The sequence below is a fragment of the Alligator mississippiensis genome, chromosome 1, assembly GCF_030867095.1.
Source record: "Alligator mississippiensis isolate rAllMis1 chromosome 1, rAllMis1, whole genome shotgun sequence".
Taxonomy (NCBI): Eukaryota; Metazoa; Chordata; order Crocodylia; family Alligatoridae; genus Alligator; species Alligator mississippiensis.
Window position 1 is genome coordinate 449,615,839 of NC_081824.1, and position 64,671 is coordinate 449,680,509.

At 52.8% G+C, this 64,671-nt stretch overlaps 1 long non-coding RNA gene and 1 other non-coding gene across 2 annotated transcripts; one reads left to right on the top strand and one right to left on the bottom strand.

Moving 5' to 3' along the window:
- Positions 1 to 3,646: 3,646 nt before the first annotated feature.
- LOC132247910 (U2 spliceosomal RNA) lies at positions 3,647 to 3,837 on the top strand. The gene has a single exon (XR_009459306.1). It is a non-coding gene; the product is annotated as a U2 spliceosomal RNA (small nuclear RNA).
- Positions 3,838 to 54,885: 51,048 nt separating this feature from the next.
- On the bottom strand, positions 54,886 to 59,907 carry LOC132248389 (uncharacterized). The gene is made up of 3 exons (XR_009459568.1): positions 59,870 to 59,907; positions 58,232 to 58,346; positions 54,886 to 55,238 (listed from the first exon to the last, which is right to left on the bottom strand). It is a non-coding gene; the product is annotated as an uncharacterized LOC132248389 (long non-coding RNA).
- Positions 59,908 to 64,671: the final 4,764 nt, after the last annotated feature.

Below are 64,671 nucleotides of genomic sequence, written 5' to 3' on the forward strand. Positions count from 1 at the left end.
AGGGCAGTGACGGAACGGGGGGAGCTGGAGGGGCTGAATTTTGAGGTTGGCTGGAAGGCACGGGAACAGGTGGTATACATTAAGATGTATACGGATGTTTTGGAGGAGGGGGATGTGGTGGACTGGTTGGAAGCAAGGGTGCAACGAGTGAAAATGGTGGAAAAGGTGTTTGACCGGTGGAGGGTTTGGATGGGGGCTTGGAGGGCATGAGTAATTTTGCAAGAAGAGGTGGGGAATGCAGGGAGGGTGAGGCATTTATTGCCAGTGGTGCAAATTGGGCCGCACAGGGGATATATTATGTATTCTGACCAGCCAAAGCTGTGCAGTAGGTATGGGTTGGGGGGGCACCTGGCTGCGTTTTGTTCGTTAATGATTTGCTTTTGGTGTAGGGGGATGGGGCACAGAGCACAACTTTGTGTTGAGAAGTTGGTATGTGCCGGGTGCAAACAAGAGGGGCATTTTCAATGGGACTGCCCCTTCTCCTACGCAAACAAAGTATGGGTGCAAGAACACGGTGGGGAGCAGAGAGAAGTGGAGGAACGAGGGGCTGGGAAACACCTGGAGGTGTGGGTGGAGGGGAAGGAGATGATGATGATAGAGGAAACACCTGAGGGGGAGGGAGGCCAAGGACAACAAATTGAAGACCTGGTATTAGAGCTGGTAGAGGAAGATGTAGAAGGAGGGACAGAAGGGAGAGGAAGAAAGAAGGGGGGAGGCTCTGGAACACCTGAGAGGGATGGTAAAGCGGGGAAAACCTGAAGAGGGGAGTTGGGCGGAAGAGATGGAAGCCCTGGAACAAGGGCAGGAAGGAGGCTTAAAAGGAAAAAGCAAGGGTGGGGGGGAAGAGGGTAAGAAAAGAGTGGGAGTGGAAATGAAGGGGGGGATTTGGGAAAGAGGGAAAGGGGAACAGAAGGGGAAGGAGGGAAGAGATGGAATGGGGGGGAGGAGAGGGGGTGGGATTTCTGAGTCCTGGAGCGGTGGAGGGTTTGGTTGCAACAACAGGAATATGGAGGCAAGGGATGGTGTCTCCAGGGGAAGGGTCAGAAAGTGAGTTGGGGAGTGGGAGTGGGGTAGAGGGGTGAGGGGACAAGAGTGGGTTTGTTTGTTTTTGAAAAATTTTGAAATGGCGGTGAGAATAGCCTCACTAAAGGTAAGGAGCTTACTAACAAGGAAAAGGTGGGAGAGGGTGGGGGTGTGTTTAGAAACGTTTGCAGCAGATGTTATTTGCGTTCAAGAATGTGGGATAGGGTGGGAAAGAGGCTATGGGTTTTTGAGGAAGCATTGGGGAAAGGGGCAGTCTTGGTGGGCGGGGGCGGAAGGGAACAGTGGCGGGAGTGGGTATCTTGTTGAATGGGACACGGGTGAGGGTGATGGGGGGTGGAGACATTAATTGAGGGGTGGCTACAGCACATGAAGGTGGAGGGGGAGGAGGTGGGGATCTTTAATGTGTATGCACTGGTGGTGAAGGCTGAGGGGAGGGAACTTTTTCGGAAGCTGGGGATATGTGGGGGAGGGGGAGGGAAGAAGGTTTTTGTGGGGGATTTTAATTGCCTTATAGAAGAAGGGGATAGGGAAGGGGGTGTTGGGGTGGGCAATTGGACAGTACAGGGAGGTGGTTGGGAAATTGGATACAGGAGGAGGGGCTGCAGGATGAGTGGAAGGGGGAGTGGGTGGGAATGAGGATGGATCTGGGGTGGAAAGAGGGTGTTACAAATTGATTTTGTTTTTGTGTCTGAAGGGGTGAGGGTGGAGGGGAAGGAAATGGGAGAGGTGGGGTTTAGTGATCACAAGTGGCTGAGGGTGGATTTACGGGGAGGGGAGTGTGGAGGCTAAACAGCAGGGTGGGTGTGTGTGTGGGGCTTTTGGGAGGGAATACGAGGGGTGGAGAACAACAAAGGCTCTGTTCAAGTGGAAATGGGAGTGGTGGAGAGCAACAAAAGAAAAGATCAGAAGGTGGTTGATACGAGTGGGGAAGGAGAAGGGAATTGGGGAGGGTGCAGAATTTGATTCAGGAGGCGATGGGGGGGGGGAGGGAAGTGAAGCGCGAGTTGGGGGAGGTGAAGCAGGCAGTGCAAGAGTGGTTTCGGGGGAAGGAGAGGGAGAGGATGTTTTTGGCATGGGCACTGTGGGTAGGGGAGGGGGAGGAGTGGGGAAAATACTTTGCTGAGGGGGTAAGGAAAGGGAGGAGGGAGGTGGGGCAGGGGAGGGAGTGCGGATAGAGGAGCAAGGGGAGGTGTTGGAGGAGGTAAAGGGTTTCTATTCGGGGTTGTACAGGAAGCGGGAGGTGGACAGAGAGACAAGGGAGAGGTTTTTGGGGGTGTTGGAAAAGAGGTTGGGGGGGGGGAGTGAATTTGGAGAGGGATATGAGGAAGGAGGTGGTCAGGGAGGTTTTGAGGGGGGATGAAAAGGGAGAAGACACCGGGGTGGATGGATTGCTGATGGAGTTTTATGAAAGGTTTTGGGTGGGGGTGGGGGGATGTGGTGGAGGTGTTTCAGGAGATTATGGAGACAGGGCTAGTGGGGGAGGGGTTTTCAGTGGGGGGGGTGTGCTATTACATAAAAAGGGAAGCAGGGAGGCTCTCCTGAATTGGAGGCTGATCACACTTTTAAATGTGGATTATAAGCTATTTTCAAGGGTTTTGGCAACATGGATGGGGAGGTGGTGGGGGAGGACCAGACATGTGCAGTGAAGGGTAGGAGGATGGTGGATACACAGTGGGTGTGGAGGGATATGTTGGAGTGAGAGGGGGTGGAGGGTGGTGGTGGGCAGTGTGGACCTAGAGGAAGCTTATGATAGTTTGGAGCACGGGTTTTTGTTTGAGGTGTTGGGGCGGATGGGGTTCCTGGGGAAGTTTGTGGGGTGGGTGAGAGCACTGTATAGGGGGGCACGGAGCAGAATTTTGGTGAAGGGGTTTTTGGGAGGGGAATTTAGGGTGGAGAGGGGGGTGCACCAGGGGTGCCCCCTTACACGAATAGCCCCAGAGAGTGGCATAGAGCAGTTGGCGCAAAGGGTGAGAAGGGATGGGAGGGTGAGGGGAATTCCGGTGCCGGGGGAGGGAAATTGAGGGTCACGTTATACATGGATGATGTGATGTTTATGGTTTGGGATGAGGGGTCTTTGAGGAGGGTGGTGGAGGGAATTTGGGAGTATGAGGAGGTGGCGGGGCCACGGGTAAATAAGGGGAAGAGTAGTCTGTTGGCGGTGGGGGAGTGGAGGGGGTTGGAGGAGGAGGGGTGGTGTGTGGAGAGGGAGGGCTTGAAGGTACTGGGAGTGTATATGGGAGTGGAAGACGAGGTGTTTATTGGTTCAGAAGGAGCTTTGTTTTACTTCAGGGGAGTGTGTTTATTTAGCATATGCAGAATTGGGGTATTATAGGAGGAAAGGGGAGTGGGAAGGCATTGATTGGAGGAAGTTGTTTGAGTAGGAGGGAGGGGAAGGGTTGAGAGAAACAATGTTATGATTTGTGTGATGTGTTGATCAATGGGACGGAGTCGAAATGTTTGAGTTGGTTACGTAAAGGGGGGAGAAGCGTTTCTTTGTAGTTTGGGAAAGATTCTTATGTTATGATGTGAATGTTACTGTTTTGAGACTTGAAGCGAAAAAGCTGGTGTTTTTGTTGGTTGTGTTGAAAGTCTTATGGTTCTGATACTTTGTTAATTAGGAACAGATATTTATTTTTTTTTTTTTTTTTATCAGTTTAATCGCTGATACGTCCTTGATGTGAGGACTGACACATTAAATACATTTTTGGTGCCTGGGGTGGGCCTCGGAGCTTGCTCCAGCCCCTCCACGCATTGGCCCGGTATTGCAGTGCCTCCGGGCCCGGGGCCTGCTCCCCTTCCAGGGGAGCGCTGCCTTCCTCCTCTCTGGGTTCCAAAAGCAGCAGCAGCAGCAGAGGCGGGACCGCGACCCCAGGGGGGCAGACCATATGCAAAGGGCTGCTGCTGGGCGGGCAGCACACTGGCAGGGGAGCAAGCGTGCCCTCCTGCTCGGCACCACTACCCCCCCCCCCAGCCTTCCACTGGGGGGGGCTGGGACCCTGCCCAGGGCTGCAGGACCCAGGCCTGGGCGGGCGGGGGGTGCGGGCCGGGAGCCCGCCCAGCCTGCATGGCCCCACTGCGAGCCCAGAAGCAGTGCCCAGAGGGTGGGTCGAGGAGGCCGGGGCCTTCCCTGCTACTGGCAGGCAGGCCTTGCAGCCTCTTTCTGCGTCTCACCCTCTGGCTTGGCCTGCAAGGCCGCTTAAGACCAGATGCTGCTGCCTTCAAGTGTCGTTGTTGACGACGACCAAATCCAGAGTGGCGGTGCGTGGGCAAGTCCAAGTCAAGTCAAATGAGAGCAGTAGACGGAGACCGGGGCAAGTGGAAGGAAGCCCGTGTTGAGTTGAGTGCAACGGAGGCCCGCCAAGGGTGAACTGAAGCAAGCCCGAGTCGAGGCGGGCGGGGGCAAGCTTGTCCAAGTCAAGTCCAAAGAAGCTGCAGTAGGCCACGCCCCGGGTGACCTGAAGTGAGGAGTCGAGTCTGCAGCGAGCCTGCAATGCGATGCTGCGGCAAGTCAAGCAACCAAAATGCTTGCTTGCATCCATAGATGCTTCTCAAGCAAATCCCGGGACGTCGTTCTCCCCTTGTACTCAGCCTCAGTGAGGCCACAGCTGGAGTACTGCATCCAGTTTTGGGCTCCACAATTCAAAAAGGATGTGATGAGAAGCTGGAGAGAGTCAGTCCAGAGAAGAGCCACACGCATGATCAGAGGTCAGGGAAGCAGACCCTACAATGACAGGCTGAGAGCCCTGGGGCTCTTTAGCCTGGATAAACCCCAGGCTCGCTCAGGGGTGATCTGATGGCCACCTCCTAAGTTGATCAGGGGTGAGGTGACCACCAGTATCTGGGGGAACGTTTGTTCACCAGAGCCCCCCAAGGAATGACGACTAGGTCGAATGGTCATCAACTACTACAAGGCCGTTTCAGGCTGGACATAAGGAAGAATTTCTTTCCTGTCCGAGCCCCCAAGGTCTGGAACAGCCTGCCCCAGACGTGGTTCAAGCGCCTACCTTGAACACCTTCAAGAGCAAACTGGATGCTTACCTTGCTGGGATCCTATGACCCCAGCTGACTTCCTGCCCTTTGGGCAGGGGGCTGGACTCGATCTTCCGAGGTCCCTTCCAGCCCTAATGTCTATGAGTCGAGTCGGGAGCGGCACACACCTGCCAGCCCCCGCCCACCCACACGGTGGCTTTCCTGCAGGAGTGCCAGCCAGTCACTCAGCTGCCAGGCCCCAGGACTGACCGCCGCTGCCCCGCTGGGGCTGCCCCCCGGCCCTGCTCGCCTGGGCCACCGGCCCACGGCGCCCGCTCCGCCTCTGGGGCTGGGCGGGTTATCGCTTCTTGGCCTCTTGAAGGCTCAGATCAGGTTGGCGGATGGGCCTAGGTCCGGCCGCTGCCTGGTCGGGCCTCGAGAGGCAGGGCGCTGGGGAGGATGGAGGAGATGGCAGAGGCGACGACTAGTATGCAGATTGGTATGCAGATGATGGCAGAGGCGGGAGCTGAGGAGAATGGAGGTCCGAAGCAGCAACATCAGAGGGAGAGCCGGGAGATTGGAGAAAGAAAGAATCGACGGAAGAGGTGAGCGGATGGCGGAGGAGGAAGAGGGGTGGACCCGAGTACAGCGGAGAGGGAAGACCCAGGCGGGAGCGGGGGGGAAGAAGACCCCCGAAGAGAGAGGAGCATCGGCGGCAGAAAGGAGTCATCGGGAGGCCCCTGGGCAGGAGAAGGAGGCGGCAGGGGCGGCGAGACCAGAGGAACCAGAAGAGGGAAAATGGAGGCCGGGGAACAAACAATGGTGGGTAAAGGTAACCCTGACCTTGGAGGGTTACAAAGGGAAGAAGACTCTGCAGCGTGGAGACTTTATGGCAGAAGTGCTGTTTAAGACTTTGAAAGTGAACCCCAAGGACTTGGACTGTGTGGTGGCCTTTGATAGCAGGAAGGTTTGGAATTTAACCTTCTGGAAGGAGAAATGCTATGCTGCCTTTTGGGAGGCACATAAGGAGGCATTAGAGTGGGGGGAATTGGAGGGGTTGGTTTTTGATATGGGACAGAAGGCATGGGAGAGGACACTATACTAAGATGTTTAGTGATATGTTGGATAAAGAGGACATGGAATCCTGGCTGGAGCAGAGGGTGCAGAAGGTAGTATTTGTGGAAAAGGAGTGTGACTGGTGGGGGATTTGGATGGGGGCATGGAGGGCGAAGGTGGTTTTGCATGAGGAGGTGGTGGGGAGGCTGGGGGCTGTTAAGCACTTGGCTTCAGCTGTGCAAGTTGGTTCCTGTAGAGGTTACCTGACCTATTTTGACCAACCCAAATTGTGTAATGGGTGCGGGCAAGCAGGGCACCTGGCAGCGTTTTGCCGTTTGACTATTTGTTGTTGGTGCAGGGGGATGGGACACACAGCCCAATCTTGTGTGTAAGGCTTGTGGGCAAGAAGGGCATGTGCAGCAAATGTGTCCCTTGATGTATGCCAATAAAGTGTGGATGGCAGGGCATGGAGAGGAGTGGAGAGGGAGGAATGGAGGAGGAGAAACAGCTGGGGGGGATGGGAGGAGATGGTCATGAAAGAAACACTGGTGGGGGAGGAGGGAAAAGAAGAGAGAAAGGCAGTGATGGAGTTGGTGGAGGAGGAGTTAGAGACAGAAGAGAAGTGGGGGGGGGAAAGGGGAAGAGGGCGAGGGGGGGGGGGGACATGGCTTTACAACCAGTGTGGGGTATGGTGGAGGAACTGGGAGCAGGGCAAGGCCTGCTGGTAGTGGGGAAGGAGAGAGAAGGGGTGGGCAGAGCAAATGGAGGCAACTGAACAAGGGAAGGGGAGTGGGGTTTAAAGAAAAGGAAGAAATGGGGGGGGGGAGAAAGGGGGGAAGAAGTTGGGGTTGCAAACTGAGGGAAAGGGTGAGAGGGAAGAAGGAAAGGAAGAAGGGAGGGAGGAGGGATTGGGATTTCTGAGCCCAGGAGCGGTGGAGGGGTTGTTTGAAACAACCGGAATATGGAGGATGGGGGTAGAGTCCTCAATGGAGTCATTGGAGAGTGGGAGTGGGGAAGAGGTGTGAGGGGGGAAGTTTTGGTTTATGATGAGTTCAATGGAAGGGGCCTTTGGTGTTGTTTCATTAAATGTGAGGAGTCTGTTATCAAGGAAAAAGTGGGAAAGGGTGGGAGGGTATTTGAGGGCATTAAGGGCTGAGATTATTTGTGTACAAGAGTGTGGGATGGGGATTATAGGGTGTTGCGGAGAAGATGGGATAAGGGAAGATACTGGTGGGCTGGGGCAGGTGGGGATAAGGCTGCGGGGGTGAGAATTTTAGTAAACGAGACATGGGTGAGGGTGATTGGGGTGGAGATGCTAATTGAGGGTCATTTGCAACACATGAGGGTGGAGGTGGGGGGGAGGAGGTGGGGGTGTTTAATGTCTATGCATCTGCGGTGAAGGCGGAGCGGAGGGAATTTTTTTGAAGATTGGTGGTATGAGGGGGAGGGAAGAAGGTTCTTGTAGGAGATTTTAACTATATTGTTGAGGAAGGGGATAGGGAAGGGGGTGTGGGGGGGATGTTTGGACAGCACGGGGAGGTGTTTGGGGAACTGGATTTGGGAAGGGGGGCTGATGGATGTTTGCAGGGGGGAGCGGGTGGGAATGAGGATCAGTCGGGGGGGGGGGGAAGAGGGTTTCTCGGATTGATTTTGTGTTGGTTTTGGAGGGGGTGAGGGTGGAAGGGAAGGAGGTGGTGGAAGTGGGGGTTTAGTGATAACAAGATGTTGAGGGTAGAACTAGGGGTTGGGGGAGGGAGTGGGAGAGGAAGCAGGGTGTGGAAACTAAATACAAGGGTGCTGGAAGATGAAGGGGTGTGTGGGGAGTTTGGGAGGGAATATGAGGGGTGGAAGACAACAAGGGTGCTTTTTAAGTCTCATTGGGAGTGGGGGAGGGTCACAGAGGAGTGTCACAACCCAAATGAATCAGTGCCCATGTCACTTGCAAGAGATACCATTCAGACCATCTGATCAACTAAGGGTTAAAACAAAATCCTGGTGGAGAGCTGTATATAATTTATGTCCACGTCACCAACGAGAAACAAAACTTAAGACTGGTCAGGGTGAAAGGGGATAGCCCTGCCATAAATCCCTGCAATTGGTCAAGAAGCAAGCTCAGACCCCTCTCGTGTATGGGACAGGAAACCTGACCTACTACCTTGTAACCTGTTAGCAACCTGAGAGCACAAAGAACTGCTGCTTGCCAGATAATTAAAGATTCAATTTAGCAGTTCATCATTGGATACTTCTGAGAGACACCTCTGTCTATAAATAGTTTAACAACTTCCGCCTAAGTCGGAGACCTCTGCGGGAATCTCTAAGGAGAAACCTAAGATCATCATCAGAGTAAATTGACAGCTTGATCACCTGTCAATATCTTCCCGTCAGCGTAATTATTGACGTATCAAAGCCCTGCAGGCACGGTAACGCGTTCCCGGCGCCACGTCCATCATTGTTAGCTGTAACCTGAAACTGTACGCTTGATTGTATCGTTGGCTGTAACCTGAAACCATATGCTTGATTATAATCACTATAACTGGAGAAACTGCAATGGAACAAAGGCTCAGCCTGTGTCACATGTCATGGCGACGTAAGTAAACAATCTCCTGTAACCAACATGCGTCTGTGCCTGGTTAATTTTTGCCCCATCCATCACTACCTGCCTGTCAGGTGAAAGTTTTATTGCTCCGGTGGTGAGGGGGTCAGCAAGCAGCTACTGGCGCTGCTCTGATCTCTGACAAGGAGAAGATTAGGAGGTGGTTTATTTGGGTTGGGAAGCGGAAGGGGTGGGAGAAGAGGAGGGAGTTGAGGAGGTTGCAGGGAAGGGTTCAGGGGTAGATTTGGGAGGCGATTGGGGGGAAGGAAGTGAAGCAGGAGTTGGGGGAGGTGAAGCGGGGGGTGGAGGAGTGGTTTTGGGAGAGGGAGAGGATGTTTTTAGCATGGGCACTGTGGGTGGGGGAGGGGAGGAATGGGGAAGTATTTTGCAGAGAGGGTGAAGAAGAGTAGCAGGAAGTGGGGGAGGGGGTGCAGGTAGAGAAGCAAGGGGAGTGTTGGAGGAGGTGACAAGGTTCTATGCGGGGTTGTATAAAAGCGGAGGGTGGATGGAAGGTGGGGGAGAGGTTCTTGGGGGAGTTGGAAAAGAGGTTAGGGGAGGGGGAGGAAGCAGATCTGGAGAGGGATATAAGGGAGGAGGAGGTGAGGGAGGTGCTGGGGAGGTGAAGAAAGGGGAAGACACAGGGTGTGGATGGTTACCAGTGGAATTCTATGAGAGTTTTGGGAGGGGTGGTGGGGTGTTTTGGGATTTCATGGGGTCGGGTGGTGGGGGAGGGGTTTGTGGTGGGGGGTGGTGGTGCTGTTGCACAAAAAGGGCAACAGGGAGTTGCTGCAAAAACTGGAGGCCGATCATGTTACTGAACGTAGACTGCAAGTTATTTTCCAAACTGTTGGCGATGCGGATGGGGAAGGTGTTGGGGGAGGTGGTGGGGGAGACCAGAAGTGTGCAGTGAAAGGTAGGAGAATGGTAGATACACAGTGGGTTTGGAGGGATATGATGCAGTATGTGGGGGAAGAGGGGTTGGAGGGTGGTGGTGGGAAGTGTGGATCTGGAAAAAGCGTATGACAGTTTGGAGCACGGGTTTTTGTTTGCAGTTTTGGGGCGGATGGGTTTTCGGAGAAATTTGTGGGGTGGGGGGTGAGAGCATTGTATAAGGGGGCACATAGTAGGATATTGGTGAAGGGGGTTTTTTGGGAGGGGAGTTTAGGGTGGGAGAGAGGGGTGTGGCCAGGGGTGCCCCCTCTCTCTCCAGGACGGTTTGTGTGTGGGACGGAGCCGTTGGCTCAGTGGGTGAGAAGGGATTGGGAGGGTGAGGGGAATACTGGTGCCAATGGGAGGGGAGTTGAGGGTGACACTATATGGATGATGTTACATTTATGGTTTGGGATGAGGGGTCTTTGAGGAGGGGTGGTAGAGGGAATTAGGGAGTATGGGGGGTGTGGCGGGCCCATGGGTGAATAGGGGGAAGAGCAAGTTGCTGGTGGTGGGGGGATTGGAGGGGGTTGGAGGAGGAGGGGTGGCAGGTGGAGAGGGAGGGGTTGAAAGTGTTGGGGGTGTACATGGATGTAGGGGGGAAGGGGGAATGGGCATGGAGGAGGTTTGAGGGAGGGTGAAGACAGTGGTAGGGATATGGGGCACCAGGAAGCTATCGTTTAGAGGGAGGGTGGGGATAGTATAGGCAACAAAATTGTTATGGTTTTGTTTGTGGTGATAGTGTACCCGCCCACCTGGTTGCAGGTGTGTTGGTACTAGAGGAAGTTTTGTTTGTTTTTTCTGGGGAGGGAAGACGGAGAGGGTGGCAAGGTGGGAGGTGTATAAGAGGGAGGATTTGGGAGGTGGGGATTGCCTGAGTTGGACGTTTTTGTGTATGTGCATTTTTGGAAAGGGGTGGTGAGGGTAGCAAGGTTGGAGGGGAGGAAAGTGGGGGAAGTGTGCAGGTATTGGGCTGGAAGGTATTTAAGAAGGTTGGGGTTGTATGGGGGGAGGTGGATGGGGTTGTGGCAGAGAGACCAGCAAAATGGTATATGCAGGGGTGGAATTTCTTGAGGGCAAAGGGGCTGGAGGGGTTAGGGTGTGAGGGGTTGAGGGAGGCAAAGTGGGTGTTGAGGGAAATGAGAGGAAGGGATGGAATGACAGATATAGGGGAGTTGTCGTGGGTACAGGTGGGAAGGGTATGGAAGGGAATAGTGGGAAAGAGGTGGAACGGGGAACATGAAGGTTTTGCTTGGCGGGTGTAAGAAGGGTGTTACTGGTAAGGGTGGAGCAGTGGCGATGGAGTTCAAGGTCGGGGGAGTGTCCACGGGAATTGTGCATGAGGGAAGAAATGTTTTTTCATGTTTTATGGGAGTGTTGTTTTGCACAAAGGGCTTGGCAGAGGATGGGGAGGTTTGTAGAGCAATAGGGTGGGGGGGATTGTGTTAATTTTGAGGGGGCGGTGTATGGGTTAGTGAGTCACAAGGAGAGGGAATGGGAAATTCGGGTGTTGTTACTGTGTACACTGGTGGCGGTATGGAAGGTGAGGTGTCTGTTAGTGCAAAAGGGGCTTTATTTTACAGCACGTGAGTGCATTTATCTGGTGTATGTGGAATTGGGGCACTATAGAAGTAGAGGGGAAGGGAATGGGAAGGGATTGAGTGGAGGAGGTTATTTGAGTAGGAGGGGAACGGAGGGAAAGGGGAGGGGGTAAAGGAAGGTAAACGTTATGTTTTGTGTGGGATATGAAAGCGGGCGAATGTAAAGGAGATTGAATTGAGGGAGGGTAAGGTGGGAGGAGAGATTGAAATGGTTGATTTGTTTGTGTAAGGGGGGAGGAATGTGTTTTGGTTGTCCTGGAAAGGAATGTTATGTTATGGGGGTTAATGTAAACGTTTTGTGGTTTGAAGCTGGGGGCCCTGCCCTGAGGCTGTGAGGTCTTGGGCCCGGGCGGGGGGGTGCGGGCTGGGAGCCCGCCCAGCCCATGGGGGCCTGCTGCGGCTCTGGGGACAGCACCGGAGGGCCGGGGAGGCCGGTGGGCCAGGGCTTCCCCACTACTGGCAGGCCTTGCAGCCTCTCTCTCTCTGTCTCTCGCCCTCTGGCTTGGCCTGCAAGGGCTGCTTAAGACCAGACACTGCCTTCATCGAGCGTCATCAACAATGATGAACAAAGCCACAGCAGCGAGACTTGGACTTGCCCACACCAAGTACAATGAAAGCAGTAGACAGAGACCGGGGCAACGGAGGCGAGTCAAGGAGAGGCAGGAGCAAGTCCCAGTGGAGTCGAGTGCAACGCAGGCAGTAGACAGAGCCCACCCAGGCAAACTCAAGCAAGGAAGCAAGCCCGAGTCGAGGCGGGCAAGGGGCAAGTAAGTCCAAGTCAAGGTCCAATGAAGCTGCAGTAGACCGAGCCCCGGGCAGGCAACCTGAAGCGAGGAGTCGAGGAAGGAGCGACACACACCTGCCAGCCCCCCGCCTGCCCGCCCACACCAGTGGCTTTCCCCACAGAGAGCCAGCCAGTCGGTCAATCGCCAGGCCCCAGGACCAACCGCCGCCCACCCGGTCGGGGCCGCCCCCTGCCCTGCTCGCCGGCCCAGGGGGCCCGCTCCCCCTCAAGGCCTGGCGGATTATCACTTCTTGGCCTCTTGAAGGCTCAGATTGGGGATGGCCGGGCGGAAGCCTGGCTGTTTCCCGGTTGGGCTGACTGGAGACCGGGAGCGAGGAGGAGATGGCGGCTGGCGGAGTGGTTTCGGTGGCAGAAGGATCAGTGGTGGCGAGGAGTATGCTGACGGACGGGGTGGAGCGGAGCACAGCGACAACAGAGTGGTGAGCCAATGGAGGAGGGCGTATGGACGGTGGTGGGCAGGAAGAGAAGCGGAGGAGGCAGTGAGAGTCGAGGGCAGCGGGGAAGAAAGAAGATAAGGAGCGGCGGGGAGCAGCGGGACGAGAGCTCAAGAGGGAAAGGTTGGGGAGAGGAAGAATGCGGCAGAGAAGATACAGGACCCATGTGGGGGGAGAAGGACCCACGGCGGTGGGTAAAGCTGAGAATTAAAGCGACTTTGCTAAAAGATGGCTTTATGGGAGATCGAGACTCGAAAGAGCTGAACTTATGGAGAGAGTGTTATTTGGGGACTGTGGAGTGGACACAAAGGACCTGAGCACAGCAATTGTGCATGAGAACAGAGCGTGAACTATTACTTTTTGGAGGAGGGGGGCCTATGACTATTTTTCGGTGAGACACGATAAGCTGATGAGGGCAGGGGCACTAAAGGGTGTACTTTTGAGGCGGGAGAGAAGGAACGGGAGGGGGTCTTGGTTATTCGGTTGTTTAATGAGATGGTGGAGCGGTGAGGACGTGTCGCGGTGGGTAGAGGGGAGGGTGTAGAGGGTGATGTGGGGGGGGGGGAAGAGTTGGAATCAGTATTGAGAATGGAAATGGAGAGGGGGAAGGTAAGGAAGATGGAGGAGAGTGTGTCCTCGGTAGCCTCCATGGAAGAATTAACAGAGGTTCAAGAAGGGGTGGGGCATGAGGGAGGGTATGAGAGTAAGGGGAAGGGAAAGTGGGGAAAAGGGAGAGCTTGAAGAAACTTGAGAAGGGGGGGTAAAGGAAGTAAGCGGGGAGGGAAAGTGGGAGATACTTGTGAGACAGAGGGAAAGTGCAGAAAGTGGTGGGGGAAAGGAGATGAAGCAAGTGACGGGGGGGAGAGGGAGGTAAGAAGTGGGAAGGGGAGGAGATGTGAAAGGGAAAAAGGTTGCTGCATAGGAGGGAGGAAGAAGCAAAGAGTTGTGAAAGAGGTGGGGCGGGGGGGTGGGCAGAAGGGTTTCTTAAGCCCAACGGCCATTTTGGCCCTGGCAAAAGCTGAGGGGATGAGGGCAGAGGGATGAGTATGGGGGGAGGGAGGGAAAGAAGATCCGAAAGGGAAGTGGGGGGGGGGGGGGAGGGAAGCTGTGGGTTAAAAGAAAATGCTATGGATAATATTGCTGAAAATGAGGAGCTTGTTACGAAGGAAGAAATGGGAAAGGTTGAGAGGATGTTTAGAACAGCAAGAGGTGGACGTTCTTGTAGGCAATAATGTGGAATTGGGTGGGGTAGGGATTATGGGCACCTGTGGAGAAGGTGGGGTTGGGGGCAATCATGGGGGACAGGGTGGAGGATAAGGCAGTGGGGGTGGGAGTTGTTGATGAGGGGGAGGGGGGGATTTTCAGGTGAAGGGTGTTACAATGATGGTGGATGGGAAGAAGTTACTTTATGGAATGTATATGCACCTGCGGGGAAGGTGGAAAGGATGGGGTTTTTGAAGAAGTTGGCGGTTTGTTGTGGGGAGGAGGGCATAAGATAGTAGTACGGGATTTAAATTGTATTATACGAGAGGGGATCGAGTGGGGGAGACTGGGGAAGGGGATATGGATAGTATGGGGAGATACTTAAGGGATTGGGTAAAGGAAGAGGGGTTAAAAGACGTGGGAGGGGGAGGGGGTGGCGACAAGGGTGGACCCAGGGGGGAGGAAGCAATTGCACATAGATTTTATGTTTGTTTCACCAGGGCTGAGGGGTGTGAGGAAAGGGGTTGGGGATGTGGGTTTTTCAGACCATCGAATGTTGAGGGTGCAGGGGGGAAACGGGGGAGAGGGATATGGAACTTGAATTTGAAATTATTAGAAGATGAAGGGAGGTGTGAAGAGCTGAGGGAGTTATATAGAGGGAGGAGGACACTTTGGGGTTTGTTTGCAACACGATGGGGATGGTGGGTGATGGTTAAAGGGAGGGTTAAGGAATGGTTCATCGAAGAGGGGAGAAGAAGAGCGGGGAAGGGAATTGAAAGACAAAGGGTTGTGCAGGAATTGTTGAAGAGGGCAGGGGAAGGGAGGGAGGTTCGGGTGAAGTTAGGGGAGGCAAGATGGAGAGTAGAGGAATGGTTTGGGGAGAGGGAAAGGGTTTTTCTGGCTAGGGCACCGTGGGTGGAGGAAGGGGAAAAGTGGAACAAATACTTGGCATCGAGGGTGAGGAAAGGGAGGGCAGAACTGGGAAAAATAAAAACGGGGAAGGGGAAACAGTTGGAAGGAACAAAGGATATATTGGAAGAGGTGACAAATTTTTACGAGGACTTGTATAAAGGGGGAGCAGGGAGGGGACGGGTCACAGAAGAGGACAGGGAGGGTTTGGAGGGGGACATAATGGTGGGAGAGGTGGAAGGGTGTTTGAAAGAGATGGCGGGAAGGAAGGTGCTGGGGTTGGATGGGTTGGGGAAGGAATTTTACTGTAAATTTTGGGACCTAATGGGAGAAGATATGGTTATGTTGTTCAGGGAAATCACGGAATTGGGTATGGTGGGTGAGGGGTTTTTGGATGGGATGGTAATTCTGTTACATAAAAAGGGGGAGAGGGGGGATCTGAAACTGGAGGCCAATTACATTATTAAATGGAGCTTAGAAGTTCATGAAGGTGCTGGCAGGGCGGCTGAAGAGGGTGTTGGGACAGGTGGTGAGGGAAGGACGGACGTGTGCGGTGGAGGGAAGGAAGATTTATCAGACACATTGGGTTTTGAGGGATATTATAGAGTATGCACGGGTGAGGAAATGGGATTTGGGGATAGGAAGCTTGGACTTGGAGAAGGCTTATGATTGGGTGGAGCACGGGTTTTTGTTTGAGGTATTAGAGGGGATGGGGTTTCCAAGGAGGTTTGTGGGGTGGGTGAAAGGGGTATATGAAGGGGCACAGAGTAGGATGTTAATAAAAGGATGTTTGGGAAGGGGTTTTAGGGTGGGGGTTTGTCAGGGATGTCCACTGTCACCGGGGTTGTTTGTGTGTGGCATGGAGGTTTTAGCACAAAAGATAAGGGGGGATAGGTGTATTAGAGGGGTGCAAGTTCCTGGGGGGGAGGTTAAGGGTTTGCTTGACATTACGGTGGTGGTAAGAGACAAGTATTCGTTAGGGAGGGTGTTAACACAAATGAGGGAGTAGGGGAAATTTCTGAGGCAAGGTTGAATAAGGGGAAGAGTATTGTGTGGGTACAAGGGCTGTGGGAGGATATAGAGGGATTTGGGTTGAAGGTAATTGGGGACAACTTGAAGGTTTTGGGGGTTACTTTTGACAAGGATGGGAAGGGGAAGCAGGCATGGGAAGAATTAAAAGGGAGGGTAAAAAAAGTAGTAGGGTGGTGGGGCACAAGGGGACTGTCCTTGGGTGGTAAGGTGGAAGTGATTAAGAGATTTTTATTGCTAGTGGTGTTATTCATGGGGAGGTTATACCCCCCCCCCCCCCCCCCCCCCCCCCGGTCGTGAATACAAGCAAGGAAGGTGCAGAGGGAAGCTTGTGTTTTCTTTTGGGGTGGGAAAGTGGAGAGGGTAGCAAGGAAAGAAATATATAAGGATGGGTGGATGGGGGGGTTTGTGTATGGGCACGTGATGGCGGGGATGGTGAAGGAAGCATTGAGGGGGGAAGAGTATGCAGGGAAGTTTGGGAGGTATTGAGGGGGGGAGGTTCTGGAGGGCTTCAGGGTTCTTTGGGGAAAGATGAATGGGGATATGGGCGGAAAAGCCATCTTTGCATTATGGGACAGCAGGAAGTTTCATTAGGGTTAGGGAACTGGGTGGGTTGGGGAGAGAGGGGTTGCAAAATGCAAGGGGGATGTTTCAAGTGATTAGGGGGAAGGATGGGCTGACAGATGTGGGGGAACTCTTGTGGGCACAGGTACGGCGGGTGTGGAAGGGGGTGGCAGATGAGAGGTGCGAACTGGGGCATAGGGAATTAGGGTGGAGGGTTGTTAGGAGGATATTAATGGTAAGGGAAATACAATGTAGATCGGGATTGGTTAGGTCACCGGTATGTCTGAGGGAGTTGTGTCAAGGGGAGGAGTCGGGACACCATATATTTTGGAAATGTGATTATGCACAAAAGGTGTGGGGGAGGGTGGGGAAATTTTTGAAGGAGTTAGGGTGGGTGAAGGGGATTTCGTATGAAGGGGCGTTACATGGATTAGTGGAGGAGGGGGAAATTGTTGGGAGGTGAAGGTAATTTTGATGGGGGTGAGAGTTGTGTTGTGGAAAGTGAGGTGTTTATTGGTCAGGAATGGTTTATTTTTTTGCAACTAGGAAATGCTTACTATTAGGGTGGCACGAGATAAAGGGGTATATAGAGGAAGTGGGGGTAAGCAGACAGGATAGGGTTAAGGGGGGCTATGGCATGGGGTAAAGTGGAGACATTTGTTTGAGCCAGCAGGGGTAGGGTAGTGGGATAGAGGGAGATGAATGGGTGGAGAAAGGGTAGTGGAAAAGATGAGAGAAAGGAGAAGAGAGACATTTGGGGGAAACATGGATGAGTTTGGTTTTGGTAGTAGAATTATAATGGGAATAGATGAAAGGTTCAAATATGAATTATAAGATGTAGACGGCATGGGGTTTGTTTTGTGTTGCGTCAGAAAGATATAGGGTTTGTGTGAAGGTTGGCTATGTGTAAGCTCGTTGGTTTTCTTTGTTATGTATATGGTGTTTAAGTGATTAATGCGTCGAAATTATACAAAATATAAAACACATTGTTGGTGTCAGGAGCAGGCCTCGGAGCTTGCTCCAGCCCCTCCATGCATCAGCCCGGTATTGCAGTGCCTCCAGGCCCAGTGCCCGCTCCCCTTCTGGGGGAGTGTCTTCCTCCCTCCTCAGTCGGTTCCAAAAGCAGCAGGGGCGGGGCCACGGACCCTAGGCAACCCCAGGGCAGGTGCACGCTGGAAGGGGAGGGTGTCTGTGCACCTGCCCGCCTGCCCTCCTGTGAGGCAGCACTGCCCCCGCCCCCCACCCCCGGTGGCGGGCCGGGGCCCTGCAGCCTGGGCGGGCGGGGGTTGTAGGCTGGGAGCCTGCCCAGCCCGCGGGGGGCCTGCTGTGGCCCTGGGGGCGACTCCCAGAGGGCTGGGGAGGCCAGCAGGCTGGGGCCTTCCCTGCTACTGGCAGGCCTTGCCTGCTCCCCCTCCCCCTCCCCCTTCGGCTCGGCTTGGCTTGCAAGGCAGCTTAAGACCAGACGATGCCTTCAATGAGCGTCGTCGTTGTTATCAACGATGACAACCAAAGCCACAGCGGCGGGGCGTGGTCAAGTCAAATGAAAGCAGTAGATGTAGACCGGGACAAACAGAAGCAAGCCTGAGTCGAGGCAGGGGCAAGTCCCAGTCAAGTCAAGTGCAACAAAGGCAGTAGACGGAGGCCCACCCAGGGCGAACTGAAGCAAGAAAGCAAGCCCGGGTTGAGGCGGGCAGGGGCAAGTAAGTCCAAGTCAAGTCCAATGAAGCTGCAGTAGACCAAGCCCCAGGCAGGCGACCTGAAGCGAGGAGTCGAGGAAGGAGTGGCGCACACCTGCCAGCCCCCGCCCACCCACATGGTGGCTTTTCCGCAGGAGAGCCAGCCAGTTGGTCAGTCACCAGGCCCCAGGACTGACCGCCGCTGCCCCCGGCCCTGCTCACCGGGCTCCCCGGGGCCACCGGCCCTGCTCCCCCTCCGGGCCTGGGCGGGTTATCGCTTCTCGGCCTCTCGAAGGGTCAGATCAGGTCGGCAGTCAGGCATTGGGAGGCTGGGCACCGGGAGGTGAGCAGAGATGGAGACGGTGAGAGTGATGAAGGAAGCGGCGCTGCAGATGGAGGGTGTGGAGCAGACGACAGCAGGGTGGTCTGGTTGAGAGTGGGGAGAGAAGTCGAATGAGCGGAGGAGGTGAACAGAGCGGAGAAGGAGGTGAGCGGACGGTAGTGGAGGAGGGATGGAGTCCTGTGGGATGCTGTGGGAAGGTTCAGCCGGGAGTGGGGGGGGAATAGGAAGAGCCCCGAAGAGGGCGGCGGTGACGGAGGGCGAATGGCAGAAGGATCGTGGGCAGGAGAAGGAGGCAGCAGGGACTGCGAAAGCATTGGAGCGGGAGATGGAAGATGGAGAGCAAAGGAGGGACATAAGGTGGAGGGTGAAAGTGACTCTGGCGGAAGAGGGGTTGAAGGGCGCAAAGACTTTGTCGGATAGACTTTATGACGAAGGTGCTTCTTGGTGCGCCGAAGGTGGACCCCGCAGACTTGGTCTGTGTGGTGGCTTTCGATAATTATAAAGAAGGGCATGTATCTTTTTGGAGCTCGAAAGCGTATTCGGCCTTTTGGGAAGCCCATAAGGCAGCTATGGAGTGTGGGGAGTTGCAGGGGCTGAATTTTGAAGTAGGCCGGAAAGCACGGGAGCAGGTGGTGCATATTTAAGATGTATACGGATGTTTTGGAGGAGGGGGATGTGGTGAATTGGTTGGAGGGAAGGGTACAGGGTGTGTTAACGGTGGGGAAGGTTTTTGACGGGTGGAGGGTTTGGACGGGGGCTTGGAGGGCATGGGTTCTGTTGCAGGAAGAGGTGGGGAGCCCTGGGAGTGTGAGGCATTTGTTGCCAGTTGTTCAAATTGGGCTGCACATGGGGTATGTTACATACACTGATCAGCCAAAGCTGTGTAGCAGGTGTGGGTTGGGGGGGCACTTGGCTGCTTTCTGTTCATTAACTGTTTGTTTTCAGTGTAGGGGAATGGGGCACAGGGCACAATTTTGCATGGAGGAATTGGTGTGTGCTGGGTGTAAGCAGGAGGGGCACATTCAGCGGGAGTACCTGTATTCGTATGCAAACAGAGTACGGGTGCAGGGAGACAGTGAAAAACAGGGGAGCGGAGGAACGAGGGAATGTGGAACAGCTGGAGGTGCGGGTGGAGGAGTAGGAGATGATTATAGAGGAGACACCTGAGGGGGAGGGAGGTCAACAACAAATAGAAGAAGCAGTATTGGAGCTGTTGGAGGAAGAAGTGGAGGGAGAAGGAAAGAAAGGAACAAAAGGGAGAAGAAGGAAGGCGGGGCAAGGCTCTGAAACAATTGAGAGGAATGGTGGAACAATTGGGGGGAAGCAGGGAAAATCTGAGGGGGGAAGTTGGGCAGAAGAAATGGAAGCCCTCAAGCAAGGACAGGAGGGGGGTTAAAGAAAAGAGAGAAGCAGGGTGGGGGCATGCTTGAAAACTCTCTCAGCAGATATAATTTGGGTGCAAGAGTGTGGGATAGGGTGGGAAAGATTATGGGTTTTTAAGAAAGCAATGGGAAGAGGGGCAATCTTGGTGGGTGGGGGTGGAAGGGAACAGGGCGGTGGGGGTGGGTATTTTGTTGAATGAGGCACGGGTGAGGGTGATTGGGGTGGAAGCTAATCGAGGGTCGTTTACAGCACATGAAGGTGGAGGTGGGTGCGGGGAGGAGGTGGGGATTTTTAACATGTACTTGCAGTGAAGGCTGAACAGAGGGAGTTTTTTTTGGAGGTTGGGGATGTGTGGAGGGTGGGGAGGGAAGAAGGTTTTTGTGGAGGACTTTAATTGTATTATTGAAGAAGGGGATAGGGAGGGGGATGTTAGAGGTGGGTAGCTGGATAGTACGGGGAGGTGGTTGGGGAAACTGGATACAAGAGGAGGGGTTGCAGGATGTTTGGAAGGGGGAGCAGGTGGGAATGAGGATTGATCCTGGGGGAAAGAGGGTGTCTAGGATCAATTTTGTTTTTGTTTCTGAGGGGTGGAGGGTAAGGAAGTAGGAGAAGTGGGGTTTAGTGATCATAAGTTGTTGAGGGTGGATTTACAGGTTGGAGAAGGGAGTGGGATAGGGAACAGAGTGTGTACAAAGGATTGTGTACAATTCGGGGTTGTACAAGAGGCGGGAGGTAAATGGGAAGGCGGGGGAAAGGTTTTTGTGGGGAGTTGGAGAGGAGGTTAAGGGAGGGGGAGGGAGCAGATCTGGAAAGAGATAACGGAGGAGGAAGTCAGGGAAGTGTTGTGAGGGATGAAGAGGGAGAAGACACAGGGTTTGGATGGGCTACCAATGGAGTTCTATGAAATGTTTTGGGAGGTGGGGGGGGCGGGACGTGGTGGAGGTGTTTAGGGAGATTATGGGGACATGGGCAGTGGGGGAGGGTTTTGCAGTGGGGGTGGGGGTGCTATTGCACAAGAAGGGAAACAGGGAGGCTATCCAAAATAGGAGGCCAGTTACACTGCTGAATGTGGATTATAAGTTGTTTTCGCGACACGGATGGGGAAGGTGTTGGGGGAGGTGGTGGTGGGGTGACCAGACGTGTGCGGTGAAGGGTAGGAGAATTGTAGACACGCAGTGGGTTTTGAGGGACATGATGCACTATGTGGGGGAGAGGGGTTGGAGGGTGGTGGGTAGTGTGGACCCGGAGAAGGCGTACGATAGCTTAGAGCACGGGTTGTTTTTTTTTTTTGCAGTTTTGGGGCGGATGGGGTTTCCGGGGAGATTTGTGGGGTGGGTGAGGGTGTTGTATGATGGGGCACATAGTAGGGTGTTAGTGAAGGGGGTTTGGGGGGGGAGCTTGGGTGGAGAGAGGGGTGCACCAGGGGTGCCCCCTCTCTCCAGGGCTCTTTGTTTGTGGGATGGAGCCATTGGCTCAGCAGTTAAGAAGGGATGGGGGAGGGTCAAGGGAATACCAGTGCTGGGGTGGGGGGGAGCTAAGGTTGACATTACATATGGATGATGCCACCTTTGTGGTCTGGGATGAGGGGGCTTTGAGGAGGGTGGTTAAGGGAATTGGGGAGTATGGGGAGATGGCGGGGCCACAGGTAAATAGGGGAAGAGCAAGTTGCTGGTGCTTGCGGAGTGGAGGGGTTTGGGGAAGGAAGGGTGGCAGGTGGAGAGGGAGGGGTTGAAAGTGTTGGGGGTGTACATGGATGTAGGAGGGAAGGGGGAATGGGTGTGGGAGGAGGTTGGAGGGAGAGTGAAGGTGTTAAGGATATGGGGCATAAGGAAATTATCGTTTAGAGGGAAGGTGGGGATAATTAAACAATTTTTGTTACCTATGGTGTTGTTTGTAGCGGTGGTGTACCCACCCACCTGGTGGCAGGTACAGAGGGAAGTCTGTTTGTTTTTCTGGGGAGGAAGATGGAGAAGGTGGCAAGGCAGGAGGTGTACAAGAGGGAGGAGTTGGGAGGGTGGGGGTTACCTGATTTGGAAGCCTTTGTTTAGGTGTATTTTTGGAAAGGGGTGGTGAGGGTAGCGAGGTTGGAAGGGAGGAAAGTGGGGGAGTTTTGTAGATACTGGGCGGGGAGGTATTTAAGGAGGTTGGGGTTGTATGGCGGATGGTGGAGGCAGTTGTGGGCAGATAAACCGGTGAAGTGGTACACGCAGGGGTAGAATTTCTTGAGGGTAAAGGGGTTGGAGGGGTTAGGGTGTGAGGGGTTGGGGGAGGCTAAGAGGGTATTGAGGGAGATCAGGGGAAGGGATGGGATGATGGATATAGGGGAGTTGTTGTGTGCGCAGGTGGGGAGGGTATGGAAGGGAATAGTGAGAAAGAGGTGGAAGGGGCAGCACGAAGATTTTGCTTGGCGGGTGGTGTGAAGGGTGTTACCGGTAAGGGTGGAGCAATGGCGATGGGGTTTGCTGAGATGGGTGGAGTGTCCGCGAGAATTGTGCATGAGGGAGGAGACAATTTTTTTTTTTCCATGTTTTATGGGAATGTAGTTTTGCACAAAGGGTATGGCAGAGGGTGAGTAGGTTTTGTAGAATGGTAGGGTGGGGGGCTTTTGTTAACTTTTGAGGGGGCTTTGTATGGGTTAGTGAACCACAAGGAGAGGGAATGGGAAATTAGGGTTTTGTTACTTTGTACACGGGTGGCGGTATGGAAGGTGAGGTGTTTGTTAGTGCAAAAGGGGCTTTATTTTACGTCACGAGAGTATTTATTTGTTGAATGCGGAGTTGGGGTATTAGAGAGAGGGGAGTGGGAGGGGATTGAGCGGAGGAGGTTATTTGAGTAGATGGAGGGAGGAGAGTTGGGATAAGGGGAAGGAGGAAAATGGGAATCTAAAAGGGAATGTATATATTATGATTTTGTGTTAAATACTGAAAGAGGGAGTGATTGAAATGTAAAAGAGGTTGAATTGGTGGTGGCGAAGGTGGGAGGGATATGTTGAAGTGTTTTATTTTGGTGGTTTTATTTTTATTTTAACCTGGCAGCCCCGGCCTGCCCACACAGTGGCTTTCCCACAGGAGAGCTGACCAGTCACCACGCCGCCACAAGACAGATCACCTGGAAGAGGATTAAAAAGATGCTAGAAACCTGGGCGCACTGACTGAAGCAAGGAGTCCAGTCGAGGAAGGAGCGGCACACATCTGCCAGCCCCCGCCCACATGGTGGCTTTCCTGCAGGAGAGCCAGCCAGCTGGTCAGTCAGTCGCCACACCGCTGGGGCCGCTCCTGGCCCTGCTTGCAGGGCCCCCCAGGCTGCTGGCCCCGGGGGGTCCGCTCCCCTCTCGGCCCTGGGTGGGTTATCATTTTTCAGCGTCCTCTTGCTGGTTTGGGGCTCTAGGCAGGTCTTTGCGTCGCACTGTCGGCCTCGGCCAGGTTGGGCGATCAGGGAGGCGAGGGGCGGATGCAGGGAGTGGCGACGCTAGGGCGATCATGGAGGTTGGCGTGGGCAAGGAGTGGGGGAGCAGACGGGAGCGGAGCGGAGGGGGCGAGGAGAGCAAGATCTAGGCGAGAGTGGGGAGAGAAGTCGGGAGACGGGAGGAGGCGAGCGGAGCAGAGACGGAGGCGAGCAGACAGCGGCAGAGGAAGGATGGAGCTTTGTGGGAAGGACCAGCTGGGAGAGTGGGGGGGGGAGAAGGAAGACCCCCGAAGAGGGTGGACCGGCAGCGGAGGGCGGACGGCAGGAGGCTCGTGGGCAGGAGGAAGAGGCGGCATGGATGACGATACGCTCTGGTCCGGAGCAGGAAGATGGAGACGGGAGGAGGGACATAAGATGGAGGGTCAAAGTGACTTTGGCTAGAAAGGGGTTTAACGGCGCAAAGACTTTGAGCCGGGGGGACTTTATGGCGTGGGTACTGTTTGCCACACTGAAGGTGGAGCCTGTGGACTTGAGTTGTGTGGTGGCATTTGATAATTTCAAGGAGTGGCACATGTCCTCTTGGAACTGCAAGGCCTACTCTGCTTTTTGGGACACGTACAAGGCAGCTGTGGAGCGCGGGGAGTTGGAAGGGCTAAATTTCGAAGTAGGCCAGAAAGCATGGGAGCGGGTGCTGTTTATTAAGATGTACACTGATGTTTTGGAGGGGGATGTGATGGATTGGCTGGAGGGAAAGGTGCAGCATGTGCTGAATGTGGAGAGGGTTTTTGACGGGTGGAGGGCACGAGTTTTATTACAGGAAGAGGTGGGGAACCCTGGGGGTGTGAGGCATTTGTTGTTGGTGGTTCAAATTGGGCCTTGCAGGGGGTATGTTACGTACCATGACCAGTCGAAGGTGTGTAGCAGGTGTGGGTTGGGGGGGCACTTGGCTGCATTTTGTTTGTTAACAGTTTGTTTTCGGTGTAGGGGAATGGGGCACAGAGCACAGTTCTGTACAGAAAAACTGGTGTGCACCTGGTGTAGGCAGGAGGGTCGCATTCGGCGGGAGTGCCTGTACTCCTACGCAAACAGAGTACAGGTGCAGGGAGACAGGGAGAAAGAGGGGAGTGGAGGGAGGAGGGAATGAGGAACAGCTGGAGGTGCGGGTGGAGGAGGAGGAGATGATTTGTACAGGAGACACCTGAGGGGGAGGGGGGTCAACAAGGGATTGAAGAAGCAGTGCTGGGGCTTTCAGAGGAAGAAGTGGAGGGGGAAGGGAAGGGAGAAGAACAAAAGGGAGAGAGAAGGTGGGGGGTGAGGCTTTGAAACAACTGAGAGGGATGATGGAGTGATTAGGGGGAGCAGAAAAGCCCAAGGGGGGAGATTGGGCAGAAGGAATGGAAGCCCTGGAGCAAGGGCAGGAGGGGGGTTTAAAGAAAAGGAAGAAGCAGCCCCGGGGGTGGGGGGGAAGGGGGTAAGAAAAGAGTGGGAGTGGAAGTGGACAAACCTGGAGAGATGGGGAAGGGAAACAGAAGGAGAAGGTGGAAGGGGGAAGAGACAGAACAGGGGAGGGGGAGGAGAGGGTGGGATTTTTGAGCCCTGGGGCGGTGGAGGGTTTGGTGGCGACTATGGGAATATGGAGACAAGGGATTCTGTTTCTGGTGAAAGGGTCAGAGTGAGTTAGAGAGTGGGAGTGGGGTGGAGGGGTAAGGGGATAAGGGTGTTCCTTTTGTTTTGAAAGATTTGGAAATGATGTTGAGGGTGGCCTGGTTAAACATGAGGAGCCTTTTGACAAGGAAGAGGTGGGAGAGGGTGTGGAAGTGTTTGGAACTATTTCAGCGGATATAATTTGCATGCAGGAGTGTGGGATAGGGTGGGAGGGGAATTATGGGTTTTTAAGGAAACAATGGGAGAAGGGGCAACCTTGGTGGGCAGGGGTGGAAGGGAATAGGGCGGTGGGGGTGGGTATTTTACTTAAGGAGGCACAGGTGAGGGTGTTGGCAGTAGAAATGCTAATTGAGGGTTGCTTGCAGCACCTGAAGGTGGGGGTGGAGGTGGGGATTTTTAATGTGTATGCATCTGCTGTGAGGGCTGAGCACAGGGGATTTTTCCAGAAGCTGGAGGTATGTGGGGGAGGGGGAGGGAACAAGGTGTTTGTTGGGGATCATAATTGTATTATTGAAGAGGGGGATAGGGAGGGAGGGGGGTGTGTGTGTGTGTGTGGGGGGGGGGAACAATGGACAGCATGGGGAGGTGGTTAAGAAATTGGATAGGGGAGGAGGGTTTGAAGGACATTTGGGAAGGGGAGTGGGTTGTTATGTCTCAGCTGTGTTCTTGGGAACCCTGGCACAGGATGCAGTCTGTCTGACTCTTCCCCCCCCCCCACCCCACTACATAAATGAAACTGATTAGGATGCAGTGAGAGACGCACCTAAGACCCTCCAGATAAGGGTGACAAGAGTGAAACAACTGCCCTAGGTCTCATTTGCATCCGAGATGGAACCAGATGACCATTCATTTACATGAGAGATGGAGAACAGAAAGCCTGAAGCAGACACTGTAGTGAATTCTGGGACCAGAGAAGCAGGAGAGCACTGCATGATGGGTTGATTTAACATTTGGAGCACAGATTCCCCATCTTCACACACACCCAGCTCAGCATTTATCAGACCAGTTCTAATCTGGATTTACTAAGGACTCTTCCACCCCCCCAGACACACACATGCCTCTAAGTTGAATAGGCATCTCGGGCCGTACATTCCCCGGTCCCACTAGGCTTATTTAAACTTGATTGACTAAAACTCGGTTGCCGGGTTAGGGAATGCTGAGGCAAGAGATGGAGTTAGAGGGGGTATGGGCAACATTTGAATGATGGTTAAGGGTTCATCACAACATCCAGCCTACTGGAGCCCTAATCACAGGTGTTGTCATACTTTTCCTGAAACGACTGGTGGGAGTCCTGTCCACAAAAGGTTGAGCATCCCAATAATTGCTTTAAGTGTGTTAAAAGACTATAGTAAAATCTGGAAAAGTCATGCTAAGCTGAGGCTTGTGCACAAGTAAAAATCCAAAATCCTGATGCTGCAAGCTATCTATTGTTTCTGAAGAAACCATGAGAGATCCCATCAGTATATCTGCCACCCATAGGACTCTCAAGCTGGCTCCCAAGCATTTGGTTACTCCCTAATCTTAAGTGTTTCCTGATCATCAGTCAGTTTCTTGATGTTCCAAACCCCTTGTCAATAGAAAAGACAATGATTTACGCAATTAAGAATGCTTTGAAGCAGCTGAACTGAGGGTATAAAAATCTGTAAAAAGTGTGTGTGCTTGGAGAAGACGACGACGACGACAAAGCAGAAGAAAGAAGAGAGAGAAAGAAGGAAACTCCTGTGCTGACACCATCCCCTGTCGTTCTTGGGATGGTGGAAGAACAGATCGTCTCTCTCTTCAAGAACTGTGCTACGAACTGTGCCTGTCAGCTCTGCAGCCTGAGTACCTTGGACTGGTGAGATCCCAGCGCGCGCTCTCTCTTTTCTCTCTAGGCGCAAACTTCTGAACCTGAACTGTATTAGTTAAGCTTGAGCTAAGTTCCCCAAATACTTAGTGAAACCAGGGTAGTACTGTAATTGTTTTGTGTGTGTTTTTCTTTTGCATATCTATTACTACTAGTACCATTCTATATTTCATATGCTTAGCAATAAATAACTTTTATAGTCAAACTGGTAGTAACTGAGTATATTTTTTCTTTCTCTGCTTCTCTTTCCTCCTGTGCTCTGCCGCAGCGCTTCTTTTACCTAAGCTAAAGATCCCTGTGAAGCCTCAAACTATTGTGGGATCTGCTCATCAAGAGGCCAAAGAGTGGGATGTGCTGAGTTTGAAACACTTAAGGGGATCAGCTTGTACAGGCTGGTTGACCCAGTTTGAACTGAATGCTGGCCTATGAGGGTGTCAGCTGGACACCCAGCTGGATTCAGAGGGATTCTGTTCACCTGTGTGCTTGTGTCTGACTGCATTTTATTGTTGCTCTTATGAACTGATTCTTGGCATATGAGGGTGTCAGCCTGTCCATGCTGATCAGCCCAGCCAGGTCAGGTGTGTCACGTTAATTTGTGTGTATGACTGTTTTGGTGACTGGAGGAACCCAGCCCCACTGAGATGGAGTCCTGCAAGATAGCTCCATTGGGGGTGAGGGCTTGCAGAAGGGAGCGATACAGCTCCATATAGTAACACAAGCAGCACATTGACAGAATCACCAAGACCCTAGAAACTATCCCTAAAAAATGAGCACACCCCAAAGTAATGGGCAAATCTGGTAACACAGTGGTGTGGTATTGTGCCTTGGGCTAGGCCGTGACTGTGGAGTGATGGCTCGGTGCCCCAGCTCGCCTGCTTTGTGGGTGCCTCCAGAACAAGTCTGCAAAGACTTTAGCATTGGTCATTTTGGCTTAGAGAAAACAGTGCCCAGATTACTCAAAATTGGATGGTGGCCTGCTATGGTAAAGGATACTTAGGACTTCATTAATACCTGCATTGTGGGAGCAGCTAATAATGCTGATCTTCAGGTACAGAAGGGACCCGTATGTCACCATAGGATTATAGACCCGTGGCATACAATCCAGATAGGTTGCGTGACAGACAATGGATCACTTCAATTACCAGACAGTACCGGTTGTTAGTTTTTAGACATATTTAACAAGTGGGTTGAAGCATACCTGTTAAGACCATGTACTGCAATGGCTACCACTAAGACATTAATTCATCAAGTCTTCACAAGATAGAGAATGCCCGTAATAATGGAATCTGATCAGGGACTGCATTTTGTCAGGGAAATTACAAGCCAAACATGTAAGGTATTTAATACTGACCAAAGATTACACATGGCCTACCACCCGCGATAATCAGCGTTGGTACAGCGAATTAATCAGACCATCAAAATGGCATTTAGAAAGATTATTAATGCAAATGACAAGGATTGGGATATAAAGCTCCCACTGCTATTAATGGCATTATGAGGAACTCTAGCTGCTCATGGTTACACTCCGAACATGGTGAATACTGGACGAGAGATGAGAAGGCCAGGGGCATGGTTCGTTACTAATGATGGACCAACTGAATTCAAGCCTGCAGTTTGTAATAATCAGTGGATTGATGCCATGCTCAAAAGTATTAAATAAATCCAGTTACAATTCACCAGGAATCTGAACCAAAACAGCAGAAGATGCACAAGCACTTTGTACCTTTTAGAGTTATCGAATGGGGTGTGGGAACTAAAGTCAAGGTGCAGTGCTATAAACAGCAGCAACTCTGCTTGTTGCTCTTGTGGGAAGGACCCTTCCTAACTGTGGATAAAATGGTGTATGGGGTACAAGTGCCTTGAAAGAAGAAAAAGGTGATCAAATGGTACCACTCTTTACAACTGAATGAGTGGAAAGGTCCTTATGCGATTAACAGCATGAGCAATCAGTGTTGTACAAATTATTAAGCGCGTTGTAAATTGTGTATACAATGCTTATAATGATTCTTGATCCCAGGGCAATCATGGTTGTCAAAACACAGTAAAGCTCTGTTATCTGGTATTTCACTAACCAGAATACTCTGTTCACTGGGATTTCTGGCCAGCTAGATGCAGAGGGGAGAGAAGTTTGCATAGGGCAGCCAGTGGCACCACCCACCACCCTGCGCTGCCGCTGCTCCACGTCCGGCCACCATCCCCTGCCTGTCTCCTCCCCCCGCTCCGTGTCTGGCCTCAGGTAACAAGAATTTTTAGATACCCAGCACCCCCATTCCCCACACGGGCCAGATAACAGGGCTTTTACTGTAGTAGTATTATAGTTAACCTGCAAACATTAAGTCATGTGGACATCAGTGCAGGTGTGGAAATAACGTTTGGTGAGGCTTTAGATACACTAGGATACTCACGAAGGCTAGACTGTGTTTTCTGAATCTGGGGGAGACGTGCATTTAATTGTCGTGTCATCAGGAGTAAAGAAACAACCTCTTTGGATTCTTTTCTGCCTAGTTTGTTGTGTCTTGACATATAATGGATGATATAGCAAACAACTGCACATTGCAGTATCCAGCCTCCTCTCCCAAAGACCCCCTGAAACCAGCCCTGGCATGCCCTCTCTAGGGGCAAGCCTCCGGCTGTGAGACCCTGGCCCCCACCTCCGGAGGCCCTTCCAGCCCTACTTTTCTCTGATTTCTATGATTCCTGCCCCTGGTCATCCTCAGCCAACAGTTTGTCAGCTTCAGGGCAGGAGCGTCAGCACCGAGGTCTCAAACAGAACGGCGACTGCGCGGCTCCAGACACCCGTCGTCATTGTGCCCCTGCACGTCCCCTGGCCTTGCTCCGTGCCCTACTCGCTCCCCAGCCCCCCAGAGCCTCTCTCTTCCCCCCAGGCACCGGCCAGGCCGATACAAATGACTGTGTGAGCCGGCAGCCGCGCACGCCCATGACAAGGGAGCGTGAAGTCGCAGGGAAGCAACGGCAGAGCATCCCCTGCGGGCTGTTGCCAGGCCCAGCGCCTGCCTGCCCGGGGTGGAAAGGGTGTCGTGGGGTCCTGCCTATGGAGCCCTTCACAGCAGCTGCTTGCAGCAAAGCGACTGCACACCGAGCAAGGTCTCCTTTCCCCTGCTCCAATTCTGCTGTTGGTACAAACAAAAATGCCTCCTGCTGTCCCTGCTCAAAATACGTGCAGACCCAGATGTGTAGGCTAGATTGTGTTTCATCCTGGCCTGGACCGAGCACACTTGAGATGCAAGTCACTTCTGCCTAGAAACACAGATAAACCACACTTTATAATTGGGTATCTATATAATTGTTTGTGTGTAGATGTGTGTGTGTGTATACATACGTGTGTGTTTGTGTACAATGTGTATATGAGAGAGAACAATGATTTTAGGGAGTATTTGGGTGTACGTGAGAGTCTGCCTCTTGTCTGTACTGCTGTGATTTTCCTGCACCTATCTTCTTTTTAGCTCTCTAAAATCTCCCATGACTTTCTTGGCATCCCTGCTGGTGTAGGAAAAGCCATGAGAAGGTCCTCAAAAAGCTGGCTGTGCGGATATAAGGACCAAGGTAGCTCTTATTTCAATCAGCTGAGAAAGAGGCGTAAGTCAGCAATCTGTGGAGAGGAAGGAGAGAGAGAGAGAGAGAGAGAGAGGGGTTTCAGCTCCTATCCAGGCTTCTGCTGCTGGCTTGCTGCTTTTCTTCCCAGCTTTTCCACCTGCAAAATGTGCTTGCTAGTGCTGGCTTGCAGGGCTGGAGGGGGCTTGATATTGGTGCAGCTCTTCAAAGACAAGAATGATCATGAGAACGACGCAGCATCCTCAAACCCGTTTCCTCTCTGTGTCTTCAGCATGCCACGTGGCATTGATGTACCTGCACTCAACTGTTGGTCCTGCTGGGTTGCTCTGCCTAGTTGAACATTATGCTTTTGTCTGTCTCAGAAAATAAATGGAGTTTTCTGTTAGACAGCTTTGCTGCAGACTTCTGTGTGGAGTCATTATCTGCCTCCTGTATCCCTGGTGAGGACTGAGCTCTCCTCCTTCCTCTGCACTTGGACACAAGGCCATTTTTCACCCACCCTTGATCCTCCCCATCTCTTCTCATCTAAAACTTGGAAGAAGCAGCCATGCTAGGCTCGAACGAGGCAGGGCACAGACTTGTGAGCTTTGTCCTACAAACTTGTTCTGCCTCAGCACAACAGGGCCATCTTGCCCACATCCAAAAGCAAGAGCTATATACCTGGCTGCTTCCTGTCCATGCATGTGCAGGGGCCCCGTCCGTTCTCCTTTGTCACTGTTGGGCCCAGGGCCTAAGAGCTGACCCACAGCAGAGGGAGGCCGTATTGTCCTCTGCCCGCTCCAGCCAGGCTGCTCTGCATGCATGTTTGCCTGTGTCCATCTTTATGTCATGCTGCCTTTGAAATGGCATTGACACCCTTCATGGCTTCTTTCCAGTTTCATTTCCCTCTGGCCTTGCACTCTTGCCCAGCACAGTTCAGAGTGACTGGACCAGCCCAGCCCAGCCAGTTGTTGCATCGGTGGGAGAAGTCGCAGCCCTTCCTTGCTGCCTCTCCCCTGCGACGAGCGCTGAGAGCATGGAGGTGCGATGGTTCAGGTCCCGGTTCTCTTCAGTGGTGCACTTGTACCGGGGAGGTCAGGATCAGCCCGGAGAGCAGATGCAGGCGCATTTCGGAGGACTCAGGTGCAGAAGGACAACATCACCTCTGGGAGTGTCTCCCTAAGAATACATAGGGTGCGACCCTCTGCCCACGGGCAGCACACCTGCTTCTTCCAGTCCCGTGTCTCCTCTGAAGAAGCTGTCCTGGAGCTGCAGGTGACAGGTGAGTACCTGCTGTTACAGTCTGGGCCTGCCCGTGGTGCACTGAAAGAGGCTGGAGGGCTTAATGGGAGCAGATGATAATTCACCTGTCAGTCCCCAGAGTCCCGTCTCAGCCTCCAGTTCCTGCAGCGTGTGCTCCCTAGAGCAGCCCCGGGGGGTTTCCATTCACATCCTGTCCTCAGGGTAGGCTGCGGTCAGTCGAGAGCTGGCGCACGCTGGGGCAGGACCATGGGGCTGGGGCAGAAGCTTTGAGTTGGACAGAATTTTTAACGCTTCATTTCATTGACATGTCACATGTAATGGCGGTGGTGGAGGGATGCTGTAGCTGTGGTCCAGGAACAACGTGAGAGGCAAGGATTTTTTGGTTGATATCTTTCCTGGTTATAGTGATCTTTCTGCAATTTTGATGATATTGGATATATTTTGATAATTGTCTATATGTTGGATAGACTGATGTTGATGTGATTTTTCATATATTGATTTTGAGGCGAGATGCAAACCCTTGTCTCTCGCATAGCAATACAAAGCTGCACTCCTACGGAAAGTGAGCTGTGAGGTGTGTGGGGATTTTTCCCATGTATTGATGCAGACATGAGAGTCCTAATCTCTGCATGGAGTGTTTTGCTGGATTTTTCTTGCCAGCCTCCAACCCTTCTGTAATAAGGGTGAAACACTGGGGGCTCTGGGCTCGGCACCTGTCTTGCTAAACATCAGCCAGTTCACATGCCGTTAGCTGAGCCCAGGGGATGTTTGCTGGTCTCCACACTTACCACCTTTGAAAAGACTACATTGAGACAAATGTGGTGTGTTCACAGGCAACTGGTAGAGTGGGCACAGGGCAGGGGGCACATGCCCCCCACGAGCTTGGCCCCCGACTCAGCACCATTCATAGATTCATAGATGTTAGGGTCGGAAGCGAGCTCAATAGATCATTGGGTCCCCCGCCCTGCATAGGCAGGAAAGAGTGCTGGGTCTAGATGACCCCAGCTAGATGCATGTCCAACCTCCTCTTGAAGACCCCCAGGGTAGGGGAGAGCACCACCTCCCTTGGGAGCCTGTTCCAGACCTTGGCCACTCTAACTGTGAAGAAGTTCTTCCTAATGTCCAATCTAAATCTGCTCTCTGCTAGCTTGTGGCCATTATTTCTTGTAACCCCCGGGGGCGCCTTGGTGAATAAAACCTCACCAATTCCCTCCTGTGCCCCCGTGATGAACTTATAGGCAGCCACAAGGTCGCCTCTCAACCTTCTCTTGCGGAGGCTGAAAAGATCCAGTTTCTCTAGTCTCTCCTCGTAGGGCTTGGTCTGCAGGCCCTTAACCATACGAGTGGCCCTTCTCTGGACCCTCTCCAGGTTATCCGCATCCCTCTTGAAGTGCGGTGCCCAGAATTGCACGCAGTACTCCAACTGCGGTCTGACCAGTGCCCGACAGAGGGGAAGTATCACCTCTTTGGATCTATTCGTCATGCATCTGCTGATGCACGATAAAGTGCCATTGGCTTTTCTGATGGCTTTGTCACACTGCCGACTCATGTTCATCTTGGAGTCCACTAGGACTCCAAGATCCCTTTCCACTACCATGCGACCCAGCAGGTCATTTCCTAGGCAGTAGGTGTGCTGGACATTTTTCCTCCCTAGGTGCAGCACTTTGCATTTCTCCTTGTTGAACTGCATTCTGTTGTTTTCTGCCCATTTGTCCAACCTATCCAGGTCTGCTTGCAGTTGTTCCCTGCCCTCCGGCATGTCCAGTTCTCCCCACAGTTTTGTGTCATCCGCAAACTTGGACAGAGTACACTTCACTCCCTCGTCCAAGTCGCTGATGAAGACATTAAAGAGTATCGGTACAAGGACCGAGCCCTGCGGGACCCCACTGCCCACGCCCTTCCAGGTCGAAACCGACCCATCCACCACGACTCTCTGGGTGCGACCCTCTAGCCAATTCGCCACCCACGGGATTGTGTAGTCATCTAAGTCACAGCCTCTTAACTTGTTCACCAGTATGGGGTGGGATACCGTATCGACGGCCTTCCTGAAGTCTAAGTATACGACATCCACCCCTCCTCCTGTGTCCAAGCGTTTCGTAACCTGGTCATAAAAAGAGACTAGATTAGTCAGGCACGATCTGCCTGCTACGAACCCATGCTGGTTGCCCCTCAGCATAATTTGTCCTGCTGGGCTCTCGCAAAAAATTGGGGGTGAGACTGACTGGCCTATAGTTGCCCGGGTCCTCCTTCCTCCCCTTCTTGAAAATGGGGACCACATTGGCCCCACTCAGGACAGGGCATTTTTTTTGCCGTTCCGGCTGGCAGCATTTTGGGAAGCGGATATGGGGTGGGGGACACTAAGACACAGCACAGAAGTATAGGAGTGGATGTGGGGCTTTTGGCCAGCCCCTGGGCCCTCCCAGAAATTGTACCCTCCAGACTCAGGAGGCACCAGTCACCCTGAGTGTGTTTATTAGTGACAAGATAACACCGCTAATCCAGAGACCCACCCAGGACACTCTTCTTAGACCAGTAGCTGTAGCCTGAGCCAAGGCTGCTGGAGCGGAGGCCAGTTCATCTCTCCCCTTCAGTGCCTGCTGCGTGAATTGTCGGGCCCTTCACCACCCCTTGTCGGTGACCACGGCACAAGCCTGGATGCAGCCCAGACCGAGCACCCAGCCTCTTTCAGAATAAGCTCAGAGGAAAGTTGCACAAAGGCTGATTCACCGGTACAACCTGGGCATGGACGTGCTAGACATGTCTTGGCTGCTGGGCCTCCTTGCCTGTCCTTTGGTCATCCTGGCTGTCCTTTGGCTATGTGAGCAACAGGGCTGAGCAGCATGTGTCCGTGGCAGGGGTTAAGTCTCACCACTGCTCGCCCCACCACTGCCATTACCTGTAGCATGGCTGCTGCTCCTGCCATTAACCCTACCACCACCACTGGTTGCCCCACTGCCACTGCTGCTGCCCCAGTGCTGTGTCCAGACCTAGCCTGCAAGGATCCTTTCAGTCAGCATCTGGCCCAGGGCGTGGGCTGAGTTTGAAGCCCTGGTCTCGACCTAATGCAGGATTTGTCTCTTCCTCTCCAGCACTGGGCTCTGACCCCCACGGCTCTGCTGATGGTTACCAGGACGCAGGGATCCGGATCGTGTGCCGACCAGCTGGGTGGTACCCAGAGCCCGAGGTTCGGTGGAGAGATCACTGTGGGCAGCTGTTACCACCCACCTCTGAGAAGATGTTCACAGACACTGTGGGGCTATTTCTCACAGAGGTTTCTGTTGTGTTCGAACCAGAACATGACCTGTTCTGTCAGGAGCCTGTTCCTGAACCAGGAGAAAACAGGGACCATCAGTATTGCAGGTCAGTGCCTGCCGCACTTTGAGCACGGCGTTGGGGTGGGGAGGGGGTATCACTGCTCATGTGTCTGACATGTAGTGAGGCATTTCCCCGGGATGCACAACAGCCCGTCTGCTCTGCGCTCAGCAGGGCTTACGGGGACACAGGAGTCTGCAGCGCCACCGACATCAGGACTCAGGCCGAGCGCCCTGTGGCTGAGCCGAGAGCTGAGCCCAGGTGAGCCAGGTGGGGTCAGGCAGTGAGTCGTGCACAAGGTTTGCAAATGCCACTTCGGACTGGGGGTGCCTCCGCTTTGGGCACCCCAGCAGAGACACCTGAGGGAGCCTGGTGTTCAAAGGCAGGTAGGTGCTCAGCACGTCTCCACTCCCAGGCCCTCTGGGGTGTCCCAGGCTGAGTGTCCAGAGTCACTGCTCACTGCTGTAAGGACTGCACAAAACATGAAAGTCCAGAGCAGAGTCTTCAACTTGGAGTAGCTGGAATTTGAAAGGCGGTGCGAGATGCAAGCAGGGCAGGACAAAGCTGAAGGACACTCTCCCCTGGGCTGGCCTGGATCCTTCCTCTACGGGTATGCTTGGTTCCAGCCAGGAGGTGCTTCTCAATGACAGGCTTTAGCCAAGCACCGGTATTGCTTTAGTCGGACCTGCATGGCTGGGCTCAGGGCAGGGGAAAACCAGGTCATCTATAAATGCCTGTGTCTAAAAGGGGTCAGACTGGACTCTCCACAGCCACCTGAACCCTTCCCTGCTGCCTGTGTGCGCTCAGGCTTTTCCTTGCAGAGCCCCACAGTGCACACAGGGTCTCTGGGTGACTGGGAGACTCAGGGGTGCAGCTCCCTGGGTGCGCAGTAACATCATGGTCACTGGCGCAAGAATCCCATAGTTCCCGGTCCCCGGCTGGAGGGTGTTGCCCTTCTGCTCAGGGTCTAATCCATCCCCTCTTGTGGGGTCAGGAAGGAGTTTCTCCTGGGACCTTAATGGTGCAGACCATGGGGGGACGGGTCGCCTTCCCCTGTCCCCGGGGGAGTGGGGGGAGGCAGAGGGCACGACTCTCTTGCTTGGACCTCTGAAGTGTATTTAACAGCCTTGCAGTGGCAGGATATAGCGAGCGTCCTTGTCCCCTGCTTTATTTACGCCAGGTGAGGGGTGGGGGGCCACGCGGCAGGGGAGCAGGGCCAGCCCAGAGCCGGGCGTGGGGACCCCAAGACCCCTGAGATCTGGGTGTGGGGGAGCCTGACACCTCCCCAGTCCCAGGAGCAGGGGGACCCTGAGACCCCCCCAGAGCTGGCAGCATTGGGAACCCCAAGTCTCCCTCCAGAGGCAGGGGTGGGGGGATCTCGAGACCCCCCAGAGCTGGCAGTATTAGGGACCCCGAGACCCCCACGGTGCCGTGTGCAGGGGGACCCTGATACTCCCCCCCCCAGAGCTGGCAGCACCGGGGACCCCAGTACACCGCCAGAGCTGGGGTGGGGGGACCCCGAAACCCTCCCCGGAGCCCGGCGCTGCGGGACACTGAGCCCCCGAGAGCCGGCAGCACCGGGGCCCCCTCGCCCCGACCCCGGCGCGTCCCCCAGCCCCGGGCGGCACGGCCCTCCGCACCGGGGCGCGGGCAGGCGCCCGGGGCGTCTCCAGGCACAAGGGAAACTGCGGCCGGGCTGGAGGCTGGCGGGGGAAACTGAGGCAGGGCCGGGGCGGGGCTGGCGGGAGCGCGCGGGGCAGCGCGGGGGGAAACTGAGGCAGGGGCCGGAGGGGGGCGGTCCGGTCGGGGCGGGGGAGACCGAGCAGGACGCTGCAGGTCCGGGGGAGCCGGGGCCCTGCCTCAGTTTCCCCGCGGAGCAGGCCCGGCCCCCTCGCGGGTCCTGCGGCGGCGGCTGCCACCAAAGGGTTAACGCGGGGGGCGGGGCAGCAGCGGGGTGCCGGTCGGTGACGTCACGCGCGTGACGTCGCGGGGGAGGTGGGGTGCGTGCGGGTCGGGGGTGCAGGGTCACGAGTTCGGGGCGGGGCCGGGCAGGGGCTGCGGGCGGGGCTGTGGGCCACTGCGGGGCGGGGCGGGGCCGGGCAGGGGCTGCGGGCGTGGGGTTGGTTGGGGAAACTGAGGCTGGAGCCGGGGTGGGAATGGAGAGGTGCCGGGCGGGAGGCCCCACTGGTGTCTGGGACACGCTGCACAGGCCAACACCGCCACCTCCCCAGGCGCAGGCGCAGGAGGTTCGGAGGAAACTGAGGCAGGGGCTGGAGGCATGGGAGGGCGGGGCCGGGGGCGGATGGGGGTTTGCAGCTCTTGGAGTGGCACCGCCCCAGCCTGCAGATCCTGCGGCAGCTGCTGCCACCACAGGGTTAATGGGGGGGGGGGCAGGAATGACGCGCACCTGATGGTCTCTGATGTCACCTGTGTGACATGATGGAAGGAGCCAGGGCAGCTGTGGGCTGGGAGTGGGGTGGGGGGGGGAGGGGAGGCGGCTGGGGGTCAGGTGTGAGGGGCTGGGGGCTAGGTGGGAGCGGGTCAGGAGTGAGGGGCACAGGGGGGGGTTGTGGTGCAGGGGCTGTGGGGCAGGAGTGAAGGGCAGTGGCAGGTCTGGGGGGCAGGGGCTGCGGGTGGGAATGGAGAGGTGCCGGGCGGGAGGCCCCACTGGTGTCTGCGCTGTTGGGACACGCTCAGGCCAACACCGCCTGGCCGTGGGTGGGGCTGTGGGGCCCGGGGCCAAGCGCAGGGCACTGTGGTGGGGCTGGGGGGCAGTGGGGGAGCCGTGTCCCCTGCGGGTGCCGTGGGGGAGGGGAGTTGGTGCTGTGGGGACAGTAGAGGCACCTAAGGGCAGGGACCTGGGCCGCGATCTGGCTGCCATGAACCCGTGCTGGTTTTCCCTCAGCATAATTTGTCCTGCTGGGATCTCACATATGTGAGCCTTGATAATTTTTTCAAAGACTTTGCCAAGGATGGAGGTGAGACTGACTGGCCTATAGTTGCCCGGGTCCTCCTTCCTCCCCTTCTTGAAAATGGGGACCACATTGGCCCTTTTCCAGTCCTCCGGGACTTGGCCCGCGCGCCACGAGCGTTCAAATATTCCCGCCAGTGGCTCTGCAATGATGTCGGCCAGTGCCTTCAGCACCCTCGGATGGATCTCATCCGGGCCTGCCGACTTAAAGGCATCCAGTTGTTCCAAGTGACTCTGCACCATCTCAGGGTCTACGCATGGCAGTCTGGCGCCTTGCTGCTGCCTCTCTACAACCCCAGTGAGGGACTTGTCGTGCCCCTCGCTTGGGAACACTGAGGCAAAGAACTCGTTGAGGAGTTCAGCCTTGTCCCCCCTGTCCGTCACCAATTGCTTCTGCCCATTTAGCAGGGGTCCTATTCCTCCCTGGGCCTTCCTTTTACTCCCTATATATCTAAAGAAGAATGTCTTGTCCTTTACTTGGGATGCCATCCTCAGCTCCATGGTAGCTTTGGCCCATCTAACTGCCTCCCTACAAGCACGAGCAGAGGAGGTATATTTGTCTTTGGTGATCTCTCCCTGTTTCCACTTTTTATGTGCTCCCCTTTTGGCCCTTAGGCTGCCCTGGATTTCTGCGGTCAGCCAAGGAAGCCTCCTGGCCCCTTTTCCTCTTTTACCCCGCATGGGGATCGTCTCGCTTTGTGCCCGAAGGATCGTTTCCTTAAGGCACAGCCACCCTTCTTGGGCTTCCATCATTTCAAAACTACTCTGCAGTGCGTCCTTGACTAATCGCCTAAGTTCACTTAAATCAGCTTTCCTAAAGTCTAGTACTTTCACTCTACTAGTTACCTTACCCACTTGACGTCTTATGGTGAATTCTGTTATTAGGTGATCACTGTCCCCCAGATGGCTACCGATCTGTAGGTCCCCTACCATGTCATCCCCCGTTGCCAATACCAGATCCAGTATGGCATTCCCCCTAGTGGGACCATGTACCTCCTGTGTCAGGTGGAGGTCCTGTACACAGGTTAGAAACCTGTGTGAGTGGTGGGACTTTGCTGTCTGTGTCTCCCAGCAGATGTCTGGGTAGTTTAGGTCCCCCATGACTACCGCCTCTTTAGCTTTTATGGTCTCTGTGAGCTGCCTCAGGAGCCCCGCATCTATTTCTTCCCCTTGATGTGGGGGTCTGTAGCAGACCCCTACCACCAAATCCCTTTCTCCTTGCCCCCCATGTAGCCTAACCCACAATCCTTCTACTTCCTCATCCTTGGATTCCGTCTTGATGAGGGTTGACGTATATTGCTCATTGACATAGAGCGCAAGCCCTCCCCCCTTTTTCCCCACCCTGTCCTTTCTCTACAATCTATAACCCTCAATATGTACCGCCCAGTCGTGGGACGAATCCCACCAGGTTTCCGTTTGCCCTACTAAGTTGTAGGTGTTTTGTGCAAGCAGGAGCGCTAGTTCATCCTGCTTGTTTCCCATGCTCCTAGCATTAGTATGTAGGCACTTGAGCCCTGCGACAGGTGCCTTTGCTGCCCCCCCGCTCCGAGTCCCAAGGGGCCCCTTATTTCTTACCTTCTCGTTGCTTACCTGTGCCGTAGTGCTGGCCGCCCCACGGCTTGCAGGTTCCCAAACGTTCTCTTTCTTCAGGCTGGGCTGTCCTTGTGGGTGCCACATGGTTTGGTGGTCCACAGCTTCCCCCGCCCTCATCTTCCCCTCCCCCCGGCAAGCCTAGTTTAAAGCCTGCCAGAGGAGATCCGCCAACCTAGAAGAAAACACATGCTTACCTTTGGGGGACAGGTGAAGCCTGTCAGCACACATCTGGGCCTTTAGTGCCAAGACATTGTCCAGAAGGCACCGCTTCAGATCCCACTGATCCCAGCACTGCTCCCGAGGGGCCAGGACTGGGGTGAGCCCGGCCACCTGGTGCTCAGCCCTGCGGCCAGAGCTCAAGCTCCCCTTACTTCTCACCATCTCTTCTCCTCTTGGCAGGGACATGCACGGTGGGGAGGAGCTGCTTTTGTGGGGAGCAGAAATGCACCAGGGTGGAGCAGTGGGTGAAAGAGCACAGGGAAGAAGACCCTGGCACCATGGGGGTGCGGTGATATGAAGAGACTGAAAGAAGGCAAGTGCTAGATGGGGAGAAGAACAGAGAAAAAGACACCCCCCCCCCCACACACACACGTGAAGTTCCCAGTTGTGACCTCTGGATGCTGACACACGAGGGTGCTGATCGTGGTGATACGGTAACTGGCATCAGCTGCAGCCTCTCAGCTGACCCTGGGCTCCCTGACCAGCTCCTCGCTCCCAGCAGAGCTTTGTCAAGGCACCTAGATACAAATGACAGCATGGGCCCCAGAAACCAAGGTCTTGCCATTCACCGCCATCTACAAACAGTCAGGTGTGAATGCACACAGACACATACACCTGCACGCCTGCACACCCAGGGATCGGTGTGTACGACCCCCTTCCCCCCCAACCCTATATTCCATGGTTCTTTGGGGCATAGTTGCAGCGTGGGTATGTAGACCTCTTGCTTGGAGCATATAAGTCTTTGGGCTGTCATTTTTTTTTAATGCAGCTTGAAACCCTTGGCAATGAATCAGATTTTAGAAGCTATTTGAATGGCATGCTATTTTTATTATCAATGCTTTAGTTTTTTTTTTTTTTAATAAGGCCATCACTGTGGTACTTGGATGCACAGCAAGTTAAAACAGCCCACAATAAAGAGACCTACTTCAGGGTAGCAGAGAAAACAAAGGAGCTCAGTAATAATCACCAAGTAACCATTTGATGGAAAAGGCTGCTCTGCATCCTCCACTGCAGGTCAACAAGCATCTTTGCTCCGATACTGCATGCAAACTAATATTGGACAGTTGGTCCCTTTGGACATGCTCCTTTCCGGTTTCGGTGCCCCCACATAGGAACTTTTCAGCGAAGCATCCGTTAGTCACCCACTATAGGACCCCTCTTTTCCACACACTAAAAACCAACCCAAACTGCCCCCCAAGTGATTTAATCCAAACCCCAGCGCCAGAACATCAGTGGCAATTCAGCAGCAAGGCCATTAGGAAGTGGCTACAGGTAGCAGCCAGCCTCAGCCCAAACTGCATTATTTCAACACACCGCTCCTAAGTGGTTGCTGGCCCCTGAAGCAGGAAGATCCAGGTTAGATCAGTGTCTCTTAACCAGGTGCTGCAGGATCCCGTTAAAAGTGCCATGCCACCTGGCCAGGGTGGGAGAAGGAAAAAGCTCTCCTCCCTCAGTGTGGTGCCCTGTGCCTGCCCCGGCTACTTAGTGGCCCCTGCAGCTCCTCCTCCTCTGGGCACCGCTGCCACGACTGCTCTCTCACTGCATCATCGGTTGCTTCCTTCAACATCAGCACCAGCTTGACTACACACTTGTTCTCTTCTTGCCTTCCCACCAGGACTTTCATATTTTGCACTGTGTCTTTCATGTTTGGAATAATGTTCCCCCCACAACTCTCCCAAGCCATTTCTCTGTCCGTAAATCCCTCTTCTAATACAATGCCCACAAAACATTGCCAATTGAGAACAGACATACGGGTACAATCAATTTTTTTGCCTCCATTTATGTCAAGTGACTTGTGTCAAATCTTAGCAGAAATTCTGGTATCCAGTGCAAGAGGTATTTAAGGAAAAGAGCGGGGCCATCAGAAGAATAAACACGAAGCAGGTGGAAGCAATTGGAGATGATTTCCTCCCTCTCAGAAATTGCCCCTTATAACAAGACTTTCTTCAAGAAGTCCATTCAGATCTTTTGAACTCTTTACCCTCCTTTCTGTATTATAGCTGTATAACTCATCTGAATGCCTTATAAAGCTGTGGGAAATAGGATGAGAGTTTCCTAATTTCAGACATCAAGACAAATAGCAATAAATAGCAGCAATAAATAGATAGCAGTGTTTTACAGAGCTGTGTGTTAACAGCAAGTTTCTGCTTAACATGTAGCATCAGCTTTTCTCAGTGTGTTTCATCCATAGATGGCTATGAGCATCTGGCACATTGTGGTCAGCTCTTAGATCAGGGGTGGGGAAAATATGGCCCATGGGCCATATCCAGCCGGCCAAATTCAGGGCTTGGTCCTGCTCCCTCCATCACAACACTGCAGGAGGTGCAGGGATGGACTCTTGGTAGTGCCTGGGCCCCAGCAATCCTTTTTGGAAAATGTGTATTTCAGGTGGTGAAGAGAGAGCTGGAGAAGACGCTCATTATTGAAGATGATGTGGGCTTGGAGCATCAGTTCAAGAGGAAGCTCCTGACACTGAGGGATGATGAGCGACAAGCGCAGCTAGACCAGGAGCTCATGGGAGGGATGTTTGCTTGGAGAGCTTTCACTGCTGCCGACCAGAAGGGAGTTCTCCCCCGCTTCCCCTGTCCAGTCCTGTGCATAGTGCAAATGCAGCAGAGCTCAAATCAGAATTATAATCAGAGACGCCTGCTTGTGGCTTGCTGGGAGCGCACACTGGAGACATAAGTTTGCAGTCAGCAAACGGGTTCATCTTCAAAGGGGCTTGTGTAGATACAACTTTGATCAAACAAAGCACATTGCAAGGACTGCCCTCTTGAACGAAGAGCTGCATCCTGTGCTACAGGAGGGCGCTCAGGAAGGAGCGGAGCTCCCACTGAAGTATTCCCACTTTGGCCTAAGCTAATGTCCATTTAGGACAGGAATACATTTGTTCACTGGAAGGCTGGGAGAAGAAGAGAGGGTTTGAATCCCTTTGTTTAGTCAGATTAGAAAAAGCCAATTCCCGAAGAGCATCAAGGGGGATGCTGCAAGCTAGCCAGCAAATGCACTTTGACAGAGACCTGCTCCAGCCTGAGCTCATTGCCAGCGATGTTCAGCACCAGCGTGCAATCTCCTGGCGAGAGGCTCTGCACTAGGTCATGTAAAGAAGAAGCTGAAGACTGTACAGAATTGCTCCTCCCTCAAGACATTTTTTATCAAAGTCCCTCTATCACCCTGGGGACACAGCCATTCCTGGGTGCAATCCTTGCTGCATACCATAGGCAAGAAGAGATTTGTTTCTGGATAAACCATCTGTGTCCCGTGCCGCAACCCTTTCACACTTGACCCACGGACCAGGAGTCAGAAGCTCCTGGGAACCCCCAGACAGTCCCCACTATATCACTGGGCACATCTCAGTGAAGGGGGGTTGTCTTCTCTGTGTTTCCCTGGATTCATCCGAGGCCAGTCGTGGTAGGAAATCCCATGAGCTGCCCTTGCACTGGGAGATGCACTGCAGTGAAATGACAGTGCAGGAAGGCCTGAGGTGCTTGGCATTGTGCACTTGCACTGTGGAGCCAACCTTTATTTTCATGGCCCTCGGTTTCTCCCTTTCAGCAACATCAGGCAGAAAACAATGCAGGGAGAATGGCCTGAAAAGGCAATTCCAGATGTAATGAACCCTGTGGGAGCAGATTATTCTTACTGAACATGGGGATATGTAATCTCGTTGCAAGGGGCTTGGAAGTTGATTTGAGCTGAACCTTTCCGCAAGGTGCTACCTGTAGATGATTCCTGCCAGCGCCCGGTGCAAGTAAAGCGTGCTTTCAGCTTGTGACACCTACCAGCTTTGTGTGCACTGTGTCTGGCTGGAGGATCTTGAATTGGATGCCATGTGGCCATTTTTATAGTACATCTCCATGCTGACCCAGTTGGTGGAGAAGGGGACTGGATATTATGGTTCTAGGATATCATGGCCCTTGGATACAAAAGCTGGGTAAATTAATTGATGTTTTTTGTGAAATGGGTATAAAAATGCCTACCTCAGAGAAGCCGTGTGAGATTGTTGAATTGATTTTGAATCTGGTCTTCAGTTGAAAGGAAATGAAGCAGTAGGGGGTTAAGGTTATGTAGGTGATACCTAGTTTTGAGCCTCAACCTTGCCCACGGGGCCTGGACAAGATCTCTGGGCAACCAGAGCATTGAAAAAACTACCCAGGCATAAAAGTCCTTGTGGGTGTCTTTTGATTTCATTGTGCTACAGTGTTCAGTGTTTTTATTGCAAAGTGTGTGTGTGTTTGTGTGTGTGTGTACAGGAGTAGTCATGACTGTGAACCAACTTTTAGCCAGAGTTGGAAACATTCCTCATTTGTGTGTGCAGGATGTGCATTTTGTGATCTCGAGGCAGTCAGGCTGTCTAAGTGTCTTGGGACGTGATGTAGGTCTGAAGGGGCAGGGGGACTCTCTTTAAGGATGGTCCACATTTTGTAGACATTTTCTTTCATGTACCATAATGCTCCCACTGAGACGTCTCACCCAAACAATATGCAGTGCCACATCTGTGGTCTTTCTTCTCAACAAGTAGAGCTCTGTCCCTGTGACCACACATTTTTGTCTTCTCAGAGCACGTCTAGGACAGGCCGTTGTTCTCCTTTTGACACCTACTGCCCATCGTTGGGTATTTGGTTCATGTGACATTGGCTGGGTGCATCACTTGGCCTTGTCTACACCAGGAACAGTTCCTCTGATGGGAGCAAGTCAGGCTACTCCTGGGTTGTCTGGACTGCCTGGAAGCAAGGTTAGCACGTGTGTCACTAAAAAACACCAGCAGACAGTTGATGGCAGCATTTACACTACTGTTAACATCAGGAAGCTTCGCTAGGGAGTAGTGGGAGGCAATTTTAACCCCATCTGTCCAGCTCTAGCCTTTTCTGTCTGCTTTCTCCAAGGGGATTTTTTGAAAGCCTTCAGGGCTGGCCTTTCTTGGTTTCCCCTGAAGTCATTGGTCTCAGTCTCAGTCCTGGGAGACTTGGTTTACTTCAGTGGAAACACTTCTTTTAGAAATCCCATACACAGGTCATTTGGGGATGTATGTAAAGGATTCAGAAGCCAACTTGCATGCCCAGAGGCTTTGACAACTTGCACTGCCCCAGAGGTCTCCATTGCCATAAACACTTCTCCAAACGGAGCCAATAAACAGCTTTGCTTCCAGCCGTGCCGGTCTCATGGCACGTTGCCCAGACTGTGGAAAGAGAGGCCGTGTCCCCCTGCAGAAAGGGGTGGTGATTAGCAGATGGGGAAGTGTCTGGTTTCTGAAATGCCTCAGTGCAAGGTTGTCCTTATCTGACCACGGAAAGATCATTGTTTCCAAGAGCGACCATCTCTTGGCACATCTTCCTTGAGGGATGAGCTAGGACTCCCCACCTTGGTGTGTGACTCTAACCACTGCCGATCTGGCCTCAGACTTGAGGTTTGTCCTAGACGCTTGGAGAGCTGTTCCCATGGTCTCCTTCTTACCATCTTTAATGCAAAAGCAAGTGGAGTGGGGCCTGGCCTCCTCTTTATGGGTTTGGAGTTGAGCCAAAATGTTCCCGGCTGGCAGAAGAACAGAGACGCCTAAAAAAGCATAAGGCAAACTGCAGTCCGTCCCCACGTGGGCTTGTGCTGGCGACACTGCCGTGGGGCAGGAAGCTGGCTCCACGGCACGCTTCCCTTACAGGAATAATCACAGCAATTCCTTGAATGATGACTGCCATTCCTTGTGTAGAAGACTGTATTTGTAAAGATGAATATATAGGGGCTATGGGTGGACAAGCGTAACACCTTTCCACATTGTTGTTACCATGCTGCTGTGTAACACTAAGTCTTGTAGGTTTGTGGGATTTGTGCCCCTGTCTCTGCAAGAAGCTGCAGCTGTCGCGTGTGTGCGCGTGCAAGAGGGAGTGGGGCGTCCTTTCTTTTTTCCCTTTCAAAGGATCAGAGTGAAGACGAACATGACTTGCCAAAGCGGCCACCTCTGTGTCAATACCAACACTTCTCAGCTTTGTCTGTAGTGTGCCCTCCCCCCAGTTCAGGTTTTCTTTCCTGTAAAAGTAGACATTGCTGAATCCCACGTACCCAGGGGAGGAGGAAGGTGTTTGAAAACCCTGAAACACGTGTACAGGCTCTGGAGCCAATGCCTTAGCTTGAGAACCGACGCCTTTGCTTACTAGAACTGAAAGGTATTTAGAGATCCAGTGTGCTTGTCGCCTCTTAGGAAATTTGCTTGCTTTTTTAGACTCAAGTCACCCCTTGGAAAATCTCAGCTTATGCTTTGATTATGGAAAGAAAAAGCAAATCTCCTGTAAAGACCTCAGACAGAGCACAGCTGGTCAGAAAGCTTTTGCCGCTGTTATTTCCTATTTGAAATCTGGGTTGCTCCTGTGCTGGTGTCTGCACAACTAAGTGTGGTAATACTGAGTCACCCTCCAGACCCCTCCCAGGATCTTCTGGCACCTTAGCTGAGAATTGCTGACACGGGGCAGAAGAGTAGGGGGTCTTCCCTGGGCCGTCCGCTATGATTTTGGAGAGGCAGGGGGTTCCCCTTGGGAAAATCTCCAGAGCCACAGACAGGTCTCTGTTTTTCAGCCAGCTGTGCTTGCATCAACTCCATTTACAGCCTGGGCAGGGAGCAGCTGTCAGTGTTCAATAATAAACAGCTTGCCTTGTAGCGTATTAGAGAACCCAAAAAGCATGAACATTTATTCAGAAAACTGAAATTGAAGTTAGTCGTCTTGCTAACCATCAGAAAGGGCCTGCATGAAATCAGTAGGAATTTTAACGTGGTCTTCAGGAAGAGAGGATGGAGGCATTTTTGTGCCATCCACTTTTTAGCAGCATTGAACCAGAATGTCAGGTTGGAGCCCAAATGGGAGCTGAAACTACGGGGAGGTATCATAGCCTCCAAAACAGATCATAGCCTCCAAAACAAGGGGCAAGCAGTGCAGAACTCAGCTTTTTTGCACAGAATTGTAGGTATGAATATGGCATCACAAATATTTCACTTAATTTCAGATTTCCCTCAGAAATGGGATGCCTGTTCAATGTAGGTGGCTTTGCACAGGACATGTATGGAAATCTTGAGATCAGCACCTTTTACATTGGGACCATCTCCATTCCCTTTGGCTACAGATGTCAAGCTGCCCTTGGTGGGAACAAAGGCTAGGACACACTGTAGGTTAGACACATCTCCCCTGTACATGTCCAGTCCTGGCACATCTCCTTCTTGAGGACAGTCAAGAAAACAGACTGGTGTCTAGTGCTCTCCCCACTGCTCCCTAGGACAGTTATTTCCAAATTCCTTGCAATGACCACTGTCAACCATCAGTATTTTTCAGTTCACCTTTCACTTCATCATGAAACTTTTAATTGGCAGGGAAGGAGGTTTTTTTGCATTTGTGGATCATGTCTGGGGAACCATTGCTCTAAGATAAGCAGCACGTCCTCTGAATATAGCAGCTGCTGTTGTGAGTACATATGAGTCAAGTGTAACTCTTATTCTTCCCTAGCCACTTACCTTATCTCACTGTGTTTGATGACAGCTCAGGCCTGAAGTGCCATACAGCCATAGCCCCAAGTTGAAATGTTTATGATGAAGGCTTTAACAAATTATATGCCATAGGACAGTGCACATACAGATACTGCTTTGCAACCAGTGGAGACTAAGCTATGTGCACTTATTTCCCAATGTTTTGCAACAACCGCTGTCAACCTTCAGTATTTTTCAGTTCAACTTTCCCTTTTCTCATTCTGCATTGAGGCTGGCGGAGCTTCCCACGGTTTGATCCACTCTCTGGTGAGCTTAAGACACAGGCAGGAAGGGCTGGGGTATCCGCAGGGGCTGTGCAGGCAAGAGATGAAGCATGGCACAGGCATGTACTGCAATGAATGGCACCCAGCAGGAGAAGGACCCTGGGGTGCCACCTCAGCGGCCCCTGCTGCCATGTGCTGCCAGTGCCCCCCAGGTCCTGCAGGCTGGATCCCAGCTCTGAGCATGCTGGAGGCTGTCAACCCCTGTCCTGAACACCAAGACCCCAGGGGCAGGTTCATGATGAACACGTAGTCGGTCCCCCAGTTCCTGCACAGCAGGAGCCAAGCTCCACAAGGATGGCTGCTGTTGTGCGTGGATGTACAACAGTGATTCATGCCCCTTTTCAGGCTTGATGCCAGAGCTCACCCTCAGTGGGAGTTTTGCCTGAGTCAGGCAGCAAGATGGGGCTCTTAGTGAGACAGCAACATCACTGTGTGGGCTGTACTAAATACAGTTGAGAGAACAGAGAAAACTGCCTGGTCATTTCTTTGGCCGTGATGTAAGTACCTGCCTTACACACTCACACACACAGCACACACAATAACCTATGGAGCACGACTGAGCTCCCTGCTCTGTGTCAAGGCAGAGTTTTCCCACCATGGTCTGCTCAACGTGCTGGAGAATGGGAGGCCCCTGGTTTGGCAAGTCACATTTTAAAACCCAGGCTACACGGTGTACCTGCCTTTGCATGTAAAACACTTCACGTGGAGAAGGGAAACAAGGTGGGATAACATGAGATTGATGAAGACCAAGCTCTTAGATGGGTGAGGAGGAGTCTTAGTTAAGCGTAAAATTATAGCTGTTTGTAGTGTTTCAGCTTTTAAAGCAGTAGTGCCTTCTTAAAAACAGAACTTTTAATGATCCTTGAGAAATGTCTGTTCCCTATTCCCATTACAAGGACGGGAAGGACATGGGACCCATTTAATGCCAGAAAATGAAAGATCTAACCTTGTATAATTTAACACAGAAAAGCACTTCTTCTGTGGCAATTTGATTAGGGAAATCCTGCAGTGCGTCTCCACCTCTCCCTGCAGAACGGCACCGATTCTTCCTATACTTCTCCCTAGTTCATCTACTAGCCGAGTGGGAACAGGGACATCTCCAGTGATGATGCAGTGCCAGGATGCAGGACAGGGACATTTCTACCTGGGAGAAGTGGTACAATCTGTGCGTTCTCCTTTGCCTGAGGAAGGGTGAGGGAGCCCAAAAGCTTACAAATAAAGACATTTTTCTGCAACGATTTACTTGGTCTAATAGAAGATACCACCCTGCAATAGCTGGTATAAGCAAGTCTTTTGGGCCTGGACCTGTGGTTCTGGTCATTAGAGACCTTCATGTAAGCACCAAAGTTCATCAAGGATGAGCCTTTGTGCAGGTATGAGGACATGTATTTGGGAATTGTGGGTGGGTGCAGCAACCAGGCCACACTTTAGAGGTCAGCTGAACTTTGAGGTGACTTAAGAGTTCAACATGTCCACTCCAGACACTTCATAGATGAGAAAGGGACATGATGTGGTGGGGACAGAACAAAGGGAAGGTGACGATTTTACTCATTCCAAAACTAGGTCTTACTTTGTAAAGCTGTATTCCTGCTTGGAGTCCCTTCCCTACTCAACCTTGAGTGTATCTATATCTGTATCTGTAGCTATATCTATATCCTCCGTAATGGTCCAAAGAATTTTGGAGAAAACTCGAATTGGAAATCGCTGGGTATTTGTTTCTCTGAAGAGTCTCACAAGTAGGCTGCTCGTTCTCCATGCCCACTTTCTGCTGGACTTGTTTCCCCAGTACCAAGTGTTATTTGTGACAAATCTGATTAGGAACAAATTCTAAAAATGGTTCTCTATTTTCTTCATTTCCTATTGCAGTTTTCTGAGCAGCGGGTTGGGGTCCTGATGCCAGAGTCATTCAAGAGCTAACTGTCTGCTTTCCTAGCAATTATTTTCACTTTCCCGAGGGATGTCTGAACACCTGACGGCTGCTTGAGCATCCCAGGGCCAGGCACGTAGAAAAACACCAGCTAATTCGTAATGTTATCATAATTTCAGTAAAATATTAATAAATGTTGAATCGAAGAAGCATTCTGCCTTTTGAAAAGACATCTTGTTCAGGAGAGTACAACTGTTTAAAAAGATGACCTTTACCAGGACTTTTTAACTAATAAATATTTAATTGTCTTAAATAATAGGAACATAAACGTTTTAACTATATACATTTTGTCATCTCAGGAATGGAGGTTGTACAGCCATTCTGCAGACACTGTCCGGGTGCACGTCCGTGCTGTTGCCATGTTTAGACGAAAACTGGAACTGACACAAGCTGGGGGCTAAAAACCTGATCCTGCCAAACCTTCCCAGACCCCAGAAATCCCCTGCAGATCCTGCATCCCCATAAACCCTCCCATGGATTGTGCTTGGCCCGCATCCTCCCACAAATTGTGCCAACCCATTCCCCACCCAACCCCCCATGGATTGCACCTGCCCCCCCACCGCCACCCCCCTGCAGACACCCCCTGCCCCCTGCCCCTCTGCCGATGCCCCCCTATCTAGGGTTACCGGGGGGAGCAGGGAGCTGTGGGTTGGGAATGAGGAGCACCAGCGGGGCTGGGGGGTGGGAAAGGGGCTGTGGGTTGGAAGTGGGGGGCACGGGCAGGGCTGGGGGAGTTCAGGAGTGAGGGATGCTGGGAGGGAGCAGGGAGCTGGACACCTGAGACACCTGAGATGGAGCAGGCATTTCTCAGTTAAAAATGCTCTATGCACCCAGCCAGGGGTGTACACCGGACTTCAACAAGCCATTTATATGGCAGACGGATACCTCCAAGGTGGCGTTAGGTGCGGTGCTGTCCCAGACACAGGAGGTGGGGGAACATCCAGTGGCCTACATTAGTCAAAATTGTTCTTGGGTCTGCTTCCCGTGGGAGACACGTGGGTTCATGCCCATTGTGTTCCTGGGAGCCAAAGACCCGGACCTCCCAGTGAAGAGCCAGGAGGTAGGAGCTGGGCTGAGAGAGAGGGTGAGTGAGCACAGGGGAGCTTGTAGGGGGCTGAGGAAGTGTGAGCATGTGTGCGAGATTGTGTGTGCATGTGTGCGTGTGGGGCCGTGCCGGGCAGCACGTCGGCTGAGTGGAGCCCGGGAGGGAAACCCCCCCCGCCCAGGTCCCTCTTTAGCTGAGCCCCCCGGGAGCCCTGCGAACAGAGCGCACAAGCAGGCGCAGCCCAACTAGGGAGCAGCGGTTTGCACGGGAGTTCGTGCAGAGGGGCGCGCAGAAGGCGCCCAGAGGGCTGGTCCGAGCAAGCGGCCTGAGCCCAGAGGCCTGAAGAGCAGCTGCTGAGACCAGGTAAGTATGAGACGTAGCTCACAGCCGTGGCAGTGACTTGCCGTGCCCGTCAGCTTCAGCTTCCCCGCACCGAGACCCCACACAGACAGAGCGTGCAGCCCTGGCCCTGGACTGCGGGGGCTGCCTGGGGTGGCAGCGGCTGCTGACCCCGAGCACAGGCGCTCCCCCACGTGTGGGATGTGCTCCTTGGTGGAGCCCCTGGAGCGCCGAGTGCGGGAGCCTGAGCAGGAGCTATGCCAGCTACGCACATCAAGGCCCATGAAGGCTACACTGACAACTACCGCTGGGCCCTACTCCAGGGAAACGGCACAGAGAGGAAGGATGTGCAGGAGAAGGGGGAGGAGGTGGCCACAGAGAAGACTGGCAACAAAGACCCCCTGCAGCCACCTGGAAAACAGTTGTCTCCAGGTCCAGAGCATGCAGAGCTGGGGCCACTCCTCCCCGGCACGGCACATCAGGTAGCTCCCCGCACTATGCAGGAGGAGACTCCCACAGAGACGCCAGAGGAGGAGATAAGTGTTCAGGAAGTAAGTATTCCCACCCCGAGGAGGACACACCAGGTGGGGATGGGGACTCTATCCTGAGGGGCAAGGAAGGACCTATCTGCCATCTGGACCCCTTATCCCTAGAGGTCTGCTGTCTCCCTGCTGCCCGCATCCAAGATGTTGTGGAGAGGATCCCCAGGCTTGTCCATCCCTCTGACTATTGTCAGACTATGTTCTCTTCTGTGCTCCCTGTTGCAGCCTCCTCTCATCCAGGGCACAGATCTGGGAGGGCTACTGGGCTGTGCTGGACTCCTAAGAGATCATGTTCGCACTTGAGCCCGGCCTCTTCAGCTTCATGCTCGCGCTGGTGCTGGGCCTCCTTGTGCTGGCGCTGGGCCTCCTTCTCCACCATCTGCATCTGCCTCAGCTCCAGGTCATGCTTGAGGTTGTGCTCCTCAGCTTCCAGCTGCAGCTGGTATTTGCACAAGTCCCACTCAGAGGATGGCCCCTCAGGGTCTGGATGGACTCAAGGAGCTGATCTTGCAGCCTGGTCATCATCACACAGGATCTTAATCAGGTCTTCTTTCTTCTGCTCCTCCTCTCTTTCATCACCTCTTTCAAGTTGACCACAGTCATGTGGTCATACTCGTCAGTCACCCCAGCTATCTAAACTGTCCGCTTGACCAAATGCCAAATGAGAGATGGTTTGCTCAAGGGTTTCCAGTGACTCTGTTCCCTTCCCCAAATGATGCCTTCAAGACAGCAGGTTGTCAGAACCCACCACTACCATCACACGTGGTGGGCCAGTAGAGGGTGCTCCTGCATTGAGCCATGTGTCTCACTGCGCCCAACCACCTTCCAGGCTCCAAGTGTTTCTCTGGGGGTAATGAAGCCACCAACCATGATCTGGTCTGATCTTGGCACTATGCCCCATGGGCAACACAGGCCTAGTAGTCCTTGATGGTATTTGATCCACTGCAAGAACTTGGGGTGCTTCTCTGTCTGAAGCAGAAATAGTGGTTTCCCTTACTCAGCCGAACCAAGGGGATCCCAAGGCGTAATCTACACCCTCTCCCAATGAGTCTCCCTTGCTAGGTACACAGGAGAAATGTATTGGTTACAAGAAGTAGGTTAGGAATATGGTACAGGATAGAGCAATATCAGAGAAGTCCCTTAGTGCAAACGGTGGCATGGTAGCCTTTGATCACGCATGTGAGTAAATGCTGGCTAACTATTTAGTTAGTGAGGCTGTGCAAAATTTTGCCAGCTGTTTCATTTCAAAGCTGTTTAAAAATGTTTCAAGCTCAAAGCAGTGAAATTGAAACACAACTAAAGGAGTCAAAATGAACTAAGGGCACTTGTAACATTTCAAAAGCTTGAACCGGTTTTGAATTTTGAAACAGGGCTTACTTGGCCTCAGCGCTGGTCTCCGACAGCAGCAGCAGCCTCATCTTATCCAGCTCACAGATCTAGGGGCTTGCATACCTGGGAGGAGTCTGGCACAGCCCAGCAGCCCTGCCAGGGGTGTGAGCGCCCAGATCAGTGTATCAGATGAGGGGAGGCTGCAGCTGCTGCCTGGAACAGGAGGCAGCAGCAGTTCTCTCTGGTGCCGGGTACACTCCATGCCCAGCAGAAATCCAGGGGCTTGCACCCCGGGAGGACTGCTGGGCTGTGCCACACTACTCTTGGGGGACCAGGCTCTCGTATCTGTGCTGGATGAGGGGAGGCTGCAGCTGCTGCCCGGGACAGGCAGCAGCAGCATTTATCTCCAGTGCTGGGTGCAGCCTGTACCCCGGGGAAGGCTGCCAGGCTGTGCCGGACTCCTTCCAGGGATGCGAGCCCCAGACCTGTGAGCTGGATGAAAGGAGGCTGCCCTGTCACCTGTGACTGGTGCTGAACCCGAATAAGCCCAGCTTCGAAACTTAAAATATTTTGACACTTTCAAAATGTTCTGAGTGCCCTTGTTTCATTTCGAAGCTGTTTCAAATCCTTTTGTTTTGTTTCAATTTCACTGTTTTGAGTGCGAAATGCATTGAAACAGGTTTGAAATGAAAAACCCAGCAAAATTTTGCACAGCCCCACTAACTAAATAGATAGCCTGCATTAACTCAGATGCATGATCAAAGGCTACCATGCCACCATTTGCTGGAAGGGATTTCTCTGATATTGCTCAATCCTGTGCCATATTGCAAACCTATTCCTTGTAACTAATACATTTCTCCTAGCATGGGAGACTTGTTGGGAGAGGGTGTAGTTTATGCCTTGGGATCCCCTTGGTTTGGCTGAGTAAGGGGGACCTCTATTTCTGCTTCAGACAGGGAAGCACCCCAAGTTCTTGCAGTGGATCAAATACCCTCAAAAGCTACTAGGCCTTTGTTTCCCATTGGGCATAGGGCCAAGATCAGTCCAGATCGAGAACGGTGCCTTCATTTCCCCCAGCCTTGCAGGTGTGGTCCAGGAGTGGGGGTGCCTGGACGTGAGGTGCCCCCAGGGACGCACTTAGAGCCTGGAAGGTGGTCGGGCTCAGTGAGGTGGGTGCTCAACGCAGGAGCAGTAGCCACTGGCCCACCACGTGTGATGGTAGCTGTGGGATCCGACAACCTGCTGTCTTGAAGGCATCATTTGGGGAAGGGAACAGAGTCACTGGAAACCCTTGAGCAAACAATCTCTCGTTTGGCATTGGGTCAAGTGGGCAGCGTAGATAGCTGGGGTGACTGACGAGTATGACCACATGACTGTGGTCAACTTGAAAGAGGTGATGAAAGAGAGAGGAAGGAGCAGAAGAGAGAAGACCTGATTAAGATCCTGTGTGATGATGACCGCCTGCAAGATCACCTCCGCACGTGCAGGCAGAACCCGAGGGGCCATCCTCTGAGTGGGACTTGTGCAAATACCAGCTGCAGCTGGAAGCTGAGGAGTGCAAGCTCAAGCATGACCTGGAGCTGAAGCGAATGGAGATGGTGAAGAAGGAGGCCCAGCGCCAGCATGAGCATGGTGGCCAAGAGGCCAGGTTCAAGTGCAAACACCATCTCGCAGTACTCAGGATGCAGTCAAACCCTGGAGTTGCAGGCGCTTAGCGAGCCCCAGCTGCTCCCTCAGGCTGAACACACCAATCTCCCCTCACAACAAACATGGAGATGATCCAGAAGCCTTCCCAAAACAGTTTGAAAACCATGCATGCCAATGAAAGCTGGGAAAGGTCTTGAGCATATAACTAACCTCGTCTCCCGAGAGTGTTTGTGCATCACAAACTGTTGGGGACCAGGCTGTGACCAGGGAGCCAGCGAACAGGGACTGCCAACAGGGGAGCAGTTTGACTGCAGTTCACAGGCCAGGCATGGGCAGGAGCACATGGGGGCTTATGCCAGAGACTTCAGGGAAGTGAAGGAGGAGGGGTGCTACTATGGGGTGGTGACACGGAGCGCAGCCAAGGCCCCTGCCCTGCTGCTGCCTCCGGCCCGCAGCTCCTGTGAGGCCTCCACCCAGACAGGCCCCTTGGATGGGTGGGCAGTGCCCTGAGCCCTGTCTGCGGGGGCTGCCTGGCGGGACCTCTGAGGCCTGGGGGTAGCGTGGGGGCCGGGAGTCTCTTGCCTGTCCCACCTGTGCCCGGACTGAGGCCCTGGAGGGGCAGGTGAGGGGGCTCCAGGCAGAGGTGAGCAGGCTGAGGGGGATCAGGGCAATTGAAGAAGGGATTGATGGCTACTTTCATTCTCTGCAGGATAAGGGAGGAGCACCAGGAGGTATGGGGGTGGGTGGGAAAGGGGCTGTGGGTTGGGAGTGAGGGGCACCGGCAGGGCTGGGGGGGCAAGGGGAAGGGTATATACCCCTTCCCCCACCCAGGGGTCTGCTTTCTTGCAATTGCAAAACCCTACCCTTATCCCTGCCTTGTAACAAACCTCCCTCCCATTTTCCCCCTCTCCCTCCCACTCCTTGTGCCCAACATCCCTCCTGAACATAAATTATATTCCCTTCTGCTCCCCATTCCCACCTGACCCCATCCCTCCCATGCCTGCACCCCAACCCCCCACAGGTTCCCAGTCTCCCCCAGCCTGAGAATGGTATTCGTGTCAGCTCCTTGTCAGGATGCTCTCATTCGGGTCTGACCCTGCTGCCTCTAAAGAGGCGAGGTAGGCGCCTCCTCTTTTTCTTGTCTGCAGCAGACAATGGGGAGACAGGGAAAGCTGGCTTTCTTCTTTGGCTGATGTCTGCGTTCCCCTGGCTGTTCATATAAGAAAGCACATTTGCTTCCTGTGGGAAGACTAGCTCTGCAGAAAGAGAAAAGCAAAGAAGCGTCGAGTGATTGACTCTGGATAGTAGCACTGCAAGCAAGCATAGAAAACTGGTGAGCATTCAGAGGTGCATGCTGGCTGGACATGTGCCACTTAGAAGTCCAAATAAGGTTCTTTAATTTGGTTTTTACTAATTATAACATCTCCTTTCCCACCAGCAAAAGTATGAGAAGATGTTGTACCATCCAAAATTATGCTTCTGGAAGTCTGATAACACCAAACTTACCTGTGCACTACATGAAACAGTTTTCTGGCTCTGAGATCATTGACTACAGACAGTAGCATGACGTATACACACAGGGCTGTACATTTAGGTTGAAAGGCAATCATTTGACTTGCTTCCTTAATGCATCATTTCCATGTGTGGTTTTCTACGGCTTGCATGTGTTGGGTCCTTTATTCAACAAAAAGGTCAATGCAAATTCTTTTCCATTCAGCTGAAACAACCCCTTTACCTCATCATTAACCAAGAGCAGGGGTTGAACTTTGCCTTTTGGCATCAGAGGAGATTGCTGCTCCCTGAGCTCACAGGTCCCTGTCTGCTTCAATGGGAGACAGCCGTTTTCCAAAAAGGTGCCTGTGCGGGGAGGGGGGACACTGGGGTGTTGGGTTGCTGGGTCCCAGAGGCGAGCAGAAAGAAACCTGCTCAACCTGGCTTTCTCCCCTCCCTTTGCATCCTCCCTCTCTTCACTGGCTCTGAAAGAGGGCTGTAAATCCAGTGCAGGGCCTGATACTGCTGCTGATTTGATGGTGATGATAGTTTGACCTCGCAATGGTCAGGGATTGATGGTAGACTCTCCTCCTGCCACTCAAGATACTCAGCAGGCTTAGGGCTTGCCAAACACTGCAAGTACAATGCCTACAATCCAGTAGCCCTCTGTGAAGGTGAAGCTATTCTGTGGGTGATGCTCTGGATTTATACAGTGCTTTCTCCAGTAGGGTCTTTGACCATAAGTATGGCTTTTGGCATGACAATAGTTCAAATAAATAGTAAAGATTAGCGTGGGCATGCAAAACCTCAAACAACTGGTGGCCAGGATCCCATGGACAGTAAGTTTAAAGGAAAAAGGAATCGGGGAATTTGGTTGTACCTTCGAGAGAATATTAAGGGCACTAGGATATGCCATCCCTGTGTAAGGAAGGTTAAGAATCACATCAACGGACTGGCTTGTCTAAACAGCAAATGCTTTTGTGACTTGAACCTTAACAAGGAATCTCTCCAAATGTAGAAACATAGCTACAATACTACAGATGACAAGAAAGGAAAACTCCAGGCAGACCAAGGCACTGCAATACAGCTAGTCCGAGACACGCAAGCATCCTGTGAAGTTAGATGTCAAGGACCAAAGGAAGTGCAGGTCCATTACTGACTGGGGAAAGGGAATTAAAATTGCTCAATACGGAAAAGGCAATGTGTTTAATGACCTCTTATCTCAGTCCGCATAAAATGTGTCCTAGAGGTCTCAAGGAACTGAGCATACACTTAGGAAATCTGCAGATGATGCCAAGCGAGGTAGGACAGCAGATGATCTGGAAGATAGGTTGAGGATTCTCAATGACCTTGACCAATTGGAAAAAATGGTCTTAAATTAATGAAAGGATAGTATAATAGTTACAGGAGTAGAGCACAAGCTAAATATGAGTCATCACTGCAATACTCTTACAAAAACTGATAAAGAGCAAGAGCATATGGGGCTGTATTAACATGCATGTTGTGTGCAAAGTAGGGGAAACCATTTTTCAATGATATTCAGCATTGGGGAGGCCTTAGCTGGAAAACTGTGGCCAGTTCAAGGCATCGTGCTTTACGACAAACAGATGAACTGGAAAGAGTCTGGAGAAGAGCAACAACAATGAGGAAGGGTCTAATATTGTCCTAGACAGGAAAGTTGGAAGACCTGGATTATGTAATCCTGAGAAAATGGAGGGGGTGTTAGAAATCTTCAGAAAGGGTTGTTACTTGTAAAGAGGATCTCTAGTTGTCTGTGATGATAGCAGGTATAGTAACGGGCTTCCATTGCAACAGGGGGCATTTAAGCTGGAAATGAGGAAATACTTCCTAACTCTAGAAGGTGGGGCTAGGCCCTGGGTGTCCTGCTCCCTGGACGAGTAGCCTTCCCATTAGCTTGAACATTAAAGTATGGGAGGGCCCTCATTCTCCTCCCACCTCTCCAATGAGCTTTTGCCCAGCCAAAATGTCATGACTTATAGTACGGCCTAGTGAGCGCATCTGACCTGTTCATGGCTCCAAACATGCTGAGCTGCAGCACAACCCTATCCAAAACGGCAGCTATGTGGCTGTGGCCACGCTGGTTAGGCACACAAGGTGAAGTGGGATATAGCCCTGTGACTCAGTTTACATGCACGAGGAAGAAAGGAGCTGTGCCCATTTGAAACATCTAGTAAACTTCAGTCTTCTCCAGGAAGTTATTGAAGTCAAGGATGTAATCACTCACAAGGAGACGGGACATATCAGGACAAAAAACGGCTTCAGACAATACTTAACTAACTGGACGAGAGGGAGGCTGTACTGTGCTGCACCAGAATTAATACCGTGATGCGGAGATTACACAAGTCATCACAAATTCCTGGTGCAGAGGTTGTAGATTTTTTTCAAGCAGGATGGATTTCAGGGAGTGGATCTGGACTGTGTCGTCCCTGTGGCTTTCTGGGCACCAGTCAGGGTACAGGTGAAGCTCCCAGACCTTTCTTCTGTTTCATTTGGCCCTGACTTCAGACAGCGGGACACATGTCAGCGCTGGATCTCTAATTGTCAGTCTTCCCCAGCTGCATGCATGACATCCCAAAGGGGAGTAGAGGTGTGCTGACTCCTACCAGGTAATCAAGAGGGAGGTCTACTCCACCTGGCTATGAGATGAAGCACTGCACTATTTCTAAAATGGATTCATAGGCATGTTCTGCAAATATGAGGAGGATATTTGAACCAGCAAAAAGTTTTGCTCTCTTACCTTTGTGTTCCGAAATGACCTGCACAAGTTGGTAGTTTCCAGCTTCCTCCATGTCCAGATCATATTTTCTCATAATTTTTGAGATCACATCTCTAGTTGTGTCTTGGCTCGTTAACTGGAAAAAGCATTTTGCAGTGAAATATTTTACTTCCTTGTTTCTTGACATTTGTTTTCACTTTATCTATCTGGCATGTTGGTTTGGTGTCTCATCGCTGAGGTACAGACAGTGCACAAATGGAAATTACAGAGAGATGGAAATAGTGTTGTGCACAGAACATCCTAGCAAAGGGTGACGGTTTCTGTGTGTATTTTACTCTACCAAGCTGCGTCTCTAGATTTGGTTTGTCCCTAGTGTAAAAAAGACCACTATGAATGTTGTTTTATTTTGCCTCTGTCTCTCGGAAATCTTTCATTGCAGCGTGGTCACCCGCACGTAGCAGAGTCTCAGAAGCCGCTAGGCTGGTCCTATGCCATCAAGGCTTTACTTGCCTAAATCTACCTTGGGCCAGTGAGATGGCACAAGCAGCATCTCCCTCACCATGCATCTGGCCCAGGGTTTCCCTCTAAACGGTTTCCCTTTCACTGGAAAGGCCCATACAACCTTCTCACAAACAACTGGGAGAAACATGGGGAAAAGCAAATGACTCCAAAGCAGATAGACAACTGGCTCAGCAGCCACAAGCAAAGGTCATTCTGCCTGGATCCAGGTGGGAACGGCAGGAGGCTTTGAGTGGACTCCTACAGGGATCTGCCCTGGCTCCGCTGCTGTTCAGATGATTTGGATGCAGGAATAAAGAGCTTCCTGAGCAAATTTGCAGAGAACTCAAGACTGGGAAGGACAGCAAACGCACTGGGAACACTGTCTCTTGGCTGGGGATTTGGACTCGGGTGTGCTGATTGCTCTTGTTAGAACTAAAAAAACCTACAAGTTCCTGGGTTTTGCTTCTTTGCTCGGGGTCCTACCAAGCACCACATTTGGGATTGGACCTCCGCCTCCTTGCTTTAACTGTAGCGGGTTATGGTTCTTCTTGGTGTTTTGGGCATTGAGAATAGTAGTTGTGTGGGAGGTTGGTTTCTGCAGTATTAAGAATAGGTCAGACATAACTTGAGTGGAAAGGTTTAGTTAGGAATCATCCTGCCTTCAGCAGGGGGTTAGATTAGATGGCCTCCTGATGTCTCTTCCAGCTCTACTTTTCTATAAGAGAAAATGAGGGGTAATACACTATGATATTTAGAAGTATATGCCCTTTGGGATCCTAATTTTCTAGTGCTATACAGCATCTTTCGGTGACTTGCCACCAAGCTGCTCTTCAGTGTATCTGTCTGCCTACCTGTGCACACACGCCCATTCATACAAATGGCGTGCATGGTTTATTGGTACCTTAGTCAATGATTGAGGACAAGTGGTGGATATTATCCAGCTGAAAGCCCAGAGAAAAGTTTGGGAGGAGGAATGTACTTTGACTACTAAAATAACAATGTCAATTCACCTAAGAATCAAGGGCATGAGGTGGCCCCTAATATTTCAAAGCTTTGTCTTGGTGTGAATCAGAGCAGCAGAGAATTTACATGTAACTTGTCATCCCGAGTGAAAACACATCCTGTAATAAATCTACACAGCTCTTCCACATCACTTACCAGAATGCCTTTGTACACAACACCTTGACTGTTCGGCACTGTGCAGTGAATGACGTAGGCGTCTTCGTTCTTCTGGGAACGAGGTGCAGACAGAGCAGATCAGAGGTGGAGGAAGGAGGAGGTGATGAACACGCGGCCATGGAAGGTACGCATGAAGGAGATGATGAGTATTCAGAGAGGTAAATAATGAAAAATAAATGAAGGGAAAAAGTCAGAAACATGATGGAAGCAGTTGGGATGAAAGAGCAGAACCAGAAGCAGGTATTTTGGGTCTATGCCTGGTTCTTGAATGTTGTTAGTGGTGGTGTCCTACCTCCAGGAGTAACTTGGTTTGGTATTTGTAATGAAGTATTCATATTTAGTATTCCATCTACAACTAACACCCCTGAAACACGGAAGATATCGATTTTTGCCGTTTGAAATGGGTGTTTAGTTGGTCTAATAAAAGACAGCACTTTTACCCAAAGAACCTTGTCTGCTGAAAGAAACGGTAGCATTCCTGACTACACAACGTGCTTTGCTCAGGAAGGAGCTCCTGCAGGGCCGATGCGCCTACTGACCTTTCTCTGCCATTACCTATTGGGCAAGGTTGTGATATGGAAAGTAATATTCCAAAACCCTGGAAGCTTTGCTTCCATCTTCTGCACTCCTTTGTGTTTACAGACTCCTCTGACTTCTGCCCAGCTGGGGAGGGATGCATGGGACGGGCAGGAGGGCAGGGGAGCCTGGGATGCGGGCACAACAGTGCGGGGAGTGGGGGATATGCCTCGCTGCCTCTTACCCAGCCAGGACGGATGGCAGGGAGGGGCACAATGCAAATACATCTTGCTCCAGGCGGAAGGGGGCAAGCAGTAGCAGGGCATAGACCCCACTACCCGCACTGCTGTGCCCACATCCTGTGCCTCTCTGCCCCGGCTGGGTAAGTGGCAGTAGGGCATCGCCCGCCAGTTGCCCATCTGGGGTGAGGGGGCACAGGATGCAAGTGCGGCAGTGCCAGGAGTGGGGGCTATGCCCTGCTGCTGTTTGCCCCCTTCCACCCAGAGCAAGCCGCGCCACCCCCAACCCCCTCCCCAAGTCCCACATCCCCCTGCCCCGGCTGGGCAGCTTGTCCAAGCCCCAGCCCCAATCCCTTCCTCACTGCGGGGGCAGTGCAACTCAGCCGAGGCCTGGCCTGGTTTAGTATAGCACCATGCGCTTTTGGGTAGCTCTGGGCCACTCATGCTGTCACTTGCGGGTGCCCCGTGCCCCTCACGGGGACTGTGTGTTGAGGCGGGATGGGTCCTGCATGCATGAAACAGGCCCCACCCGATGGCACGTGGTGCCCATGCACACAGGACCTGGGCCAGCATGACAGGTGGTCTCCGGGAGTGGGCCCAGGTGATGTGGCAGAGCAGCGGCCAGTGCCGAGCCGCGCTGCTGTGCCACATGGGGGGATGTGCCAGGAGGCCCCAAGTGCCCCAGTGCTCACTGCTGCTCCCAGTGAGCTGCGGGCTGTGCATGGGGGGCTGAGGTATTGTGGGGGTAGGCTATGTGGGGGAGCTGTGGGCCCTGCAGGGGGCATGTGGGCCTGGCAGGGGGGGAATGCTGTGGTCCTGGGGGCGGCAGTCCATGTGCTGTGTTGGGGAGCTATGCCCTGTTGGAGGGCAAAGGACCCACCCTACCTGAGCAGCATCCTCCCACAGTCCCCGCTCACCCACAGCCCCCCCACAATCCCCCCACATCTATCCCCACCCCCTGTCCCACCTCACTCCTGCAAGCAGCTGCTGGCCCCAGGCTCTATCTCCCCCTCGCTGCAGATCTGGGAGGAGCTGGGCGGGCTTATTTTGCCCCAGATGGCACAACTTGCCCCACACCAAAGGGTGTGGCCAGGCATTTGGTGAGGCAGAAATCCCCGGCTCAAATACATGCCGCTCCTATTTGAGCTGCTGCAAGCACACATGCTGCATGTGTGGACGTGCCGTAAGGGTGCAGAGAGAAGTGGAGCTCCCAGCACTAACTCAGAATGATTTTTGCAAAGCGTTCTGAGTTCCTACGTTGCCCGAGACCAAACAGAAGTTCACTGTTGGTCTGGAGGGGTGGGGATCTAGCTGCCCACTGGGAGCCTGCAAGCAGGTTTCCACAACAAGGGCCAAGGTCTGTGCCAGTGTTGGCTGTTTCAGAATGGGAGGGGGGAAAGGCAATGGAGGGAGCTTGTTCTTGGGGCTCTGCAGCTGGTGTTGAGGGGTGGAGTGGGTGAATTGGAGCCACCCCACTTTGGGGGGCCTGTAATACACTGGCCCCACTCTGTAGGGGGGGCTGAAAAACCCTGAGACTCAACTCCTTCTGCTCCCTTGCCCCCCTCCCATTCTGAAAACACCCACAGGTTGGGAGCCCCAGCAGACACACGTTACACAAGACACTACGTTTTGAAACATCTTTAGCTGACACCACATGCAATGAGGGGCCAGATTTTCACCCAGTGGGCCATTTAAGCTGTTTGCAGCCGTGCACTTGTGTTTGGTCACAGCTATGAACAGCTTTCTGGGGGACAGGAGTAAACAATGCAGGTGGAAATTCAATTTTCACTTATAAGACAAATATTGGCAATTCCTCATCCCCTTTTCATATTGAATACTTTGAACAAAAGGTTCTAGACCATACCTTTTCCTGAGGCAGGTTCCTGGGCTGGTCCCCGGACAGGTCCCTGGGCTGGCCCTTGGGCTGGACTCTGGGCAGGTCCCCAGGTTGGCTTTCGGGCAGATCCCAAGGTCGGTCCCCCAAATGGTCCTCAGGCTGGTCCCTGGGCTGGCCCTCAGGCTGGTCCCCAGGTTGGTTCTCTGGCTGGCCCTCGGGCTGCACCCCGGGCTGAACCTTGGGCAGGTCCCTGGGCTGGACCTCGTGCAGGTTCCCTGGCTGGCCCTTGGGCTGGTCCCCAGGTTGTTCCTCCCGCTGCTCCCCGGGCTGGCCCTCGGGCTGCACCCCGGGCTGGACCTCGGGCAGGTCCCCGGGCTGGCCCTCGGGCTGCTCTCCAGGCTGGCCCTTGGGTTGGACTTCGGGCAGGTCCCAAGGTCGGTCTGCCAGATGGGCCTCGGGCTGGTCCCTGGGCTGGCCCTCGGGCTGGTCCCCAGGTTGGTCCTCTGCCTGGCCCTCAGGCTGCTCCCCAGGCTGGACCTCAGGCAGGTCCCTGGGCTGGTCCTCGGGCAGGGCCCCTGGCTGGCCTTCGGGATGGTCCCCAGGTTGGTCCTCCAGCTGCTCCCCGGGCTGGCCTTTGGGCTGCTCCCCGGGCTGGACCTCAGGCAGTTCCCCGGGCTGGCCCTTGGGCTGGTCTCCTGGCTGGTCCGCAGGATGGTCCTCAGGATGGTCCCCAGGCTGGCCTAGATACACCAGTTTATTTTGAGCTAAATGAGGTGAGTGAAAATGGCTGTACCAGCCTTAGTTATGTATGGATAGTTTATGAAAAGAAGCCACATAAATAGAATTTTTAACAATTGTTCACAAAAATCAGCTCTCTGTCCTCCATTTCTGATTCCTTCCCTCCCCAACTGGCATCTCCCCTCTCTCTCTCTTTATCTTAACTCAGTAAAATCAACTCTAAATCTTGTTCTACAAGATGTTAACCTCTTAATTTCCACTGGCATTTCCCCTATAGTCTAACTCATTGACACTTCTCAGTCAAGTCAGGTGTCTGTCACTCAAAGTTTAAGAACCTTTTTCAAATATTACTACAAGAAATAAATGCAAGAACAAAACCCCTGGAAACTTCTGCTTGCTTTGAACAAGAGTCGGATCGAGACATAGACCTGAACATTTTCTTGGCCCACTGGAACCAAATCCAGGACAGAACCTCATTAGCCACCTATTAGCAACCTTGGAGATATGAATGTTTTTGGGGCTGAAGAAAAAGTTGGCCGGGGAACTCCCTTTTTGAGGGATGCAATGCATCTTTTATCCACCTTTAAATGCCTGAGTTTATCTGGTGGTGAACCCAATTCTAAAATAACACCTTCTTTCTGGAACATCCACCAGGTCAAGTTTATGGGGTTAAAATACTGCTTTGCTTTTGTATCCTCTATTTCGTATATCATTTCCTTTCACTTCTGTGCCAAAGCGAGACATTAGCACATTGCACCAGGTCCAAGAAGCATACCCAGCAAGTGATTTGCCACAGGAAAGTTTCTAACTGGGTTAAGGACCGTGTGTCAATTTGATGCTGGACATATAGCATTCTTGTATTGCCACAGCTCACCATTGTTTCAGCAGGTCTTTGACCTGGAATGTAAATTATTTCTCTGTCCTTGGAGGTCAGAAGCCCATCACTCAAAGAGGAAACAACAGTCACACGCACTTCCTGTGCTATGGTGGTCACTAGCAAGACATGCTTCACGACAAAAAGGCTTTGCCTGAAGCTGCCTTTGGTCAGAGCACGGTAACACCTGATGAGATTTTTCTCTTTGCAAGGGGAAAAGTAGGTAGAGAGCAGCTTTGGCCATACTTCCAAGGTGCTGAAAATGCAAAGGCAATTTGCCTCTTGGCTGCTGCTCTGACTCTTGTGCGCTGGCAAATTCTCTGAAATGCCAAGTTCCCAGTTTCCAATCCGCACGACCAGGCCTGTGATTCCCCACTGCAGATTTGTGTTTCTACCCACTCTTTACCCACTCTCCCAGGAGAGATTCACCAGGGACAGAGCCAGAAAAACCCTAAAGTCTACAGGGCCTGATCCTGTCGTGTAAGTGATATCAGGATTAGGCCCTGGCAATATAATTGTTGCTAACATTTACCTCCCAAAATGCAATTCTTTAGTACAGTTTCGGAGATGATGAAGT